The following is a 69447-nucleotide window of genomic DNA, read 5'->3' as shown; positions in this document are numbered from 1 at the left end:
TCTCCGGTTTTAACTAATATATTTTTTCATATTGCATTTGTATCGCAGATGTAATTATAGGAAATCTAAAACCAATAATTTACACTCCAAATTAAATAGATACTCAATATGTATATAGAAGATACTAATAGAAATATCAACAATAACAAAAAGGAGTGCGTTAATTTTTCTTGTAGTTTGTGTTAAATAATGATTTTGGTGCTTAATTTTCTACCTTCTCCTTTTAAATTGTAGCTCTAATCCCTTTTGTCTTTATCTTTGATTAGTATTGATCTAGGAGTTTCCAGAGAAATTAGAAAGAAGAGACATGTTCTAGTGTGATCTATATATATTCAAAGTTTTATCAATCACTACAATAAAGTTAAATAGTTATTCCACTTTAAGAAATAAAGAAATATTTTTATATTGCTAAATATACTTAAAAGGTGAAGTTTTTGGATAGCTTATGCAAGGTTTTAAGCATCTATCCATGCATGCTGTATTTAAAGTAAACAAATCTAGTTATTAGTAGCATAAAGTGAAACTTCTTTCAAGCATCAAATTACACATGGTCTTAATATATATAGTTTAATTTTTGTTAGGATAATTAAGACATTAAATTTGGGTGAAGTAATAATAAGCTGCCATATAAGATGGGAGCAGAAGCAGAATTGAAAGGAGGCATAGCAATACCAATCAATTCATATATGCATGTGAAATTCTTTGAACATGGCTAAGATAAAGTTGGGCAAATGTTAAGTTTATTTCCTTGAATGGAAAGGGAGAGAAAAGGCTGGGACATTAGCTTCCTTGAATAGGAGAAATTTTGAAATGATGGTGGCAATGACTGACACATAAATTTAGTTGGATATCATCACAATATATCACACACAGTTTGCTGCAAAGTGATAAGGTTGCACATGCTATGCATGAGCACTTTGCCTGCCCCTGCCACCACATTTATATATAAATTCACCATCCTGCAAAATCCATTTTTTTTATTTAATTTCTATATTTTTCATAGGCATACTTTTTGAATAGTAGTTTAAGTAAATATATACATAAAAATGTTTTCATGTTTTAGATATACATGTTTATAATATACTTGTCTAAGTTGTGTATGCAGTATGCATGAGAGTTATTTGGAAAAGAATTGTTAGAGTAAGACAAAATAATTAATACAAACGTTGGGGTCCCCTAGCCCTAAGGTCATTGATTGTGAATTGTGTTGGTGCACTTATTGTTTGGGCCGGCATGTTCCATTTTTCTATATCCATTTCATAATCATGGATTTAATTTCAAAGAGCATATTGAAATGGAAGGCCTTCTAACTTTGTTTGAAATTCGATTGGATTGAAGAGCACAAAAACATGTGAGGGTGAGATCGAGAGTTGTGAAAAGCATGTGCAGCTCTTTGGAGTATTACAGTTGAAGGTAATGTGTGCGTATAAATAAATGTGCATCAGTTTTTGTGACGGTTACCTATGCAACTTGGTATAGGGGTGTCAAAAATTTCCAGGAGGCGGGGATTCCCGCGGAGATCGCCTCGAATGGAGCTTTGATGGTGGAAAATTTTTTCTGTGGGGATGAAGATGGGGAGCAAAATTCCCCCGAGACAGGCGCGGGGATCGAGTGGGATCCTTGCCCCATCCCCGATAATTCTCCAAATGTTTGAAATTTTTTAAATAACCTTACTTTATTTCTAATATAGGGATTTTTTAGTAATTTCACCAATTAAAAAACCCTAACCCTATTATTCAGTCTTCCCTACTCACTGTGTTATTTGCTGCGCCATCTACTCTCTATTTCCAGTCCCAACTCTCTTCCATCTCCACTTTGTTCAAACTCCAAAACTCCCACAGCACCATACCATGTTCTCTCCCACAGCCCCAACTCTCTCCAGTTTCCACTTGATGTTAAAGACTATATCTTATTGTTTTTTTTAGAATGAAAATTGTATTTTAAGATTTTATTTTATGGACTATAATTTACTATGTTGTATTTGTGGACTTATAATCTTAGATAAGATATGTTTGTGTGTTTGTAATAGTATTTTCTAGTTTGTTTTTTATTTTTTTGATATTTTTTATTATAATTTTCATATGAATGTTAAACATAAGGAGATGAAAAATATGATTCGCGGAAAATATGGAGAACGCAGGGAATGGAGATGAGGACAATTATCCCTCCACGTCGAAAATTGAAGCGGGGATGGAGATTAATTCTGGAGGCGAAGACAGAGAGCAGGGAGGCATCCCCCGCCCCGCCCCACCCCATTGACATCCCTAACTTGGGACTGTCATATCTAATCTAATTTTATATAGCTCGCTACAACATGATGATGTTTGTGTAATTAAGCAACATACAAGTAATAATTTTGAACACAGGTTTCAGTGATTGAGTATTAAATGTCAATTGATTGATGAAGGAAAATAGATCTAGCTAGGCTGAATCGGGGAAAACAGATCAGGCCCAGTATAACACCTTGTGTCACAAGCAATAATAATAAATATCATAATTGTATTAAAATGAACCAAAAATCAATTAGTTGTGTACTTATGTAGGTACGAAAATTTCTCTTTCATTATATCATATATACACAAAAGAAAAATCGAAATAAAAAAAAGGTACCAACTACTTGTATGTTTGACGACTCAAAGGGAGAAAAATGAAACCAATTATATTTGTGTTTGGCGGATACTATACCGATAATAATGTTAGGTGATGAGTCAAGTATTAGGCTAAATGCACGTTGCAACCTTCAAATATCCACACACACATATATATTAATAATTAGGGGAATACTAAGATACAATGATTTTATTGAACAATATGAACAACTACCAATCAAATAAAAACACACTATACTTTTAAATTAATCTTCTAAATTTTAATATTAAAATAATCATCCGTACACTAGTAAAATGAACATCCAATATATCTATTGTTTACATTGTTTAATATTTTTATTGTTCACCTATACTTTTTCTAATAATTATGCTACGTGTATACTAAAATCGACTGTCATTATAAAATATATATTAAAATATAAATACACATTAAAAATAAATTAAATTATATATATTTATATAAAATATATTAATAATTAATTTTAGTAACTAATTTTAATATACAAATAATATTTTTAATATATTAATCAAGGAAAATCTCTTGCTTTTATAAAATGATGCAACTTAGAATTTCGTTTTCGATGCAAACACTCCATTTTGTATTTTTGTTAGTAAGAGAATTCATTATTTCATATAAGTAATTTATTTATTTATTTTTTTATCAAAAATAAAGAAATTCAAATTCACAATCTTTTAGATAAATATAAAAAAATTATGCCATTTGAACTATATTTCATTGACATATAAATAATTTATTTACTAAAATAGTAATAATATAGTTTTATTTTGACTTTGGTAGGATAATTAGTATTTAACCCACTTAAAGATAATCTTGTAATTATTGAAGTAATACTTCAGGGTGAGTTTTAATGAATTCAATTAGGGACTCATAATTTAGAAATGAGAAATTCTCCATGTACAAGCATTTTTTTTATACAAGTCTTTACAAGTTATTATATTAACGCGCTTGAACGTTACTGCACGTTCTTCTTCCTCTTCCTCTTCTTCTTTTTTTCTTTCGTTTCTTACTTTCTCTTTCTCCTTCTTCAATCGTTACTGCACAATTTCACTGCACCGTCTTCTTCTTCTTGCTGCACATTCTTCTTCCTCTTCCTCCTCTTCTTCTTCTTTTCTTTCGTTTTTTGCCTTCTCTTTCTCCTTCTTCATTTACGTGCTTTTCTCTTTGTTTTCTTTTTTCGTTATTCTTGATTTCCATTATTTTTTGATATCAAGCTCTGAAATCATTTTTGAAGAAGAAGAAGCAGCAGAATATGAGGAGGAGAAAGAGAAAGAGTTCTGAATTATGCATAAAGTGTCCTTTGGGTGTATTTTCTATAATCGTTTGGGTGTATTTTCTGTAATCGTTTGGGTGTATTTCTGAAGTTTCATTATTTTCAAAACGATTTCAAAGCTTGATTTCAAAAACCATGAAAATCGAAAAAAAAGAAGTAAGAATACCAGTAATAAACGAGTAAAACAACTAATGAAAAGGTAAAGAGAATAACGAAGAAATATCGTTTGGGTGTATTTTCTATAATCGTTTGGGTGTATTTCTGAAGTTCTATTATTTTCAAAACGATTTCAAAGTTTGATTTCAGAAACCATGAAAATCGAAAAAAAAGAAGCAAGAATACAGTAATAAATGCAAGTAAAACAACTAATGAAAAGGCAAAGAGAATAACGAAGAAATATCGTTTGGGTGTATTTTCTATAATCGTTTGGGTGTATTTCTGAAGTTTCATTATCTTCAAAACGATTTCAAAGCTTGATTTCAGAAACCATGAAAATCGAAAAAAAACGAAGCAAGAATACCAGTAATAAACGCAAATAAAACAACTAATGAAAAGGCAAAGAGAATAACGAAGAAATACATGGAGGAGGAGGAAGAAGAATAAGAAGGAGAAGAAGAGGAAGAGGAAGAGGAAGATGAGTTGTTCATAATCCACGGTGAGTGAAGAAGAAGAAGAAGAGGAAGAGGAAGAGGAAAAGGAAGATGAAGATGAGTTGTTCATAATTCACGGTGAGTGAAGAGGAAGAGGAAGAGGAAGAGGAAGAGGAGTGGTTTATAATTCACGGTGAGTGTAGCGCTTTGGAAATTAAATAACGCATTAAAAGACTCTAATGTGTAACAAGCCTCTTTAGAAATAGGGAAATTTGATCAAGGACAAAACCCAAATTTTGTTTTGTTGAACAACGCGTGAAACATATCCGAATTCCAAATACGTCCTTATTAACTCAACTCATTTCTCTGCCAAACAGCTTCGTATCGAAGCTCCTTCGTCTTCGTCTTCGTCTTCCTGCACACACTCTGTTCCCTTTCTACGAACTCGCCTGATTTTCAAAACCCATCTCCGTTTTCGCCTTCGGATCAAACCCTTTTGATCTTTCGGCGAGTTTCCGCACAATGCCGTTGCTTTGAACGGGATTTCAACGAGTGTCGGTGCCGAAAGAACCAAACGCATCGCGACGAAACAAACCTCTTATTATTTCTATTTTCTGTAATGGGGTCGGCGCCGTCAACGCCTCGCAGGGGCGAAGCTTTCTCGCCGGAGACGGCGGAGTATCTGATCGGAACCTTCATCGGTGACAAGTCCTTCCCACTTTCATCAGAGTTCTGGCAGAAGCTTCTAGAGCTTCCCATCCATGTTCAATGGCCCAGTGACCGTGTTCAAGAAGCTTGTGAGCTATTGGGTTAGTCTTATTCCGATTGCTACTACTTCCCTGATCACAGTTTTTCTTAGGCTTAGAGTGATAATGGCTTGCATGGTGAGCTTCAATTGTTCTATTAGTGAGTAATAGAGTTTGCTAGGAACTTAATTTTGTTGAGATTTATGGTCTAGAATGTTGAATGATGACACTATGACGGAGTTCAGATATTTAGTTACGCTATGTCACAAAAATTGGGTTTCTAATAGAACTAGGTCATAGTACGCTAATTATGCTGTTAAGTTGATTGAGTTTGTTTCTAATGGGAAAATCTTATTTTGCTAATTGTCTTTGCAGCAAAAAACAATGGTCAAACTAGGCATCTTGCAAAGATTTTGTTCCATATGGCGTGCAGCTTGCAGGAGTCCATGTCTATTTCCGGGGTGCCGCCCTTTGTTTATGAAAAGGCTGTAAATGCAGCGTACATCAGTTCGGTGTTTCTGAAGCACTTGATTGAGAGTTTCCGAGGCGAATATGTCGAGCTACATCTATCTCTCGATGATAATGAGACTATACCAATGGATGTTTTGGGAGGTACGAGTGGCAATTGTCGTTTCATATTTAGATTTATGATCTGTTGAGATATTAATTTCATTTAACTTTGTTCATATATGCTATGGATTTGGGTGTTGTTTTAGTATAAGATTCAAATAGAGGCTGGCGCGGCTTTTTTCATCAGTTTCATATGCGTGTAGTTTTTTCCTTTTAAAGGAAAATTATTTATCCCTTTCAATTTTTTTTCTTTGTTTTTTGTGGCTGTATATGTGCATATTACATTATTACCAGTATTATTCAGATTTCATAATTTTTGCTTTGGATATTTTATACAGATCAAACAATTGAAAATTTTGTCATGCGGAATGTCCTGAACTTTATTGCTTCAGTAGATGTGAGGTATGTATATAAGGGTAACTGGAGCTGCTAGTTGTTTCTGCATAGTATTTTGAACATTTGGTCCTTAGAAGGTTTTTCTCCTTTAAATTACAGTGCCAACACATATGTCCTGCATCTAGAGCTGCTTAATTTTATGATTATTGCAATGTCAACTCAGCTTCTCTGTGGGCCGTCTCCTGGACCACATGATGTGAACCCATTTCTTGATGCTGCAATGGCTCAGGTTCGAAGTCCAGACATGAACTGAACCTTCATTGCCGTGTTACTCTGTATTTGCAGATAGTGAATTTGAGGTTATGGTATTGTTAATTTTGCAGGACAGCTCTCTGGTTTGTTCAGTTGTTCGCAGACTACTCTTAAATTTCATTACTCGCAGTGGCGCTCCATTTAATAGGGCATCTTATTCTGTCTTTTATGAAGGAAGCCAGAGTAGTGTGTTGCAGAGAGTTGGTTCTGCAGCTGGTATGGTCACTTGATATACTTTTCTGTTTATGCATTCCGTGTAGTCAATTATGCATTTTCTGATATCATAATTTTCTTGTTGCTGTAAGATTCTTGTCTTGAGGTTGGCAACTTACTGATGGGCTACTTTTGGTGTGTACTTGATTTGCAGCAAATATTGTTTTACTGCCAATCAGTTATTTGGTTAGTTCAAGGGGTGATGGATCAAGAAATCCTCTAGCAGATAGTAGTCTTCACGTGCTTCTTGTTCTCATTCATCATCATAAATGTGTTGTGAGCGAGGATTACTCTGCCACTGAGAATAACAAAGAAAATCAATATTTTTCCGACAACCCTTATTGCAAGGCCTTAGAGCATGCAGTTGATTGTGAATGTAATATATCTTTCATATCTCTACTTCATTCAGTTGATTGAGTAAGTGAGCAATTTTCATTAGTCGTTTGAATGCAGTGGATCGAGTAGATGTTGAGGGCAATGCACACTGTGGTCAACTTGTAAAATTGCCATTTGCTTCATTGTTTGATACACTTGGCATGTGAGTAGCTTGCTCCCTTATACTACATCTATATCATGCATACTTGTGGATTCATTTGATTCATTCTCCAGGAAATACAATTGGCATGTCAGTAGTTGTATGTAATCATGATCACTCAAAAATTTATATTTTCCTAGTGTGAGATGATTGGACCATGAAATAGTTGTATACAAGTTTTATTATAAATAAAGAAAAGAGAGCTTGTTTCTCATAACTTTCTGTTCACCCAATTAATGTTAATTGGAAAGAGGGAAATGGAAAAAAAAAAAGAAAAGAAAAGAAAAGCAAAAGAAGATATTTGTGTCCTTGGTGCATCAATTTCTTGGTTAGAGTCCCTAGTGTCTCCTGGTTATTGACTTCCAGTTTTGCATTAAGTGTCGTTAATTATATACTGGTGCTTCTAAACACATCAGTTTCTAAAACCTTATCACTTTTATTCCTCCACAGATGCTTGGCTGATGAGGCTGCTGTTCTTCTACTTTACTCACTGCTGCAAGGAAATTCTGCCTTTCTGGAGTATGTCTTGGTGCGGACTGACATGGATACCTTGGTATGTGGTAGCAAACTTAAAGTCTCCCCTATGGAGGAAGTGGGAATGAATTAATTAGTTATATATCTAGAAGTCAAAAGAAGACTTTGAAATAGAATCCTGTGGAGGCTTATTACTTTATGATTCATGTATTTACTTTATTATCGATATGATATATGTGACTGCCACTTTCTCAAGTCATTCTAAATCATATGAGTCCTGCTGCTGCTTCTACAATGACTGAGAATTGAGCCTTATTGTGATCTTTATCTATCTAATGAAATTAACAGTTAATGCCCATTCTGGAAGCTCTATACAATGCTCCAAGGAGAACAGCTAATCAAATTTACATGTTGCTGATTATACTTCTCATACTCAGTCAAGATTCTTCTTTTAATGCAAGCATTCATAAACTGGTAGGTGTTGTCTTTTGGCACTGAACTATGTAAAACTGCAAGTATGTCCTAAATGCTGATGTGCTATTTTCCTGGATAGATTTTGACTGGTGTTCCATGGTACAAGGAACGTCTTCTGCATCAGACTTCTCTTGGTTCCCTCTTGGTCATAATTCTTATCAGAACTGTACAGTATAATTTGTCTAAACTTCGGGTATGATCCTTAAACTTAGCTGGTCTATTAGCTCAGTCTCTGTCTCACCTATATGAAACTTCTCTGCTGACTGATAATTTATTTTGGAAATTGCATATATATTTTATAAAATAAAATCCTATATACAGGTAAATTGATATGATTCTCTGTTCTTATGACTTTGTTATTGATGATACTGACGTGACATCTTTCCCTTTTATTGGATTACTTTGTCCCTAGTTCTTATGGCTCATATTTGTACTGATGTCTTTATTTAGTGTGAACTAAGGATATTCTATACTGAAAGTAGCTTCTGTAAAGGGACACCCTATTTCTTAATTGTAGTAATATAGTTTGCGCTTGTACAAACCTGAGAGTAAGATATAAGAAGGCACTCAAATCTGTTTATCATATTTAATTATGTATATTGGAGACAGTGACTTCGTAAGTAATTACCCATGGATACCAGTAGAAGGGATGTGTATTTCAATCTTAGAACCACTATTTACATAATTGGTTAATTTTTATATAACTACTCAAAGTGCTCTTTATTTTATTCACATATCCTTTCCTTTGGTCATTTAATTTGTTTTCAATATGATAGGATGTTTATCTGCATACAACATGTTTGGCAACTCTGGCAAACATGGCTCCTCATGTCCACCGATTGAGTGCATATGCGTCTCAGAGACTAGTTAGCCTTTTTGATATGCTCTCACGCAAGTATGTCTACCTTTTCTCTTGGCCTCTGTAATAATATACTATCTCTATTTCATATTTATATCTTAACTGACTGCAGTTTCTGAGTTAACAATTTGACCATATTGTTGCTTCACATTAGGTATAATAAACTAGCAGATCGCAGAGATAATAAGCTCCATAATGAAAAAGGCAACTTGATTGAGGGAAACAGCCTAATAGAGGATATGGTATGTATTGTCTAAGCACTTCTATTATTCGTTTGATTATAAACTTTAGGCTATTTCTTTTTCTAATTTATATTTTTTGTACAGTCAACTGAATTGCACATTTATACTGACTTCTTGAGGCTGGTACTGGAAATAATAAATGCAATCCTGACTTACGCACTGCCTCGGAATCCCGAGGTATGATATGATCTTCAACTTTTATTGGTTGCAGATTTACATATAGTTCTATCTGGTTCACTGTATTAAACAATTTACATTATAACCTTTTACACCTATCCTGGTGCTTTCTTGTGTGATTCGAGCAGGTAGTATATGCAATAATGCATAGGCAGGAAGTCTTTCAGCCATTCAAGAATCATCCACGATTTAGTGAACTGCTTGAGAACATTTATACTGTACGTGCAGTGCATTTTATTTAAGTCACAGCTTATCCTCGAAATCTTGATTCATTTCAGAGAGCAAATTCTGTTGTATCTTCAGTTAGATTTGTGAAATATTGTCTCTGTGATGCATCATCTCATGAGTCCTTAGTGTCAGAATATATAATTTATTTATTAATATTGCAGGTCTTGGATTTTTTCAATAGTCGTATGGATGCTCAAAGAGTGAGTGGCGATTGGTCCGTAAAAGAAGTGCTTCAGGTGATAATTGTCAATTGTCGTTCTTGGCGGGGTGATGGAATGAAGGTAAGATAGAGTAAGATTAAGTTATTCTGGTTTATTTCCAATAGGGAGTATAATTAGGTTCTATCTTGTTTGGCAGATGTTCACTCAACTGCGCTTCACATATGAACAAGAGAGTCATCCGGAGGAGTTCTTTATTCCATATGTCTGGCAGCTAGTACTATCGCGTTGGTATGGTTCCTGGCCTCCTTGTAACACATCGCATAGTCGATTTTAATCTGTGATGATATTTTGTTCTGTCTGTGTCTATAATGTAAAATTGCTTCTCTTTCAGGGGACTCACGTTCAACCCAGCAGCCATAAATTTGTTTCCAATTGATCTACCTACAGATGTATGTCTCTCTTTCCACCACCACCCCCCTTCTCCCTTGCTTTCTAAATTTCCTTTTTTTTTTTATTCCCTTGATTTTGCTACTGTATTTTTTATGGTGGATAATTAGCCATTATGATTAGTTGATCCATAATTTAAGCCATGCTGGTTTCGATGAAGACTTGCCAGTTTGTTACAAGTGACCACCCCATGATCTTCAACTTGTAAAACAAGTAATTAAAGGATAGAAAATGTGTTTCAATCTTCCAACTTATGCCTAACCCACATAATGTTAGGTCAATTTTGTCCATAGAGTAATGTGATTTTAGTTTCTTTGGCATTGGATACAAGGCACTGATTTCTTAACTTGGTTTTGTTGTTGACTTTGTAATAATGAATTGCAGTGTGTTGAAAATGGGGTGGTGGGAAGCACACTCCGGAATGGTGATTTTGACAAGCCTGAGTATCAGCTTGATCCATAGTTAGGAGCATATGCACTTGGCTGCCTAGCACGTTACTTGGTCGGTGAATATTTGTACATATACATGATATGAAATGAAATGTAGCTATTAGGGCCCAAAAATTACTTCTAAGATGTGTATTGTTCTAAATCTCAATTCTTTTCCTGTTCATAAATTTTGGGTGTAGAGGTCCTTTACCGTAGATTGAAAATGAGACATCTAAATAAGTGGTGATGCTAATATTCATGTCAATAGGTTTGGTAGATGTTCGTTCCTTATAATCTATCTATTTTCTTGCTGAGCTGAGCTCGTTGTTAACACAAGGCACAACTTTGTAAATTCTACTCGTATGTTGTTAAGGAAAATTTTTATCATTTGTCAAGAATATTGAGAATCTAAATTTACTGATGATAGATTTAATTCTAAGCAGTTATGCCTTATTACTTTATCATTAAATAATGTTGAGTTTTAATTTAGACACACCAAATTATATGAAATGCACGATAATGTATTTTCAATTTAACTAACTAAAATATGGTGAATTTTGTTATAGAAGTGACCAAACTTTATTTTTATGTACTTCAAATGGCAAGGTTAAAAGATTAAAATCCATTCATGAGAAAGGTAATATTTCTTGCCTTTTTATGGATAATAATAATGATGATGATGATAATGATAATAATTTCTTGTTTTCACAAAATGCCAACTTCAACAAGCATATTAGTTGAGAAAGACGGAGAAATGAACGGATGAGAATGCATATTGGAAGAATTCAAATGGATGAATGAGACAGCTTGCACAATTTTCTAATGAATTTAAACTGTCACATATTTGTACAATTTTTCCTTTATCTTGATTCTTGGGTCTATTTGGATCACTATTATTGTCTGCTTCCAACTTCTTAAACCAAGATATTTGTAATTGTGTCCTTTATTCCAAAGTGCAACAAGGATAATCGATTACTCATCGTATTGAAATTTTCCTTTAAGGGAAATTATGATCATGAATTTATCTCAGAAAAATCCTTTATAAAATTCTATACATACATAACATAAGATAAAAGGTAATATAAGAATACAGGAGGCTTAAAAATGATTACACAAGGGTACCACCCTTAACATACTCGGTGAAAGCAAGAGCAATCAAGCCCAACATGGCAAATCTACCATTCCAAAGCTCAGCATCTGAGGACATGAATCCACCAGATTTTGACTCAACACTAACACCTTGAAACAGTGGGATCAATGAAGCAAGGGACAGCACCACACTAGTCCCCAAGAACCATGGGATCCCACCATTGGATATCTGTGACAACAAATCTTGACCGTTGGATAGTTCCACTGCTAATGCTGCTACAAATCCAATCATTGCAAGCCTTCCATTGATCCTCTCAGGTGCTGGCCCACTGAATGCCAATACATCACTGAACTTTGTGCTCATCTGCCATTTGCACATAAACACATCATTCATGTCAATAAAGGATTCTAACAACCAATTTTATGATACACTTTATATTTGTTAAATTGTTAAGGGTATGGTACTCACCTTTGGTGAACGAGGCTGAGGCTTTGGTGGTGGTGGTGGTGTAACTGGGCTTGTAGGTTCAGTTGATTGTTCTTTCTGCTCTTCCTGCAATTCCCAAAAAGAAAACCAATGATTCATATGCCATTATATCATATTAAAGCTAGCTAGCATGAAACCACAACACATAAATGCAACCACTACTTACCTCAGCCATGGATCGAACACTAAGGCTAGCATTCCTTCTCATGTTAGGCATGTACAGAGCAGGAACACCAAATTGGTTCACCCTTGACCTGCTAGGAGTGCGGGTCATAGGGCTGGCTAGGATAGATTGCATAGCATAAGATGAAACAGCCATTGCTAGATTGGTATGTTACTAATAACCTTGTAAGTGAAACCGCAGAAAGCTTCTTAGTGTGTATCAAATTGCACTCTTGAGATGATGGAAGAGTGTTGAATGAAGGTTGGTTATATAGAGTTAAGGGGGTAAGTGTAGTGGTGGATATTTAGGTTCCACGTCATGGCATAGAAGGGGTCATAAAGTTCATTGGTTCACGTGGGTTCCATTGTCCACACATGCTAAAAGCAATAGACGTGGCTTCCATCAGAACCAGAGAGTGATGCTCACTGATTCTGATTCTGAGGTTGCAATGATTTTGGAGACTTGGAGCATTGCACTACCTCAATTAGTTGCTACTGTTTCTTGGTAAATACCAGAAGGTTCCATAGGCTTCTAGGTACTACCAAGTACATTTGCTGTGGTTTGGTAGTTGGCACGTTGCTTATTATAATTAATCAGCCACTACAAGAAATTAAAACTCTTGTCCTTTTTTATTTTTTTTGGTTCTCATCTTTGAAACAACAATTTGTTGCCATTTATTGTTTCAATTTCACCAGAGGTGCTGCTTGTCTAAGTACAAACCACACGTTTTATTTGTTATAAATCTACAAAAAATCATAATCCTTTTTGGCACATTTTTATCAACTTATAATTAGAGATTTATCTTTTATCCTCCATTAGACTAACACATGGCAATTGGAAACTAATAAAATTTGAAACAACTGCAATAGTAATAAAAAAAACTTATTTTGAGTATATTGACAGCATGGGTAAAATCTTTATATTCTTATTTGCTTACTTGCTGTCACATTACTTATTATAAACCATTCTTGGGGGTATCCCACAGGCTAGTTTGTTGAGATAAACATAGTGGTCGAATTGAATACAAATACAGCACAAATCAATGCATAACACAACATTTGCAACATTTTTATCAGAAGAATTACTTTGGTGGTAAGGGTGTAGTTGCAAATTTCCAAGAGTATTTTTCTAAAGTACTATACTCTTGTTCCCCAGCAATTTCATTGGCAGGAACAGTATCAGAAATTTCCCTCAAATCTTGTTCTGTAAGCTTTACACTCAAAGATCCAATGTTGTTCTCAAAGTTCCTCAGTTTAGTAGTTCCTATGACATCACATCAAATATATGACAAAGCAATTAGCCCTTTTGTGTAAATAAAAATTTAGTTGACAGAATTTGTTAACAACTGAAGTGTCTACCTGGGATTGGGATTATGTCATTTCCCTGATGAATAAGCCATGACAGAGCTAGTTGAGATGGAGTGCATGAATGTTTAGAAGCCAACTCATCAACTCTTTTATAAAAAGGCTTGTTCTTTTCCAAATTCTCTTCACTGAACCTTGGATGCGTAGCCTGTTACAGAATCCATCATACTAGAGAAGATTATGGTATTATGCACTTGTTTATCACTAGTTAGTAGTTACATACCAGCAAGCTCTGATTAGGAAGGGACTCAACCACTGCTTTACCAGCGAAAAAGCCACGACCAAGAGGGCTATACGCCACTATTCCGATTCCTAGTTCTCTGCAAGTGCACAATGCTTCTTAGTTAGAGTATAGCAATATATACTATAAATACAACATTTGAAAGAGAAAGAAAACATAGCATCATATCAACATATCAACTTGGAGTAGTATACTATAATCATGATTAGTGAGAATATTAATCAACAGAAGAATGATGATGTTATTCTTGCTAACTACCTGCATAGTGGAATTATAGTTTCTTCAATGTCACGGCTCCATAAAGAATACTCCATTTGCAAAGCAGTAATAGGATGAACCGCATGTGCTCTTCTTATTGTGTCAACATTAGCCTCTGATAGCCCAATATATTTTATCTTCCCTTCATTTACCAGCCTTTTCAGCTCCCCAGTCTTTTTCACAATCACAAAGCTCATATTTTAAAGCATATAACTAACCATAGATAGTCATAAAGTTCTTCCTTGAAAGGCATGTAACTTGCATAACAAACAAGAGATAATAGAAGCGAAACCATTAAGTACTTACAGTGTCTTCTATTGGCACTGAAGTGTCAACTCTATGTTGATAGTACAAATCGATATACTGGACATCAAGTCGCTTAAGGCTAGCTTCGCAGCATTTCCGCACATATTCAGGGCTACCCTTTACTTCAAAATTCATCCCACCATTGTTAATGACACCAAATTTTGTAGCCAACTGAACTTTTTCGCGAGGCAACTCTTTTAAGGCCTAAGGGCAGAAGTAAAGGAATCTTCAATAATCAATATATATGAATCAAATTTTAATCTTCCAGCTTTTGTTTTCCTACACCAAATTCTATTTGCAAGTTCTAAAGAGTGATCTATTTTGTGAATCAGATGTTAACCAAACTGCTAGACTTTGTTTGGAACCAGAACAAACAAGCTAAGATTAATTAATTGTATGGTATGGTTACCTTGCCAACCATGATTTCATTATCATGATTATCCCCATAAAGATCTGACGTGTCAAAGAAGGTGACACCTTTATTGAATACTTGCTTAATAATTGAACATCCTTCTTCATGGGAAAGGGGGGCATTGTAAATTCCAGATAGCCCTCCACATCCAAACCCCAACCTAGAAACCTGCAATCCATAACCGAATATTAGAATGAGTTCTTATTCTCTCACAAATACTAAACCAATGATTTGCATTGGGAAAGAGGAACACAAATGTTTTTGGTAAAAGCTACTAGATATCAACTTCTGCCAAAACCATGATACGCTTACTACTTAGTGCAAAGTCCTATTATGAATGATATCTGAGATCAAAAGGATCAACTGAAAAGACACAATCTTCCTTCAATAAAGTTGATTAAACTCTTCTATAACAACGTTGGATGATGAACATGAACTTGTTTGGCTCTTATAGGCATTTGTAGATGGGATCATAGCAAAAAATTACCTCTAAGCCTTGGCTACCGAGTTTAACTCTGGGAACATGAATCTTGGTCTTCTCCATTTTTAACTGCTATTGAGCTTTGGTGCTGCTTAAGATGCAAGTTGAAGACATTAAAGAGATGTTCCTATTTAAGTATCTAATTAGAAAACAATGTGTTATTCGTAGGTTGATTTCATCAATTGTTTAATTGTCCAGTTTGGTTGTCAATCACAATCACCAACCACAAAAAACTGTATTGCTTCGAGCATTATAGGTGGAAATTGCTTTTTTTTTTTTTTTAAAATGCTGAGACTTGAGAGACATAGATTTTAAGCTTTAATCTCTAATTCATTATGAAAATTAAGATTTTAAATAGTTAGTAATTTTACATTGACGTACACGAAATTGAGAAAATTATTTTAAGATTATTATTACTACAAATGAATTTGATTTCAGGATTTGGATTTTCTAAAGTTTAAATTTTACTTTAGAGAATAAAGTGTGACTCTCACCATTGATTTTATAGGTGAGATCAAGAATAAATATAAAAGAGAAACTATTCAAGGGTAAAAGATTATACTTTACTCTCTAAGGTGAAATTTAAATTTTAGAGGATCTAAATCCTTGATTTCATATTAGACAACAGCATAAATTAATGCTATATTGTTAATTAGGATTTGATTTAATTTAGAATGAATCATTTTAATATAACTATATTATGGTATCATAAATATGATGTTTCAAAAAATATTATTAAAATTAAAGTAATATTTTATATTGTTAAACTATATTTTTTTAAATATTATTTAAAAGATAACTAAAATATAAAAAATATAACTTTAAATTTAATAACATTTTTTATTATGTATTCAATCGCTCACTAATATATCTATCAATTTAATTTATTTTTTATAATAATATATAAATAAAAATATTTATCACATGATGATAGTTTAAATTGATAAAACTAAAATTCTATTATCTAATTAAAATATTTTTAAATTTGAATCTTATTTAGGGTTTGTTTAAAAAATTTTAAAAATAATTTTTTAAATTTTTTATTTATAAAAAATAATAATATTAATATCTAATACAATTTTTAAATTTAAATGGTAGTTTTTTAAAATAGTAGTATTTATCTCACATTCTCACTATTTTGTTTTTTTTTTTTTTTTGCTGACTCACTTACAGTGTCCCCACATAGTATTATTCCAGGTTTCTGATTGGCTGCTGCACGCTGTAGGCTCTATGCGTTTCACACGTAAGCTCTCATAAACGACACCTCAATCAAATCCGTGAAGCCACCCACGGCGGTGCCGTTTTGTTGCGTTGGACTAGCAGAGACCTGAAACGAAGAAAGTACTCAACACTTTGTCAAAGTTTTTGACTTTAAGATCTGGGTACCACCTCTCACTTGCCCACTGCATCGAATTTATCGCAATTTGATTTCAGAAGAGAAAATTCCCAAAAATAAATAAGAGGGGGGAAGATATGGAGCAAACGCAGTGGAAGAGAAGCTCGAAGATGTGGATGGTTTTGGCGAGTTTGATGATGAGCTTCTTTAGCGGCATTGAGTCGCTATCGGTGACGGTAAACGACGTCGAGTGCGTCTACGAGTATGTGCTTTATGAGGGTGACACTATTTCGGGGAACTTTGTTGTCGTCGACCACGATATTTTCTGGGGCTCCGATCACCCTGGTATCGATTTCACGGTGAGTGTTACCTCAATTCCCTCTCATGGGTTCATGAAATATATATATTTTTTAAATATATGTATTTGTTGCAGTTTTGGGGTTTAGGGCCTCATTCTGATCCAGTTACTTGCTGTGAACTTGTTGCTAGTTGGTTGAATTGTGAAGTTATTAGGATTTTGTATCCTCTGGGGCGAGGGGAAAATTGAAAAATTGTTTGGCTTCTATTGCGTTTATTAGGGCTCTCTGAATATAGTCACAAAATTAGGACTCATAGTTTGATATAGTTGTAAATTGCAACAGTTCAATGGCTTTTCAGATGTTTAGCATTTGATAGGGTTTTGTAAATAGATTTTGCTATAATTATAATGAAGGTCAACTAGAATACACATACCATGATACTGATACAGGTTTGAAGTCTAGGTGGTGCCCTTGGAGGTGCTTTTTAGAACTGATTAACAATTTAAGGGAATGGATTTGTTTTTGTTTATTAGGGCTCTCTGAATACAGTCACAAAATTAGGACTCATAGTTTGATATAGTTGTAAATTGCAACAGTTCAATGGCTTTTCAGATGTTTAGCATTTGATAGCGTTTTGTAGATAGATTTTGCTGTAATTATAATGAAGGTCAATTAGAATAAACATACCATGATACTGATTACTGATACACGTTTGAAGTCTAGGTGCCCATGGAGGTGCTTTTTAGAACTGATACACGTTTGAAGTCTAGGTGCCCATGGAGGTGCTTTTTAGAACTGATTAACAATTTTAAGGGAATGGATTTGTTTTTGTTTAGCCTGCTGAAAGCAATTTATACTAACTCGTGTTATTTGGCTTGCTTTGCATCTTCTGTTAAGTTGCATTTTTTATATCGGGAAAAATATGTTGAAATTTGGAAGCCTCTAATGAAATTTCTATGTGTCAAGGTTCAAAATTTGAACACCCCCTTTGATGTTAAATAATCACCAGTGTGTCTTAGGCAGTTCCCACTGGCTTTTCAAACATGCACTAAATTTATTCTTCCCACCCTTTCAAAAGGATATAGAGAATTTATTGCAAGGTCAGGCTTTAGGATTAATAACATAGAGTAAAAGGTTAATCATGGAATAGTACGGCGTAATACCTTGAAGCTTGATTTTTTCCTTTAGAAGCTGGTGGTCTGTTGGAGGCCCTTACTCTGCATGCAGTCTAAACGATGTGTGCTAATATAGTGGCATTTTAATTGGCAGACATCTTTGTTTATTTATTTGTATGAATCCATTGTGGTTTAGCAGCCATTAGCAGTCAGAATGGCTGCCCAAATTTGCTTATTGTTTTGTAACTTTTGACTTTCAGATATGCTAATTTTTCAGTTATCTGCAGGTGACATCTCCTGCTGGTAATACAGTCCAAAATATCAAGGGGACCTCTGGTGACAAGTTCCAATTTAAAGCCCCGACACATGGAATGTATAAATTCTGTTTTCACAACCCTCACTCAACACCTGAGACTGTTTCTTTCTACATCCATGTTGGTCATATTCCATCTGAGCATGATCTTGCCAAAGATGGTATGTTCTCTGCATAAGGAGGTTTTTGTGGTATATCCATATGTTTAGGCATAAGCGGTAACGTCATTACGATTTTCATGGAATTCTTGTTGATGATTTGCAGAGCATTTGGACCCAATTAATGTAAAAATCGCTGAGCTCAGAGAGGCACTAGAATCTGTTACAGCTGAGCAAAAGTACTTGAAAGCTCGTGATGCAAGGCATCGCCACAGTAAGTAGTTTAGATTTCTGAATTCTAGCACCTTTGTTATTGGGGGAAATCTATCTATTAGGTATCTAGTTTCTCATACTTGTGAGTACTTTGCTTTTGCCCCATTTTTTGCCAGTTAGAATCAAGAAAGTGATAATTAGTTAATTACATAGTTAGAAGCTGAACTTGAGCTACATGATTATATTGATTCAAATTCCTTTTGCGTTTTGTAGCGAATGAGAGCACACGAAAGCGTGTTATATTCTACACCGTAGGAGAGTACCTTCTGTTGGCTGGTGTTAGTGCACTTCAGGTCATATACATCAGGCGCCTTTTCAGCAAGTCCGTGGCCTACAACCGCGTCTAAGCCTCCCCTCCTCCTCCTCCTCCTCCTCCTCCTCCTTAACATTATGGCTTCCTTCTTTATTTATTTAGCAACAGTGTTGTGTTCTTTGTGACCACTGTTTTCACTTTCCAAGGAAGTCTGTGACTTGTGTATTACGATAATCCACAACAATGTTAGATTCTTTAGTTTTCATTTCAATGGATTTACAGAATTTATACCATATGCGGCTATGCTTCTGCTTTTTATTATTATCTATTTATCGTTTTAATATGGAATCTGTAGGTTATGGTTTGTTGAATGATTGGAGTGACATTCGGCAATTCTAATAATACGAATGATTCCTTCAAATTATGCTAATTTACTAAGAATTTAACAACTAATAGCATTAGTAGGAACACTTTTGGCTTTGATTTAAGTTTAGAAAAGATTCAAGACATTATTTCAATTTTTTTCTATTTCTATTCGAAATAATGATAGGTAATTACTTATTAAGTAGATGAAAGTTTATTACACAGCTCCGTTTGGAAAGTTTCAAAATAGTTTTTTTTTTTGAGTTTTTGAGCTTTTGATTTGTGAAAAGTAGTAATATTAATGTCTGGTGCAATTTTTTCAAAACTAAATTGTAACTTTTTAAGAAGCTATTTAGGAACTTATAGAGAAGTTAAAAAAAATGACTTTTCTTATAATATTACTATTTTTTGTCACATTTTTATAAAATAAACACTTGTAAAACTAAAATCTCAAATACAAAATAATTTATTTATAAGCTATTTTTAATATAGTTATTTATTATTTAAGTTATTTTTTAAAAAGTAGTTTAATTAAGCTATTTTCCCAAACTGATAAACGGGATTTTAACAAATTTCGTACTAAATTTTAAAATTTTGATTATCAAACAAGTTTTTTAAATAAAAAACATGCTATGATTATAAGGCCATTCGATGAAAAAAATTCTAATCAAGAAAGTAAAAGGTAGACTACTGATTACGTCCAAACAAATTAAGCACCTCTCTTCATAATAAAAAAAAAAGATATTTTCAAGAAAAAAAGTGAGAATACTCTTGAGAAATTTAAATATATTAATTTATCATAAAATTAAATAAGTTATTTTTAAAAAAATAAAAGAATTTAGTTACAAATTTTTTTAAAAAATTATACTGAAAAATAATATAACCGTATATTTTATACAATACCGAATAATACCTTGTCATAATTTAACACAGTACATTTAGAATGACTGAAATAACCTTACATATGAAGACTATTTACTTGAAAGGGAAGGAGTTGGAGTCGCGAGGTTTCAGCTGCAACGCTGGTACTTACTTGATGGCGGTTGGAGCATGAGTATTGAGTATGCGTGAAGAAACCACTGTTAATGGAGTGAACTCGCTGAGTTGACTCAGTTAAGCTGAGCGAGTTCGTCATGGAGCAACACTGTTGTTACTGCTTCGACTGCCTCCAGCTTCGAATCAACTCCGATTTCTCCGACCAACTCTTGTTCAATTATGGCATTTCCTCTTCCCCTTTCCCTTTCGGTTCTTCCGCCGTCGTCCAAGTCTCTCTCTCTCTCTCTCTCTCTCTCTCTCTCTCTCTGAGAATTTTCAGATCATTCTTTTGTTCATTTTTCTTAATCTCTATTTTTTGTTTTCGGATAATCAGATTTCTGGTACAGCTGGCAGTGAAGCTTCATCCGGTCAATTTATATTGCAGTACACGCGGTCTCATCACAGCAATTGTTTCTCCAATTATGTGTACGATTCTTCTCTATTTCTGAATTTTAATTTTATTGTTTAAATGATGGCGGTTTTATTTGTGATTTGTGATTTGCTATTATTGTTCTGTCTGCAGAAATGAGTATATTTTGGATAGTGATGAAGGAACTAGGAGTAGTGATCCTGATACTGGCACGAGCCAATGTGGTCCTAATGTGCAAAATGGTGGAATGGCTTCATCATCAGATGCTGAAACCAAAAGAGCATCTTCCATGAGCACAAGTTGTAGTCATTCTGGAAAGTTTTCTTGCTTCAGGATAATCACTTCACTGGCCCCCATTTCCCGCGTGGAAGTTTCTTCATTTTCTACCATCCAAGAGGTTGCCACTGATTTCTTGTCTGGGTTAATGGAAGATCATGTGTTGGATTCGCTTGATATCTGGATTGAAGGGAAAGCTTCAGGAAGGGACAGCACAAATTTCCTTAGCTTAATTGGCTTGCCATCGTTTCAGGAGGACACATTTCCCGGCTCCTTGAGGCATCCAAACATTGCCCCTGTCCTTGCATTTTTTAAATCATCTGATCATGTTAACATGGTGCTTCCAAAGACTCCATACAATCTCGAGAATATTCTGCATTTTAACCCCAGTGCCTTTAAGTCTGACTGGCATAGAGGATTTCTTATATATCAGCTGCTCTCAGCTTTGGTATACCTTCACGGTCTAGGGGTTTGTCATGGCAACTTATGCCCATCCAATATCATGTTGACTGACTCATTATGGTCTTGGCTGAGATTATGGAATGAACCTACATTGGAATTTAATTCAACTTTACAAAAGAGTGAAGACGTTAATTCAAGCCCTGCAAAAATTAGTTGTTACAATAGTGGTTGCCATTCTAATGGTCTTTATGCTGATTTAAAGCTTTCACCGTCAATAGATTGGCATTCTAGCTTCCATCATTGGTGGAAAGGAGAGTTGAGTAATTTTGAGTATTTACTTATCTTAAACAGATTAGCAGGCAGAAGGTGGGGAGACCATACATTTCATCCAGTAATGCCTTGGGTAATTGATTTTAGCACCAAACCTGATGATAATTGTGATGCAGGATGGCGAGACTTGAGCAAGAGCAAATGGCGCTTAGCAAAAGGTGATGAACAGTTGGATTTCACCTATTCAACATCTGAAATACCTCATCATGTGTCAGATGAATGCCTCTCTGAACTGGCTGTGTGCAGTTATAAAGCAAGAAGGCTGCCTTTGAGTGTACTCCGAATGGCTGTTCGTTCAGTTTATGAACCTAACGAATATCCTTCCACAATGCAGAGGCTCTATCAATGGACCCCAGATGAGTGCATTCCAGAGTTCTACTGTGATGCCCAAATATTTAGGTCGATTCATGATGGAATGGCTGATTTGGCTGTACCTTCTTGGGCTGAGACTCCAGAGAATTTCATTAAATTGCATCGTTGGGCATTAGAAAGTAATAGGGTTTCTTTTCAACTCCATCTATGGATAGATATAACCTTTGGGTACAAAATGTCTGGGCAAGCAGCTATTGCTGCAAAGAATGTTATGCTTCCTATATCAGAACCTACGATGCCAAGGTCAACGGGACGTCGTCAGCTCTTTACACGACCTCACCCCATTCGTCTTGCCACTTCAACTGCATGTCGTTATGCCACCAATAAATATGCTAAAGTTTGGAGCCAGGAAAATGAAATACTGCGAGAGACGACTCTCCTGTCTGATGCTGCCTATCTACAAGAACTAGAACAAGCATCTGCATTTTCTGAGCATGCTAGGCATTTGAATTCTTGTTATCAGTGTCCATTAAATCAAACACAGGGTGATCCAACAAAGCAGTCAATTAACAAAAGCATATGCAAATTATCTTTGCCTGACAGAAATTACTTGCTGCCATATAAAATGAATCTGATTTCTTTGATTCAGCATATGAAGGAAGAAGATGACGGTTCGCCAGGATATCCAGACTATTTGCTTTGGAGGCAAAAATTGTCTTCCTCAAAAGTTAGCTCTGAAGATATTGCTAGGGACATTTTTTCTGTTGGTTGTCTCTTAGCAGAACTTCATCTTTCTAGTCCCCTCTTTGATTCAACCTCATATGCGATGTACTTGGAAGATGGGACCTTACCAGGATCTCTTTGTGAACTACCTCCTTATGTTAGGTTACTTGTTGAAGCATGCATACAAAAGGATTGGACGAGGTATCTGTGTCTGCACACATGTACTGATATGCAATTGGATGCATGTGTTTGAGCTTGATTAGATGTTAACTTTTGTGAGTCATTGTCTCTGTCTTGCTGTTGATTTATTAATATTGTGCTATGCAGGAGGCCTTCAGCCAAATTTCTTCTGGAATCACCTTATTTTCCAAAGACAATAAAGTCCTCCTACACGTTTCTTGCCCCACTTCAGCTTGTTGCTAAGGATGAGACCCGCCTTCGTTATGCCACAAATCTTGCAAAGAAGGGAGCTCTCAGAGAAATGGGCTCATTAGCAGCTGAAATGTGCACTACTTATTGCTTACCACTTGTAGTCAATACTGTGAATGATGCTGAAGCTGAATGGGCATATATACTACTGAAAGAATTTATGAAATGCTTAAAAGAAAAAGCAGTGAAGAAATTAATCTTGCCAACCATACAGAAGATTTTGCAGGCTAGTTCTGAAACTCATCTTCCGAATTTTATTAGTCTGGAGAATTATATTTTTCTGTTCCTTTGTAATCTCTGTGGACTTCTTATTTAGATGTCTTTTTTGCAGACAACAGGTCATCTACATTTAAAGGTTTCCCTTTTACAAGATTCATTTGTACGTGAAATATGGAACCGAGTTGGTAAACAAGTATACCTGGAAACTATTCACCCATTGGTTTTATCAAACTTGTATAATTCTCTGGATAAAAGTTCAGCTGCATCTGCCTCTGTCCTTCTAGTTGGTTCTAGTGAGGAGCTTGGAGTACCTATTACCATCCACCAGGTTAATTTGTTTTGCATCAATAGTCAAGACTATGCACTCCTTTATTAGTCTGTACGCACCCACCTCAGTTCAGTAATTATTGGTTCACTGACCTTTTTTTATGAATCAGACAATCTTGCCTCTTGTTTACTGTTTTGGTAAAGGACTTTGTGCTGATGGCATTGATGTGCTGGTCAGACTTGGTATTCGTAGTTAATTTGCCTTCATAGTTTATATCTTTTCATACTGAGGTCTTCAGTTTGTAAGCCTCTCTCATTTTTGGACTTCTCAGGTGGCATTTTTGGAGAATCCTTTATTGTAAAACAGATGCTACCATTACTAAAAAATGTTGTTCGCTCGTTCATTGATATGTCAAGCATGAAGAAGCCTGATCCTGTCCAGAGTTGGAGTGCTTTAGCACTTATTGATTGCATGATGACATTAGATGGCCTTTTACCTTTCTTGACAGAAGAGATTATTGTAAAGGAGCTGTTTGAAGTATGATTTTCGTTTCTGCAAAATGCTTTTAACTGCCAGAAAGTATTGTATAAACATTAATTATTGAATTTGATGTAAATAAGCAGGACCAAAATTGTGTACTCATCAGGGTTCTTATGCAGAAACATATGGACATTGCCGTGCTTCAGGTTCTTCAAATTATCCATTGGTTTGTTTAATTCCATTACTCATTCCTTGGTTTAAATGGCTCTACACTTGTTATATCTTCCTTTCCAATTGGGACTTTTCACTATTTATACTGGATCATAATTCACAAGTCACCAAGGAATATTACGGTTTTTACATTAGCATAATAGATTTTGTTATTGCGTTGTTTATGGGAACGGTACAAATAGAGTTATGGTGTGAGGGATTGGAGTTTGTACCTTGGCTCATGGATGTTGTTATGGAGCATTGCATATAAAACAGACTTCTTTGCTCTAGGGAGACACTTCTTCCAAATTGTTTGTTTGCAATTCCCCTTAGTTGCATTTCAAATTCTTTCCTGATAATGTGTTGATTTCTGCTCCATTTCATTTCCAACATGCATCTCATCCATTTGCTAATCACTTAGTTTTTAAATACTTGTACTTGCCTCCTGTTTCTCAGGTTGCTGCTACTACTCTCTTTGCAATATGTCAGCGAATTGGGGCAGATTTGACAGTATTGCATATTCTACCAAAGCTTAAAGAACTATTTGATGAGCTTGCTTTCCAGCAACTTTCTAAAGATTCAACTACTGTTACCAGAAATTTGAAGGTTGCCAAACTAAAAATTGGTGGGGACTTGCAAATTGAAAGCCGAATGGATCTAGTGTGAGTGACAAATCTGCTTTTTAGTCTAAGATTTATTTTATGCTGGGGAAATTAATCTGCTGGCTATCTAGAGAAAGGAACTAGAAATCTAGCCTCTAGTTGAGGAGAAAGTAGAATAATATTTAAGGTAAGTTGAGGAGAAGCAAATCATGCAAGAGAAAACAAAAATTTCTGAGTCACATTATGGTTTATGTCAAACAAAATCCATAGTCGAGATCCCAAATAAAAGCAAAATTCATTGTTTAAAATGCTTAACTAAAACAAGTTGATAATACCAGTCGGTAGATTTCTTGAATTTGGTCCTAGAGCGTCCCTGTGTATATTTACACTCACTACAACCATCAAGTGAACCATACTACCTCGATTTCTTTTACTCAATTGCAGTTCCATCTTGATGTGCCCCCCCTGTCAGTCTGTCACAAGAGCAAGTAATTAACTCAAAATTCAAGAAGCATGTGCAATGAGCTTTTCTTATTGATAGAACATATTATTCGAAATACCAATAATGTTCTTCAGTCATAACTCAACCTCAGTCTAGGAGACAGCAGGTCTTCAAATTTGGCCTAGGCAGATCTTTCATTCCAGAGTCTCAAATACTATACTCAAGCACCTGAAACCATGAGAACTAATATTTTTTCGTTTTGGGTTTATGTGGCGTGTGCGCACACATACACACACACACAAAAATTAATTTTGTAAAGTGAAAGGATGGTTACAAATGGATAAAAAAGTTAAGGTGTCATCAAAAGTGCAATTAATTCCCACTGTAAATTTTATTCTTGTTTGCTTTTTACTTTGTTAAATTTTTATCAATGTACAATCTTTTGGTTCATTTGCAGGTTGGTTCTCTATCCTTCGTTTGCCTCTCTTCTTGGGATAGAGAAACTTCGTCAATGTTGTGCTACATGGTTACAACTTGAACAATTTCTTCTACGCCAGCATAATTGGAAGGTAAGTTTTCTACCTTGTCTTTCTCCCCATATAAGTTGATATATGTGTTTTTGTCGATGTGATGCTGTAACCTCATATTCTTTCTTGTTTGCTTATTCTAAACTGGTCATTCTTCAGTGGGAATGTGCAGGGGAATCATCAAAAGGCAGTTCAGAAAATTTTATTGGTAGAAGATCCACATTTGGCCAGGGTTCCACCTCTGAATACACTCCGGCAAAGCTGTTGCTTAATGGCGTTGGATGGTCAATTCCACAATCCCAAGGAAGTAAAAGTGCTAAGAACTTGATTCCTCAGAGACAATATTTTAAACGCAGTCAGAGTCAAGTAGCAACGCAAGAAGACACACCATACCAATTTAACCAAGAACCCTGGTTTTGGTTCCCCAGCCCCGCCACCGTATGGGATGGACCTGAATTTCTCGGGCGGGTGGGGATTCAAAAAGATGACCTTCCATGGAAGATCAGAGCATCTGTGATATACTCTATACGTGCGAATCATGGAGCAGTGAGGTCTCTAGCTGTTGATCAAGATGAAAGTACTGTTTTCACTGCAGGAATTGGTCAAGGGTATAAAGGAACTATTCAGAAGTGGGAACTAAGCCGAACTAACTGTCTTTCTGGCTATTATGGACATGAGGAGGTTTGGTTCTCCATATTTTTCTGAAGATGATACTGAGTATTAGTAACTAGTGTAATGAAATACGTCTAATTAATATATTGTTCTTCATATTTATTGTTTATCTCAAATTTTAGGTTGTGAACAATATTTGCATCTTATCATCTAGTGGAAGAGTGGCGTCTTGTGATGGAACAGTTCATATTTGGAATAGTCAAACAGGGAAGCAAATATCAGTATTTGAAGAGTCCCAAACAGATCCTGCCCATACTACAAATGATCTATCCGCTGCATCAAAAATTAACATTGACCAGGCAAACATGCTCAATTTGAATACACTGTCAAATGGAATATTGTCTAGTACATTTGATTCAAGCCTTTATACTTGCATGCATCTATTAGATGCGGCTGAAACACTTGCCGTTGGCACTGGAAATGGTTCACTCAGGTGAAATTAACTGTTACATACCATTTCAATTGCATATACATTAGAAAATATGTTGATGCACCCCAACTTCTGATTTATTTCCTCTACTTTACAGGTTTATTGATGTTGCTCGAGGCCAAAAGCTTCATATGTGGAGAGGAGAATCTAATGAATCTAGTTTCCCTTCCCTTATTTCTTCCATTTGTTCCTCTGGATCTGACAAGATGCGTGCAGGTGGAATTTCCACTTTGCCATCTTTTATTGCAGCTGGACTAAGTTCTGGTCATTGTAAATTATTTGATGCAAAGAGTGGAAATGTCATTTCCTCTTGGCGAGCTCATGATGGATATGTAACAAAAGTATGTTCATTGTGATTATGTTCAAAATATTAGAGAACTCCCTATTTGATTTTGCACAATACTTCATCAATAACTTTATTTGAAGTTGGCAGCACCCGAGGATCACATGCTCGTATCCAGCTCTCTTGACAGAACTTTAAGAGTCTGGGATTTAAGAATGTGAGTTATCACCTTCAATTCATTGCAGTCTTGTCATAAAGTTATCCCTTTCTTTCATTTATCTTGTCCGTCCACATATGGTGTTGCTCATCAATTTTATTAACTTTGCAGGAATTTGCCATCGCAGCCCATTATTTTCAGAGGTCCTTCAGATGGCATATCCAGTTTCGCCATATGGGGCCAAGATGTTATTTCGATTTCCCGGAATAGGATTGGCCTTCTCTCCTTGCCTAAATCTGCCAATGAAATAGTATGAATGCATATCTTTATTTTGCTTGTCTAGCAGCTTCTTTAGATGTCAAAACAATCCTGCTGTTTCTTGCTTTTGTTATATCATTCTTGCATTAGTTATATTATACTCTGCATTTATATGAAAGGTCTCTCCTTGCGAATTTTTATAATGATGATGCGTATGGTTTTCATGAATGACACAGGATGGACAGCATCATATCATTCCCCAGAAGCTCTATGTTTCAGATAACAATGGAATGAGGAGCTTGTCAGCATTATCAAGTATTAGTATACTTCCATTCTCTCGATTGTTTCTCATTGGGACAGAAGATGGTTATTTGAGAATCTGTTGTTAAATATGCTATTGATTTCCTTATTATTCATTGTACATCACTATGCTTTATGATTCATCCATGGCAAGCAAATCCCGTTTACAGGTTTATCGAGAAACTAAACAGTAAAAAACTTTGTCGGTTGGTAGTTATAATTTAAAACTTTTCTTTTCAGATGTCGGAAAAGTCGGAGCCGCCCACTGCCTAAAAAGAATAATATTTTATGATAGATGACACAGATTTAACAGCCCAGTGTAAACTTAGATTAATATTTTGAATAAAGTCAAAGATAACTAGATAGGTTCATTAGGTCCCGTTTAGAAAATGCTGATCTTTCATCCATCCAAGTACAAAGCAGCTAAGCAAAGACACGTCTTTGTTTTGCAAATGGTGGAACCAAATCTATTTATTCGTAATATATAAAAGAGTAAAATCCCTCCCCGGTCCCTAACCATTTACAAAATTGACCTGGCGCCCCCTAACCATTGGAAAATAACAACGCGGCCCTTATCGATTTTCTCCGTGTGACCAATAGGTCCCTCTCCGTGAAATGTAATTGAGAAATCCTACGTGTAACGGTAACTATCTGACGTGGATTCAAACGATTTGATGGGACAATTGGGTCCTTGCACAATCATCAAAAACGTTGCCGTTTTGAATCACGATGGAATCAGATTCTAACATACATTCCTCATTCTCTCCCTGAAGTATCACACGCTCTCACTCTTTGCCCTCATACACACAAAGAATTACCATAAACCCTAAAGACTGTCAAGCTTCCCATCAGATAACGACGAAGAAGGAGAGCCGGCGAGGACGACGTAACTGTGCAGTAACGTGGCGTTTGCTGACGGAGGTGGTGACGTGCTACTGACAGAGCTGCACTTCCGTTTTAAGAGGTGAGTTTGTACAACTGTTTGTAAACGACATCAATGTGGTCCTTCATTTGTTTATCTGAATGAAGTATTGTTACCATGGACCACCATAAAGTATGATATGCATACTTTGTTTACATTTGTGAAGAACAGTCACTTTCACTAGGGTTGGGTCATCACTTGGAGTAAAGTTTTTTTATCTGTTTTGAGTATATTAATGTCTGTTAACAATAATTTAATTATGGGTTACTAAGTAAAGTTTATATATTGCAGATGGCTGTTGAGATTATACCAGTATTTCACCATGGGGGTGGTTTAATAGAGACGATAATCTAATGCTCAGTTACTGTGGTGGTAAGGTAGAGAGATTCCCCAAGTTGGACATTGACTTTGTTAATTTTAAGGATTTTGAGGAGATGTTCAAAGGGTTAGGATATACAGAGTACAAGGCTATGTATTGACTAGACCCCGGTGCCCCTTATCTAGAGGCTGGACTACACATTTTAAAAGGTGACAAAGAAATTAACCAAATGTGTGATAACAAGATGGCAAATTTAGAAACTGATGAGTTGCATGTGTATTTTGAGCATCATGTGAGGCAGGCAGATGTGGATGAAGCAGGGGCTGCTCCTGTAGACTTGAATTATTCCTCCACTGATGAGGGCTATGAGAGTGCTGAAGATGAGGCTTATAAGCCTCCCCCACCTGGTTATGAGACACTAAGCAGCAGTAGTAGTGAGGAGTTAAGGCCAAGGAATAAGAGTAAGAAGAACACACCGAAAAAGAAGAAAATGACACCTAAGAAGAAGAGAGCAACACCTAAGAAGAAAACTGTGACACCTGTGAAGGAAAAAGTTAATGATGATGATGGCCTATCCCCTAAAACGAAGAAGAAAAAGAATAAGAGATATGTGGGGAGGACAAGAAGGCATATACTGGATAGGGATGAGGGTCTTAATGGGCCAAGGCAAGGACAACAGGCTGGAGATGATGAAAGCCCAAATGTAGTGCCTGGAGTAGGGGACAATGATGAGCCCATTGTGGAAGAGCTAGATTCTGACATTGACAAGCCATATCAGTATGAATCAGAAGCATTCAACTCTCCAATTTCTTCTGATGATGAGGGTAGATAGCCTAAATTTCATGAATTTGATGATGACACTGGTTATGGTGAGGTGGATTTCGAAATTGGAGAAATGTTTGACACCATGGCACAATTCAAGCAAGCATTGAAGGACATGTTTGTTTTTGAAGGAAAAGAGTTAGAGTATGTAAAAAATGAAAAGCATAGAGTGAGAGCAAAGTGTGCGGAAGAGGGTTGTCCTTGGCTAATCCTAACTTCCTAGAACAGCCAAGAACTGTGTTTTCAAGTCAAAACATATGTTAAGGAGCACACTTGTGGTAGAAATCTGACAAGCAACATGGCAAGTAGATCATGGGTTACAAGTAAGCTAGTGAAGAGGTTGCTCACACAGCCGCAGCTATCACCTAAGGAGGCTTTAGAGCACATGAAAGAGGACTATAATGTCCATATCCACTATAAAATGATACAGAGAGCTTTGAAGGCAGCCAGAGAGGAGGTAATAGGAAATGAAAAGGAGCAATTTGGGAAGGTTAGAGATTACTTGTCTGAGCTTCATAGGAGTAATCCAGGGTCAACAGCTATAGTAGATGTGATCCCCCAGCCTGAATCACTACCTGTGTTTGACAAGCTATACATATCATTGGATGCATGCAAGCGTGGGTTCAAATCAGGATGTCGTCCTTTAATCGGGCTAGATGGTTGTCACCTAAAGGGTTATTTTGGTGGGCATCTCCTTTCAGCCGTTGCTCAAGACGCTAACAACCACTTCTTCGTCATTGCTTACGCTGTGGTTGATAGTGAATGTACTGACACATGGAGGTGGTTCCTAACTCTCCTCCAGGAGGACATAGGCTCTTGCACTGAATATGGATGGAATTTTATTTCAGATCAGCAGAAGGTATGTTAGTTATTAATGTGTTAATTGATGGTGTGTTGATAATTATATTTGTGCTGGTACTTGATTTTTTGTTGATTATTGAATTGATGCCCATCTGAATTAGTAATCAAATTATTGTGTGCCTATTGTGTGAAAGGGACTGGAGGTTGCTCTTCAAGAAGTTATGCCACGGGCGCACCACAGGAATTGCGTCCTCCACATTTGGAAAAACTTTGTTAAGCAATGGAAAGACAAACAATCCAAGGGTTTGGTATGGCAATGTGCAAGGAGTACAACAACTCCAGAATTTCGTGCAAAAATGGACAAGTTGAAATTAGTGAACCCGCCTGCTTGGGAGTATCTCTCCAAATTTCGTGAATCTGCATGGACTAAGAGTCAATTCTCTCACTATCCAAAGGTTGATAATATCACCAACAATATGTGTGAGGTTTGGAATGCAAAGATTGTGGAGTATAGGAGCAAGCCGATATTGACAATGTGTGAGGATTTGAGGTGCTATATAATGAGAAAGATGGCTGGACATAAGAAGAGGTTAAGTAACTATCATGGAAAACTGGCTCCTGTGCAGCAGCAACGGTTGGATGAATTCATTAAGCCTGAAAGCTGTAAGTGGACAGCGGAGTGGACTGGAGACGATGAACGAGTTATATTTGAGGTTCAAAGACGCCAAAGTAGGCTTGGGGTTAATCTAAGGGAAAAGACATGCACTTGTAATCAATGGCAACTTACTGGTAATTATCTAGTATACTCCACTTTGTTATTTCCATTAAGTACACATCTAACAATGTAATTTGTTGCAGGCATGCCATGTAAACATGCAGTTGCTGCAATCTCAAGGCTACGAACCCTTAACTTGAAGCCTGAAAATTTTGTGCATGAGTGGCTTACTATGGATGCCATGCGTGCCACTTATGGTATTACAATTCAACCTGTGAACAGTGAGGAATTTTGGGAGCCATCCGATGCTCTTAGGCCAGTGGCACCTGCCATCAAGAGACCTCCTGGTCGTCCTAGGAAGAGAAGAACTACTGATCCTGTGTCTGAGAGCCAACTAAAAGGGAACAAGGTAAGAAAGGCCTTTGAGGTGACATGTAGCAAGTGCGGGAAAAAAGGTCACTATTACAAGACCTGTAAAGGAGCTCCAAGGGATCCCAATTGGCAGCCAAAGAAGAAGAAGGCAAGAAATACAAAGGTACAATACTTAGGCTAGTATTAGTAGTTATAGGGATTTAAATGTCTATTAATCTTAGTATCGAAGGGGTTTAAGTGACCGTAAAATGGTTTAATGAGGGGCTTATGAGTCTTATAAATGGTTAAATGAGGGGTTTATGTGTCCTAAATATCTTACAATTGACCACAGGGTGATAACCAAGCTATTGTTACACCTAAATCTGGTGCTGCTCCCTATGCGGTCATAGATCCTATTGTAAGTTGATGACTAATTTGTGTTATCCTGTTCATGGTGTGGCATAAATATGATAATCCTTAACTTGTGTACGAATTGTAGGCTAAAGCAAGAAAGCATAAGAAGAAGTTACCAAGAGATGTTACTCCAGTGACTCTTCCACAGGAAGGAGTAGAAATTTCAGTGTCACAATCTGCTCCTACGAATGAGGTAATAGTAGTGATCAATATAACATTGGGGCTGAAATTTTAGTGTACCAAACAGATTCTAATTTCCATTATTATTGGTCAAAAAAGCAGGATCATGACATCAATGGAGAAACTGGTAAAAATGGTGATGGATCACTTGCACCAAACCCAGCTGTACCTAGTCCAACTGCCCCAGGCCCAACCACAACTGCAACCAACCATGTCTTGCTAAATATGATGAATGGTCCACAGATTCCTGCACCCTTCCGGAAGAAACAGCCAATTCGTAAGCCATTGAAATCTCAGGTTCATGGGCCGTTACTTCCACCCACTGTGCCCACAAACCAAGTCCCACTAACCCAACCAAGGATGGCTACAAGATCAACTACATCCATTGGCATTTCTCTCGAGACACAAGCAGCAACTAGTGCTGGTACGGCAGCTAGGTTGTTCCAATTCATCCCAACACCAGGACTCAAACAAGGAATCAAGGCACCAAGCTTTGGAGCACCACTAAGCTTTAAAGAATTTGGCTCCACTGCACCCCCTTTTAAAGCTCCACGGAAAAAATGAAGACTAGATAGTTATGGCTACTATTTTGGATAGTATTTTGTAACTTATATCTGCCTAACATTGGTCTAGTATTTTGGAACTTCTGGTACTTAAACACTTTAGATTATCTGTTTGTATACTTGCCAAGGCATAACATGTAATGCCATGTAGGTGTAATGTCATGTAGGTGTTCTGCAACTGTTTATTATTTATGGTATTTTTTGTTTCAGTCTAAAGATTTTGATTGCATACTAGATTTGGTTTATTCTTCATTCAATGAGATTGTATGAAAACATACTTCAAATGTTTAAACGCTCAGAAATTGTCACAACATTACTTACAATATAAATCACAACAATATTTCTATCATTGAAATTTAACAATTTAACATCACAGTCATCATCCATAATTTGCATCTATTTCATAACATCAACATCCAAAATAAGTTACAAATTTTTCACATCCTATTAGGCTGAAGTGCAGTAATAAAAATTCCACCAACAACAACAATGACAAATGCCATGATAATACATCTATTCTGTCTAGTGTATCTTCTTCCATGAATTCCATCATATAGCTTAATCTCCATCTCTTTAATTTTGTCCTCCAACTCCTTCAATCTCCCATGAACTTCCATCTTTTGGACTTCTACCACCGTCTAGCCAGACTCATTTATCAGGTCATCCAGCCACTTAAAATATTTGCAATGCGTTAAAGGAGTCTACAATTATGAACAATTATTTTTTAATCAATCTAATTACAGAAAAGATTGTAAGATGGAATAAACCCTAATGTACCTTGAAATAACTGCAACCAAAGAACAACTTATTTGGATTACTTGATGTGGTTGACTCAAAGAGAATCGCATGAGCTCCACAATAACATATTGGATGTGTGAACTTCTTCCTTGTCATGCCAACATTGCCAGAGTTATTGCTTGAAGCTCCCATCGACTTCTCTTTCCATGAATGACGGATTGAATCTGATGAATGTTCTTCCGTCTTCATCACTGAAGGCAAGGTCAAATTTGATAACTAGGGTTCACATTAACATTTGGGATTACTCTTATTAAGAACTGGAATCAAAACTGCAGCGTTTTTGATGATTGTGTACATGGCTTCTATCCTATTCACAACACTCAGTCCACGTATAATAGCTACCGGTACAGGTAGGATCTTCCGGTTAATTTTTACCTGTAAACCGACGAGAGGGACCTATTGGTCACACGGAGAAAATCGATGAGGGCCGCGTTGTTATTTTCCAATGGTTAGGGGGCGCCAGCTCAATTTTGTAAATGGTTAGGGACCGGGGAGGGGTTTTACTCTATATAAAAATAAATGTTAAGTTTACTAACATTACTTTTAAGATATATTTTTTCTTCTATTAATGCGATGATAGTAACATCGTTTACTTGGCAAAATTTTAGTCAACTATTATTTTCAAATCAGCAAAAAAAAATAAAATATAAAAAAATAAAAAATATCGGTAATTAAAAATTAATAGTGTTTAATTAAATTTGTAACCTACAAAAATATTAAATCTATATTCTTATATTTATTATATCTTACCGTTATAAATAATACAATAAATTTATAACTTCTAATAATTAATTTCTATAAATAACTCATTAAACTTAATAAACATCTATATTATAAATGTCATAATAATATTATTAATGATGAAAAATTTTACGTTATAAATATTCAAATTTTATAATATTTGATCTACTCATATAAGTCTCTTATCACTATTCTTTTAAATAACATCAAATTTAGCACAAAAAAATTTATTTTCGAACTACACAATATCTCAAACTTATTTAATGGAACATCATTCTTTAGACAATATTATCCAATAAAGACAATTTGTTTATCAAAATTTGCATGGTTCATCTATGGAAAACATTAACATCCACAAATAGAAATAATTATATTAGATGAAAATGAGACAACTACATTTGTGGCGCATGTAACCAAATACCACAATATCCAACAATAAGGTAACTCTATATACTTTTCATAATCCCATCTATCAAATTATTAGTTACTAACCCAATACTTATTTCAGATCAAAGTATTACATCAATTTTTGTACTATTTGATGGCGAAGAAAAAAAATTGTTGGGCACAACTGCTTCAAATCTAATGACTCTTCAGAAAAGTAATGACATTGAAGCACCACCCCAATTGAAAAATTTGTGCAACCTTACACTTGTATTTGAAGTCAAAGTAAATGATTTTAATCTCAAAAAAGGTTGTCAATAATACACTGTTACTAAGACATTTGTTCCAACAAAAAATACTGAACCTCAACATCCATTAAAACAAATAAAATAGGTAGTACTAAAAAAATCACTTATTCAAGTCATGATTTTTATTTATAATTTAAATTATTTATTGATTATAGGAACCAATTTCGCCAATACTAATATCATTAGACGAAGATCACATACCCATTAAGAGATTAAGGAGAAAGAAAATCATACAAATTCACGACCTATCTTCGGAAAAGGAACATACATGCAAAGATGGAACAAACAACATAATAAAAAGTGCATACAACTCAACAATTCATAAAGAATGTGTCTTCACAAGAACCTACGACAAAAAGAAAAAAGCAACAACTCTAACAACAACCAATTAAAAAAAAGAGGACGACGAGCGTCACATAAAAAGACTAAATCTATCAATTAAAACAAATGCAAAAATTAAACTACCAAATAAAAATATCACTTTGTACAACTCCAACATCTAAATCTTTTGTACTACAAATTATTTAAATAAAACACATTTCAAATTTAATTTTAATTTACACATATTTAATTTAATTTTATAAAATATAACAATTTTTAATATTTATTATATACTATCGTTAAGTTGCCGTCTGCGCATGAATCTCAATATAGTACCTTTATAAAAATAATAGTTGAGATGTGAATACATATTATGTGAAAAAATTTAATTAAATATATCAAATTATTATAATTTTACAAGAAAATATTTTTATTTTAATTGCTACCTTCATATAAATATGCCAGTCTAATGAGTGAAATATACTTTAAAATAATAAAAAAATTAATGATTAAGATTGAAGATAAAAGTTTGAGAATAAACAAGTCAGTTATGATCAAATTTTTTATTAAATTGGATGTTAATTAGGAGTAAGTTTTAGTAGTAACACTAACATGAGAGTTTGAAACACTAATGAGCAAATAAATAAAGAGGATTAAATGATCTCGTTTGCTATTATACTATTTGATTTTTTTATGATTATACTATTTGATTGATAATGAGAGTAATCTTTCATATTTAAATAATTTTATATTTTTTGTAAAATAACTAAAAAAATAAATAAGAAAATGTAACAAATATAAAATAAAGAAATATAAAGAAAGAAAAGAATGTGAAGTCGTATAAGAGAGAGAGAAAATTTTATTGCTGTTCATTATATATTGCAGCTTCCTTGGAAAACCTTTATTATGTGGGGATTGGCTAGGATCAATATGTCGTCCTCATATTTGTATATTTGTTTAATACACGTATGTTTTTAGTTCGGGGTCAATAACGTAACAAGTTTATAAATGACACACTATAGTGATAAGACAGAACGAACATAGGCTTGTAAAAATTATGTCACATCACAGAATTTGTCTAATTCTCCTGAAATTTGTTGAGCGCGGATTGTCATTGCGAAAAGCTCTGAAGGAGGCAATTGAGTGATCTGCTACCTCCTTGAGACGTGAAGTGTGGTCGAAGAAAACCACTATAGCCGTCATATCTTCGTGGTACTGCCGCCTTTCTTCGCCTTCGACAATAATAAAAGGAGTAGGACGATTTAAATATATATATTTCTGAAAATTCTGAATTTAGTATTTAGATATATCACCCGTCCATTTTGGCATCTTGATACTATAATTGACGCTCTCTGCATCGTTATATTCTGCCAAAAGCTCGCTGATCCAATGATTAGGAAGCTGTCTTCGTTGGTCAGTACCCTGTGTCTTGCCTCCGCATTGGTTCTGACCAAAGGCTTGTTTGGAATTGGTGGGTTGACTTGAAAGTCGTTGTCAGGCGACACAAAGCCTATCTCCTTTAGATGGAGGTCCCCTATCGACCTAGTAATCTGGAGTATTTAATAAAATTTATCATTCCATGCAAAATTTATACAATTTTATTAATGTAATGTAAATTATATCTACCTGAACCAAACCTCTTATACTGTAACTGATAGTGCCGTCATTGTCTTCCGTCGATAGCTCGTTTTTCCCGTTTTCTTGTACGAATGTCATCCTCTCTCTTGTGTTGTCAGTTTTGTGAATTTCGCTTAACAACTCCACATTTGACTGTCCTCTGATTATTGACCGGAATACCAACCGGCTATCTCCAACATTTCCCCAATGGAATGTGCCTCGGACCAATAGGCCGACAAGGCAGCTGGTCCCGGAAGCTATAATTTCCGGGTTTTCCCTTGTATGATCTATTACGTAGGTAGTGAATTCCCTATGAACCTCATCCATACAGTGTTTTAGAGTGTACTCGGTAAAAAAAACCTTCTTGTCTAACATCTCCTAAAAAAACAGGTAAGGAGCAAGGAACTTATTTTAATGTAAAGATTATTGAAACTAATTATTCAAGAAGTTAAAAGAATCATGTTTATAGCTAAGAATCTTTTTATGGATGATGCCACTTGTTCCTGTCTTGTAATATGAGTCGAGGTATAACTCATTTTTCTGTGTGTATGGAGTTTTCTGTCCCAAGAGCACAGATGTCGAGCTATACTTCAGCCGTCAAAGAACACCGTCAAGGAACACCGGAGGAGGTTGGGACCTGCAAAGAGACTCCAATGCTCAAGTTAGTAAGAGTATAAGATGGATATCAAATGACTCAGAATGAATCGTGTTCTGTACCTAAGATTGGAGGTGGACGTATTTATAGAATTATTGTGGTACGATTACTCTGATATTGTGGAGCTGTTATTTAGTGGGTCTGATAACTACTCTAGTGAGTTTGTTTAGAGAGATTTGCGGAGAGATTCTTATGCTGGGTTGGCACGTAGTTATTTGATTGTATAGGATAAGTTCGTTAGGAGAGCAAAACACGTACTCTCCACGTACTCCTGCATGTGCGTATTTAGTTTTAACCAGATTGATTTCGATTTATAGTTTTAATTTTACCTGAGCCGAATTATAGTCAACGGAATCGGTTCTGACCAAAGGCTTGTTTGAAATTGGTGGGTTGACTTGAAAGTCGTTTTCAGGCGACACAAAGCCTATCTCCTTTAGATGGAGGTCCCCTATCGACCTAGTAATCTGGAGTATTTAATAAAATTTATCATTCCATGCAAAATTTATACAATTTTATTAATGTAATGTAAATTATATATACCTGAACCAAACCTCTTATACTGTAACTGATAGTGCCGTCATTGTCTTCCGTCGATAGCTCGTTTTCCCCGTTTTCTTGTACGAATGCCATCCTCTCTCTTGTGTTGTCAGTTTTGTGAATTTCGCTTAACAACTCCACATTTGACTGTCCTCTGATTATTGACCGTAATACCAACGGGCTATCTCCAACATTTCCCCAATGGAATGTGCCTCGGACCAATAGGCCGACAAGGCAGCTGGTCCCGGAAGCTATAATTTCCGGGTTTTCCCTTCTATGATCTATTACGTAGGTAGTGAATTCCCTATGAACCTCATCCATACAGTGTTTTAGAGTGTACTCGGTAAAAAAAACTTTCTTGTCTAACATCTCCTAAAAAAAACGGGTAAGGAGCAAGGAACTTATTTTAATGTAAAGATTATTGAAACTAATTATTCAAGAAGTTAAAAGAATCATGTTTATAGCTAAGAATCTTTTTATGAATGATGCCACTTGTTCCTGTCTTGTAATATGAGTCGAGGTATAACTCATTTTCCTGTGTGTATGGAGTTTTCTGTCCCAAGAGCACAGATGTCGAGTTATATACTTCAGCCGTCAAGGAACACCGTCAAGAAACTCCGGAGGAGGTTGGGAGAGACTCCAACGCTCAAGTTAGTATGAGTATAAGATGGATATCAAATGACTCAGAATGAATCGTGTTCTGTACCTAAGATTGGAGGTGGACGTATTTATAGAATTATTGTGGTACGATTACTCTGATATTGTGGAGCTGTTATTTAGTGGGTCTGATAACTGCTCTAGTGAGTTTGTTTAGAGAGATTTGCGAAGAGATTCTTATGCTGGGTTGGCACATAGTTATTTGATTGTATAGGATAAGTTCGTTAGGAGAGCAAAACACGTACTCTCCACGTACTCCTGCATGTGTGTATTTAGTTTTAACCAGATTGATTTCGATTTATAATTTTAATTTTACCTGAACCAAATTATAGTCAACGGAACGGATCACCACTTTTTTTTCAAAGAAAATAACGTTCAGAAAAACTCACTTGTTATTCTTGCAAAGAGGTTCTCCGCTACGAAATTTGCAGCTGCATTACTTGAGCCATGTCCGTCGTATAAACCGATGAAAAATGATTTTTTTCCGACTTCCACTTGGCTAAATTGTTGGACCACCTAGCTGCCTTGGACGGCCGCGTACGAAAATTTCCCGGCAGAGTAGTTCTCTAGTTCAATGCTGAACATATTCGGGTCCATCGTGTTGGCCTTTCTTTTCTTGACTTTCTTTTCTTGAATAGAAACTGAGAGAGAGAAAGAGAGAGCGATAGAGAACTTTGCGGAGTGAGAGAGAGAAAGAACTAACCCAAGAACCTTATATAAGGACCCGGGTGACGAACATTTAAATTTTTGAGAAGGATTGGTTAACTACAAAACGTAGCTGCCAAATGGGCCAGTCGGATCTATTTAAGCCCGTGAGTTTAATGGGACTCATTTAACCTGTTTTATTGGCAGGCCATAAAATTTTAGTCCGAATCGTTCATAGTCAACCCAATGAATTAAACGGGTTGGCCTGTTTATCCTTTTTTTTAAATATTTTAACTAAAAATATTATTTTTAGGTTAAAAATTTTAAATAAATAGTATTTTTTTAGTTGATGGATCAGATCAAGAAAAATATTGGTAAAAAATGTTTTTTTATTTGTAAAAAATTGTTAAAAAATAAACGGACTTAATTTCAAAGGTAAAACTCCACCCATTTAAACGGGCCGGCCCAATGGAGTTAGTCCATTTTGACGGCCTTACAAAAATATACCCAAATTATGTTATTGACAAAAATGCGTTCAAATAATTTAAAAATGTCCAACAGTAAATATATATTTTCAAAAAATGACTTAGAGGTTGAATTTTGATGTGATTTTTTGTACTACAAATTATTTAAATAAAACACATTTCAAATTTAATTTTAATTTACACATATTTAATTTAATTTTATAAAATATAACAATTTTTAATATTTATTATATACTATCGTTAAGTTACCGTCTGCGCATGAATCTCAATATAGTACCTTTATAAAAATAATAGTTGAGATGTGAATACATATTATGTGAAAAAATTTAATTAAATATATCAAATTATTATAATTTTACAAGAAAATATTTTTATTTTAATCGCTACCTTCATATAAATATGACAGTCTAATGAGTGAAATATACTTTAAAATAATAAAAAAAATTAATGATTAAGATTGAAGATAAAAGTTTGAGAATAAACAAGTCAGTTATGATCAAATTTTTTTATTAAATTGGATGTTAATTAGGAGTAAGTTTTAGTAGTAACACTAACATGAGAGTTTGAAACACTAATGAGCAAATAAATAAAGAGGATTAAATGATCTCGTTTGCTACTATACTATTTGATTTTTTTATGACTATACTATTTGATTGATAATGAGAGTAATCCTTCACATTTAAATAATTTTATATTTTTTGTAAAATAACTAAAAAAATTAATAAGAAAATGTAACAAATATAAAATAAAGAAATATAAAGAAAGAGAAGAATGTGAAGTCGTATAAGAGAGAGAGAAAATTTTATTGCTGTATGAAATACCTCAGTTGCTTCACTATTTATAAGTAAGGAAGTTTTATATTTTTCAACTTCGTTAATTTGGTTTGCCTTGAGAAGTTAAACTATTTAGTATTGAAATCAAATCCCCATATTAATGATGATCATCCACCTCATCTTTCATCCTTATCACAACACTCCCCATTGGATGACCATTTAGGATTATTGCCTCGATAAAACCTTACTAAAGAAAAACCCAGTAGAAAAAAACCTTAGTGAAGGAAAAAGAGTACAATATCCTTTAGTGATGGAGACTGCCTCATTAAAAATCTTGTCAAGAAAAATCCAATGGGAAAAAACCCTGACCAAGAAAAAAATAGTACAGTCTCCCCTCTTGCCGACATTATTTTATATCTCGAAATCGGCGCATCCCAATCTGATGTACCAATCTTTCAAAAGAAGATTTTGGGAGTGACTTTGTGAATAAATCTGCCAGATTATCACTTGAGCGGATCTGTTGGACATCAATTGTCCCTTGATTTTAAAGATCATGAGTGAAGAAGAATTTGGGAGAAATATACTTTGTTCTATCACCTTTGATATATCCGCCTTTAAGTTGAGCAATACATGCTGTATTATTTTCAAACAGGATAGTTGGAGCTATCTTCTGATCAACCAGTCCACATGATGACAGAAAATATTGGATCACACTCCTCAACCAAAAACACTCGCGACTAGCTTCATGTATCGCTAGTATTTCAGCATGATTAGAGGATGTTGCTGCAATCGCCTATTTTGTGGACCTCCATGATATAGCTGTATCACCATATGTGAACATGTATCATGTTTGAGGTCTCCCTTTGTGTGGATCAGACAAGTATCCAGCATCTGCATAGCCAACTAATTGTTACTTGGATCCATAGGGATAAAACAATCTCATATCAACCGTTCCATGAAGATATCGAAAGATTTGCTTGATTCCACTCCAATGTCTTCTGGTTGGAGAGGAACTATACCTTACTAGTAAATTCACCACGAATGATATGTCAGGTGGCGTATTATTAGCAAGATACATTAGCGCTCCAATGGCACTAAGATATAGTACTTCATGACCAATAATATCTTCATTCTCTTCTTTATGATAGAATTGATCATTCTCTACATCCAAAGATCTTACAATCATTGGGGTACTTAATGGATGTGACTTATCCATATAAAATCTTTTCAAAATATTCTCTGTGTATGTTGTTTGATGAATAAAGATCCCAATTTTTATATGCTCGATCTGCAGGTCGAGACAAAATTTAGTTCTTCCAAGATCTTTCATCTCAAACTCTTATTTTAGAGTTTTTATAATTGTTGGAATCTCTTCAGGAGTCCCAATGATATTTAAATCATCAATGTACACAGCAATTATAATGAATCCAGATGTAGATTTTTTTATGAAAACACATGGACAGATATCATCATTCTTGAATCCATTTTTGGCCAGATACTCAGTAAGACGATTATACCACATTCGTTCAGATTGCTTTAGACAATATAAAGATCTTTGTAATTTAACTGAGTATAACCCTGGCGAATATTCATTGGATGGTTTAGATATTTTTAGTCCTTCAGGGACTTTCATATAGATATCCCGATCTAATGAATCGTATAAATAGACTGTTACCACATCCATTAAATGTATATGCAGTTTATGATATGCAGATAAACTGACCAAATAACGCAATGTTATCGCATCCACTACAGGGGAATACATTTCTTCATAATCTATACTGTGCTTTTGTGAAAAACCTTGTGCCACAAGTCGGGCTTTATAGCGCACAACTTTATTTTTCTCATTTCTTTTTCTCACAAATACCCACCGGTATCCAACAGGTTTTACATCTTCTGGTGTATGGACTACAGGTCCAAAGACTTCACGTTTTGCAAGTGAGTCTAACTCAGCCTTCATGACTTCTTTCCATTTTGACCAATCATTCCTTTGTTGACATTCTTCAACTGATATTGGCTCAAGATCCTTACTTTCATGTATGATATTCAATACTACATTATATGCAAATATTTCATTAACAATTGTCTTATTTCGGTCTCATTTCTTTCATGTAAAGACATAATTTATCGAGATCTCGTCATTTTCACAATTTTCAGGTACCTGAATGTCTTCTGGCGTTAAAACTATATCAGAATTTTGGACAACTGCAGGTGTCTTTACTATGTCTTTTTCAACAGGAATCATATTTACCTCTTTTCTTTTTCGAGAATTTTTGTCTTTGGACCGACAGGCCTGCCATGCTTTTGGTGTGAATTTGCTTCGGTGGCAATTTGTCCAACTGGAACGTCAATTCGAATTGGGACATTTCCGCTGGTATATACGACTTGGTTATCCTCTTTGTATCAGAAAATGTACCAGGCAATTCATTTGCTATTCTTTGCAAATGTATAATCTTTTGAACTTCAAGTTCACATTGCCCTAATCGAGGATCTAAATGCATCAACGATGATGCATTCCAATTAAGTTCCTTTTCTGGAAGTTTATTCTCTCCTCCTAATGTTGGAAATTTTGATTCATCAAAATGACAATCCGCAAATCGGACTTTAAATACATCCCCAGTTTGTATCTCAAGATACCTCACTATAGAGGGAGAATCATATCCAACATATATCCCCAATTTTCTTTGGGGTCCCATTTTGGTGCGATTAGGTGGTGCAATTAGAACATATATCGCACACCCAAATATTTTTAAATGGGAAATATTTGGCTGCTGGCCAAAAGCTAATTGCATAGGAGAGAACTGATGATAATCCGTTGGCCTCAAACGAATAAGTGCTGCGGCATGTAAAATAGCATGCCCCCAAACCGAAGTTGGGAGATTTGTTCTCATAAGTAAGGGTCTAGCAATCAATTGGAGGTGTTTAATAAGTCATTCTGCTAACCCATTTTGTGTATGAAGATAAACTACTGGATGTTCAACACTTATTCCATTAGCCATACAATAAGCTTCAAAAGTTTGGGAAGTAAATTCACCAGCATTATCAAGACGAATTGTTTTGATTGAATTTTCTGGAAATTGTGCTTTTAATCGAATAATTTGAGCCAATAATCTCACAAACGCCAGGTTGCAAGAAGATAATAAGCACACATATGACCATCTCGAATATGCGTTTATTAGGACCATAAAATATCTAAAAGATCCACACGGTGGATGAATAGGTTCACATATATCACCTTGAATTCTTTCTAGGAATTCAGGGGACTCAAATCCAATCTTTACTGGTGATGGCCTTAAAATTAACTTCTCTTGAGAACATGCAGCACAACAAAATTCACTAGATTTAAGAATCTTCTGGTTCTTTAGTGAATATCCATAAAAGTTTTCAATAATTCTCCTCATCACGGTTGTTTCCGGATGACCCAATCGATTGTGCCAAGTTATGAATTCATTTGGGCTAGTAAACTTCTGGTTTACAATGGCATGTGATTCAATTGCACTAATTCTAGTACAATACAACCCAGATGAAAGTGAGGATAACTTTTCTAATATAACCTTTTTATTTAAATCATGAGTTGTGATACATAAGTACTCATAATTTTCCTCATTCATAGTCTCAATATGATATCCATTTCGACGAATATCTTTAAAGCTCAACAAGTTTCTTAGAGACTTGGTAGATAATAGTGCATTATTTATTATGAATTTTGTTCCCCCGAAAAATAAAATTATAGCTCTTCCAGAACCTTCAATCACATTGCCTGAGCCAATAATAGTATTAACATATTCTTCTTTTGGCACAAGATGGGTAAAATATATAGTACTTTTAAGAATAGTGTGCAAACTTTCACTATCCGCAAGGCAAATATCTTCAAATATGTCCTTACCATTTTTCTTCAAAGACAAATGATAATAATAATAAAATGAGTAGAAGTACATGCACAGTAAAATTATTCACATGAATACTTAACAAACACATACACATATCAAACTATTCCATCATTGATCAAATAGCCAATATTTCCTTCAAGGTCCTCAAAGAAATTAGATACATCATAATGAGTGGTGGAATTTTCATAATTTGAAACAAAACTTGTTTCCTTTTCTTTGTCATTATTTTTCAAGGATGCTTGACAAAGATCAACTAGGTGCCTTGGGGTATGACAGGTACGTGACCAATGGCCCTTTTCACCACAACGGAAGTATTTATCCTCAATTGATATACTTTGCCCATTGTTTCTTTCTTTATCCCACTTCTGGTGAGATCCTTTCTTATGAACATAATTTTTTTCCTTCCACAACTTTTCTTGTTATCAAAATCTTGTCATTTACCTCTTCTGGGGTTATAATTTGCCGCATTTGCTTCAGGAAATGGGGCGGCGCCAGCTAAGCGCGCTTCATGATTTCTTAAGAGTAACTCATTGTTGCATTCAGCAACAAGAAAATAAGAAATTAGCTTAGAATATTTTTAAATCATTTTTCTCGATTGCTACTGCATGAGCACATTCGAGACATGGAAGGTCGAGAAAGTTTTCTCTAACATATCGGGCTTGAGGAGGTGTCACCGTCTTTTGATGATTGTACCTTTCTTCAAGGTTTTTCCACATATCTGCAAGATCTTTTAATGTGGGATATTCATTTTTCAATCATACGTCAAGATGACGACGAAGGAAAATCATAACTTTAGCTTTATCCTTCTGTGATGTATTATTTTCAGCCTTAATGGTATCTCCAAGATCCATTGAATCAAGATGAATTTCAACATCTAGTATCCATGATAAATAATTATTTCTAGATATATTAAGAGCATTAAATTCAAGATGAAAAAGCTTCGACATAATAAAAATTTGTTACCTGAAGTCTTCCTAAAGTTTCGTTAGAGCTTCGTGCTGATAACGTGTTGTAAAATAACTAAATAAATAAATAAGAAAAGGTAACAAATATAAAATAAAGAAATATAAAGAGAGAGAAGAATGTGAAGTCGTATAAGAGAGAGAGAAAGAGAGAGAGAAAATTTTATTGCTGTATGGAGTACCTCAGTTGCTTCTCTATTTATAAACAAGGAAGTTTTATATTTTTCAACTTCATTAATTTGGTTTGTCTTGAGAAATTAAACTATTCAGTATTGAAATCAAACCCCGTATTAATGATGGTTATCTACCTCATCTTTCATCCTTATCACAACAATATTTAAATTTTTCTAAGTGATTTGTTTTTTTTTTTCCTCCTTGCACTTCTTTTTTTTTTCTTTTAAATTCACGCTGTTTCTTCTCTTTTTTTTTTTCGATTTCGTTACGATCATCACCAACAACACCTCTTCCTCTTTCTCCTCTTTTTCTAATTGGAATTTCGTCTCCTCTTTCTTTTTCATCCTTCTCTTCTTCCATCATCATCATAATCATCATCGTTATCATTATTGTCTTCTTATAATACGTATCGTCATTAATGTTATCATCGAATTCAAATTTATATAATGGACAATTTTCAGTTCATTTAGTATTATACAATGATTTCGTTTTGAGCTAATTTTCGGTATATTCGAGACGCGATTGTTTCTGAATTCGAATTTATATAATGGACAATTTTAGGTTCATTTAGTATTATACAATAGTTTCGTTTTGATAATATTTTGATTAATTCAAGATGCAAGTGTTTTTGAATTCGAATTTATATAATAGACCATTTTCGGTTCATTTGGTATTATACAATAGTTTTGTTTTGATAATATTTTCAGTTCATTTGATCACCACAGAGAATTAGAATCAATAAAGATATTAGCAAAATGTTGATGTTGTTGATGATGACGATAATGATGATGGAAGAGAAAAAAAGAAAGAAAGGAGGAGATAAAAAATATTCAAATAAAAAAGAAACAAGAAGAGAAGAAGGATAAGGAGGAGATGGATGCCGTGGTGACAATGACGACAATGAAAAAAAATGAAGAAAAAGAAAAAGGAGAAGAATAGGAAGAAATTGAAGGAGGAGAAAGAAGAAAAAGAAGACAAAGACCTACTATAAACATAGATGTAAAATTGTTTAAATGTGTAGCGAAATTTATGTAAAAGTAGATTCTCCCATATTTATAATATTTTTAAAATAATTAATAGTTGAGCTAAATATTTTGACTTATAAAATCTTTCTCTTATATATAAAAATAATTGGGAGGAGTTTGGAATGACTTTTTCTCCAAAAATATATTTTTTTTTACATTTTGAATATTTAAATTTAAAATATTTTAAATAAAATATAAAGCATTTATTATTTTGATTAATGACACATTTTTTATTATTATCTGATAAAATTTTTATTAATCTCCATTTACGACATTTATGATATATAATTAGATATTTCTATAAATATTTTACAATAGATATTAGCACTCTTATTTTGATAATGCAACTTTTTTTTTATATAGATTCATATAAACATGTAATGCAGAAAAATATGGAATAATATTATAAAAAATAGGAATAACATTATTATTTTTCTAAATTCTTTTAATGTGTATATAAATAAAATTTTTATTTTGACCGTAACTGATTTATTCACTCAAACTGAATTTCCAAAGAAATAGTAATAAAATAACCCTATGAAACGTGGAGAAAGGACAAGAATGGTCGTTAGAACTAGAAGGGACAGTAGGATGAGCCATACAAAAGAGAACAGCACATCATAACATTTTGATAATTATCCAAAATGGATAGGGGCATTTTTGGCAATGTAGAATACATCCCACTGGAGAAGCTTATATAAAACCTCACAAATGAGAAAACCATTTTTTGCATCTCTAAACGAAATAGCATAATCTTTCAGCAGATTCTTCTCTTTCCACACAGTAAACTACCCGTCTTTCTTGGTTTCTGTTCTTCACTTTCCACTCAACGATCCAAGAACAGGGAAAAGAAAATGCTGGCGGTTTTTGAGAAGTCGGTGGCGAAGAGCCCAGAGGCTCTGCAGAGTCCTCAGTCAAACTCTGTTTCATCACTCAAAGATGGGTTTTTGGCGCAGCACTTCTCATCTGTTCATCCTGGCTCCGTTACCGTCAATCTTGGCTCTTCAGGTCTCTTGGCCTATTCTCTTGAGAGACAGAACCCCCTTCTCCCAAGGTACAATTCCCATTTTCTATTTTTCGTGATATTTTTCCTTAATGTTTGTCGATAATTTTGGGATGGATGATCTAGAAAAGAAAAAAAGGCATTATTATGGTTTTTCCCCCCTGTTGCGATCTGGGTATGCCCGATGGAAATTTGAATCGAAGAGGGATTAAAGTTTGAACCTTTTTGGATGAGCCTTTGATTTCCTTGTGGGTTTCTTGATGATCAAAGTACTTCTTTTTTAGTACGATGTTGATAAAGCTTGGATGTACATCAATGTTCGGTTTTTAATTGTTGTTAAGTTTAATCAGTGGATCATGCTACTAGTTTAATCTTCATGGTTATTAGGATAGGGGGTGTGTGGTTTATTGTTATCCCATCGCAGAAGACCCTTCATGGTGGAAGGAAATCTTGTGGTTTATAGTTGTTTTAAAAGTTTGTCTTGTTTGTTTTCATTTTTTTTTCTATAACAATTATTTTAATTCTGATTAGGGCTTGTTTGGCCGTACCTCAGAGATGTTTTTTCTATAATTTATTGTGGATATTATTTACTGCCATATTATATTTTCTTCAGTCACTCCGTAAAGATTTATGAGGTTTGAGCTAGCTAGTTTGCGTACTTGTATTCATATTTCATATCATATAATTTTTTGGGTTCTGGCCTTCTTGTCTTGTTTCTATCGATAGGTTTCAACATAAGACAGAAGAGAGATTTAATTTAACCCATATACCATATTTAATATCCTTAAGATTCTTCTTGAAGTTTGTTTAGATGTGTTGTAAAATAACAAATACTTCTGTTTTTGTTCCTTCAAGCTTCGTAAAATACAATTTGTCCTTTGTCAGTATATATAACTCATGTATTACAGCATTGTTTTGCAGTGTCACTTGTAATCTTTGTACCATGGCCTTCACCGATTTCTATTGCATTGTAGTTTATTGCAATTTACTAATTGAGCAAGATAAATAAGACAAGCACATAATGTGGCTACATTTTTGCTTAAACCTCTACTTCTCTAATTTTTCCTCTATAATGTTTCAGCTGAATTTCTTCCATTTTTCCTGGGCAATCTATGATGGTGTAAAATACCTTGTTGCCCAAAATCTTTGTGACTGAAAACACCTAATAGAACTAGACCCTGAAGAACTAATTTTACAGAAGACAATTAGATATTACAAAGTTGTAGAAGAGTATTATCTTTCCTTAAACCCGTTACATTGTACCTTTTCTTATGTTGGCAGGCTATTTGCGGTTGTGGATGACATCTTCTGCTTGTTTCAAGGCCACCTTGAGAATGTTGCTCATCTGAAGCAGCAATATGGATTGAATAAAACGGCAAATGAGGTGATCATTGTCATAGAGGCATACAGGACTCTCAGAGATCGTGGTCCCTATCCTGCTGCTCAGGTCGTGAGAGATTTCCAAGGCAAATTTGCGTTTATTCTGTTTGACAGTGGTTCTAAAACCGCATTTATTGCTGCAGTGAGTAATCCTTGGTCTATGTATTTTGCTCTCATATTTATTTGCCTGTAATTTGCTTCTATATGACTATACCCTGAGGTACAATGCGTCTTCCTGCCCTTTCTCAGGATGCTGATGGGTGTGTTCCCTTCTACTGGGGAGCTGATGGCGATGGAAATCTTGTTCTTGCAGACGAGAAAGAGGTTGTAACTAAGAGCTGTGGGACATCTTCTGCACCATTCCCTAAAGGTAATATTAAAATGATTTTATGTGGAAAATCAGCTGACTGTTTTGTGCCTGGTGTGCTGAGCATTTTATGTGAGAACTCACGTTTCAAAGATATGCTCGGAAAAGTGAATTAAGGGGAAGAAGAGAAATGATTTATCCTCCTAATGGTTCCTTTTAAGCATCTTAAGTTAACTAAATGATAGAAGAACCTATTGCTTTTCAGAACATTGAAATTATATACTTTTTATTTCATTTAGCATTTAGAAGGATGTTTAGGAATACTTTTAGAATGCTGTATCAATATCGTTACTTGGGGAAGAAAGGAATTAAGAGTTGGTAACCCAGGAAATGGGAAATGTAGGCACATGGATATTTTCTTGTTTCTCACCCACCTTTGTTTTTCATGGTTTACTTTGCAATATCATTCCCATTTCAAGTTCCTATTATTATGGCAAAACTAACTTGTATTGCTGCTTGTTTAGGATTCTTCTTTACAACATCCGGAGGTTTGAGCAGTTTTGAGCATCCACTTAATGAGGTGAAGCCTGTCCCAAGAGTTGACAGTTCCGGTCAGGTATGTGGTGCAACTTTCAAGGTGGATGAGGCTAAGAAGGAATCAACTGGCATGTCAAGGGTTGGGAGTGCTGCTAACTGGTCGGATAATATCTAAATATGAACTCTGTTTGAACTAAGGCTTTTATTATATGCTAGACTCGGTTGAATTTTCATGTTCTAGTACTCATATGTACCCATTAAATGAAAACTTTTGAGGTCCTAAGGAGGCTTAGCTTATCATATTAGTTAGCTTCCCGGGCAGAAATGTGATTTCGTGATGCTATGCAAGTTGGTCGCAAACAAATATTGAGCCGATACTCTCCTGTCCCATATGTAATAATGTCAACTGAGGTTCATCCTAGTGGAGATTGTTTGCTGCCTTTGTGTGGCCTTTTAATTTTCTGGATTATTTACTTAAACTGCCGATTTGATTGATGAGAAATTTGTGTAATCATTTTGGTTTGTACATTAATTTGACACACCTCTTTTGACATTGAATATAGGGGTTTGTGCTGGCTCAAAATCAGAGTAACAAATGTTAACACATTTAGCTTAGAGTAAAAAACTAGAGTTTAGAAATTTCTTTTCTTTACCGTTTTGAATGATGTTGTGAACATAAAATTGCATGATGCTTCTCGGACACCAGTAAAATATAGCATAACATCTTAATACTTTCAAGAAGGAAATGTATATAACTAAAGAGGATTCACATTTTCACACTAAGGTGAAAGAACCGCAGCCGATATGGATACAATGGTCATGCAGCAGTACTTTAATATCAAACTATATGCAAATATGTAAAAATTAATTTTAATAGAATATTCAGTCATCGTAATCTCTGATGTGGGAAGGCTCTAGGACTCCGGGAGTGACTCTAATCCTTTGCGTCTGCAATGCCTCCTGGTGTTATCTGGAAGACGTAAGTCTGTCAAGGAAAAACGTGACAGCAGAGGAATATTTTCCTATTCTCAAATGCACTTTAGTTGGTTTCAGACTTTCAGTGGCCATAATGGTCATTTTTGTCAAACTATAAAACTTCATAACGTGGCGGATTATTTAGAACCCTTATGTAAATAAAAGCTAGTTTCAAGTTGTTTTAAGTTTAACAACCTTAATTTCTGTAACTCTGGGAGTGATTTGGCGCATATTATAAACCATAATGTAAATTATAAAAAATCATTCTGAAAAAGGAGGCAAACTCAGGTAAAGGATATGGCTTCTGCCTCTGGAAGGTTTGGGGCGTCAAACACTTTGCAAACGCGTTGTTCCCCTTTCCCTTTCCTGAACATCAGCCTTATTGTGGCTGCATGGGCCAGCACATGCCCACCGGCTGGTTTCTTCGGATCAGTTACAAACACTCCACCTCCCGGATCGGCTATAACTGCAACAAAAATTCCAATATTGAGAAGATGGGCATCAAGAGGCTTCTGGCTTCTCATCATAAAGCTACAACTAGAACTCGAATTGTAATGCCTTATATTGAAATAATTAGTTGGCATTATAAGTTAACATATATTCTCATCCACAAATGCAAAATTTACCTTGATTTGTCATATAAACTGCAACATTGAATTCCTCAGCTATCTTTACTAATCGAGAAAGCATCTGTGCCAGTCTTTGCTGCAAATGACATTTCACGTTAGAAAAAGTTGATTTGCATACAGGAAGAGGGAAAATGAGTGTTATTTGTAAGTGCATGTAAAAGGAGAGACCTGGCGCTCTGCCAGCTCTCCTCTTCCTGAAAAGTCCACTCGAAACAGAGCAATGACTGAATCCACTATCTGCCAAAAAAAAAAAAAAAACAAATCCGTAAATTCTCCTAAGTCCCATGTTATTGCAACAGAGGATAACTGTTGCTCTGTTAGTCTATCTTACCAGAAGTCTGAATGGTTCTTCGGACATTTTAGCAGCCAAACCAAGGAGAAGGTTATACTGATGCTCGTAAGTGTAGGCACGAGCATATATAATCTTCCGCAGTCACAACCAAAATATAGTTAGGTTTCAGCACCAAACAATTTCTCTCCAAAAACGATTTGTAAAATCTAAAGCGAAAAAATTCCTACATTGTCCAGAACAGCGGCAGGATCCATGCCAAATCTCTCAGCTATCGGGACAATTCGGTCAGGTCGGCTACAAGTATTTATGGTTGAACAGAGAACATTCAAAACGTTGAGTGGATGTTAGCATTCATGAAACCAAGTTAATGATGCAAAAGGAATGTTAACATTTATGCTGAAAGAGAAAAATCATACAAAGTTCCTTCTGTGTCAATGTAAGCAACTTTTCCATTGCCTCCCCGCATACTTGTTGGAAGCTGGAGGGATCAACAGTGTCAGTGGTATACATCAAATATTTCCATGTGTGTATATGTTTGAGGAGCACTCCAATTAATGCATACCAGAAGGGATAACTAAATGTTCAATTGCGAGTACCCGTTAACGGCATTTAATAGCTAAGCTAACATGACGTGACCAAGAACGGAAGTAAACCTGAGTTGAAACGCAGAGAGTATGTGCAAGCTGCGTTTTCCCAGAACTGAAAAAAAAAATACTAATAATAAATAAAGGAAGAAGAAGTCGCATCTTGAATAAATTTCTTCTGAAATTAAACATGAATGGAATCTATCTAAAGATTTCTGCAATGTTCTCACCGGAATTCTCCAAATGCTTCCGTAATTGACGATGTCTCGATTCCGCCTTTTTCAAAAATTCAAAAAGGAAATCATAAGAAATTTGGTAAAAGCGCAGAATTCCAAAAACTACAAGAAAAAAAAATGTAATTTACCTCCTAGCAATTCATCAAGCGCTTGGCTTCCTGTTGTAATTCGGATCACAGATTTTCTCTGTAATGACAGAGTATAAGAAAATACTTAATCCAACTGTACGACTACTACAGATTACAAATAATTAATTAATCCAAGTACAACTAACTAAGTTCTAGTTAGCTTTAAGGCAAGCCATGAACCTTCTAAACAGTTTAAAAGACGTGCAGATTTAAATCAAATCCATAAGTCAAACTAAAACTCCAAAGAACGTGCATACTTACTTTGAGCAGCACATCACTTCCAGTAATATAACCAAAATTCTGCATCAAAAGTGAAAAAACAAAAACAGGAGGTGTTTAAATAGCGATCTGTAGTTAAACCAAATTTTGCATATATTATTATGAGCACTGACCACAAGCTTCTCAGCGGCTTCACAGATCTTATCGACCTTAGCCTCAGATAAGCCTTTGATTCCAGTCAAGTTCTGCGAAAATATAACAAAATTAAATCAGAATTTGAAGTATAGAGTAATTCCGCCACATGCTAGATATTCAAATCGAAGATGTGTTTAGCGCTAAACCTTCTTTGTGTGCATCATCAACCCATTGCAAGTATAGATCCCTGCGTCCTGAAGCTTCTTCACATCTCCAGCGTTGATTCCTTGAGAGATCACTGCGTGGATGCATATATTTTTGTGAATCCAAGACAAAATGTTATCAGAATAATCGACAAGGACCGAGTTGTGCTTTTCAAACTAGATATGTGCTCGGCGAACCGGTGCATCTAGCTTAAAGTTGAAATGATTTTATCTGGTGAAAACTTGAATTAAAGAGAACTTTCAGTGAAGATCTTAGCATCGTAACTTGTAAATGCATGAACAAAACAGATATCACTTATTTCAGCATTGATATAGGGAAACACGATGAAATAGGAAAAGGAAGAGAGAATACGTTTATCGATGGCTTCGAAGAGGTCATCATCGTCTTCAACGTCTTCGCGTTCCACGAGCTGCAACTGGCCGCTCGATTCTTCAGCTCTGAGAAAAAAAAATAAGTACGGTAACGGAAAAGTCACCGGCGATATCAAAATGCGAGGCAGATTTGAAACAGTATATAAGAAGGAGAAGAAACGAACTAGATTCACGGATTCGGTGACTTACTTGAGCGCAGCAAGCATTTTGGTTTGGTGAAGGAAAGAGATCTTCGGAGGGGAAATTTGAATGTTCCTGAGAGAGAGAACTGTGTGAGAGATTTTGAATCTTTTATCGAACAAGTGAAGGTCCCAATATATATACAGGGCGGGAAATGGGAGTGAGAAGTTCGTTATAGCTGCGAGCATGACTGTGAAGCGTGAATTGCATGCGCTGTGCAGGCATGCAGCAAAACTGTTCGCGCTTCCTCCTTTTTCATTTCTTTTAAAAAACATTTTTAAAAAGACTTTCTATATTAAATAATTTAATGAACACAATCGGTATCAAAGTTCCAAAAAATAAAAATAAAAAATGTAATACTAATAAGACGAATTTAAGGCAATTTCTTTTGTGTGTAATAATAATGTAATAATGTTGTGGTTGTTCCTTTATCTTTTGGGCAAAAAATCTCATCTTTTCTTTTACGTCAATCCATTTAACAAATGAAGTTGGGTATTGATTGAAACTTCTATATGAGATTGGGCATGTTTGTTATGGTATCTTTTATGATTACTAAATTTTACGCATAGAATTTTAAAATTAAAAAAATGGTCCTACTATTTTTTATTATCATTTTTTATTTTTACTTTTAGACAACTTAAGCAAAAAATTATAGACACAAAAATTTTCCTTCTATCATACTATGTTCAATTTGCTAGCTGACAAAATAATTTAAAGAAAAAAACTACTAATATTGGATTAATATTTAATATTCACGAATGAGTTAAATCATCAAATGTATTCCGGGATAATTTGGTTGGTACATCAGCCTCATTTCTTTTTTTCTTTTAAATAAACATCAACATTTCCAAACCTAGATTAGTATCTCAATATATAATTTATAAGCATATATCTTCCCATTTTTATATATACTTCTTGTTTAATTTGTAGCTTCATATTGGTGACTGAAACTGATAGTCAACTTCAAACTACAGTGATCATGCATTTGTCAGGACTTAGGAATCATTTCAGTCTTTCCCCCTCAGTTTCAACCTTGCCGCAATGCAGATTAAACAGAGCATTTCACATCTTCACATGGACAATAGTAGGTTATTGTGATTCAAATTCAATTCAGAAAATACAGTAACAATGATGAAGTTAAACAATTGAACTGCACAGACAGACGATTCAAGCATGATCTAGTACACAAAGAACACAGCAACTACGTTGGATGAGGCTAAACACTTGTCCCTGGGCTCGCTGGTCTAGTTCTCCTCGTTGGTGTCAGCAGCTAAGTCATCAAAGTTAGCTTCGGATTTCCACTGAGGTGGAGTTAGACAATCAGAAATTCCTGGCAGTCTTTGAGGGGAATCAAAATGATCAACTCTCAGTTTTTGAAGTGCAGCAAATGACTCTCTTGTGGCACACATGGCTTCAAAGAACCGAGTGCAACATGCCAAAGCTACAGGTATCGGTCGAAGCATTTCCTGGGGAGAAAATTGGTAATTTAGTTCGAAATGGCGTGTACATTATTGCACCTTGTTGGCTTTAACCTTCAAAATGTGCAACAGACACAGATAATCTATCATCTTAAAAGTGAAACTCCAATATAGAGTTCATAATGCAAATTGGCTTAAGAGTAATTAAATACTTAATTAAGACAAGTTGAAGACAGAAATTCATAAATATATACTTCAAGATTCAAATATTAAAACATTAATTTAACATAGATTCATACTCCCCAGACTGAAGGAGGGTCCTTGAAATTCCGACTCCATTGTAAATCTGTCACTGATGCTGTCAAGTCACCATAATCACTAGCTGCCTTCATCAGCAGCTCAGAAAACTCTTTCTTTTCAAGAAATAAACAAGAAACAAATTAAACTTGTAATTGTGATACCATATTACCACAGGATTGTAATGGTTTCAAATTATAAAGAGTTCAGATATAGATAGCTAGGTTTAAATATAATAACAAAATTATGTTGACCAACCTGATATTCAGCTTCTACATGAATGCAATGAAGGGAATATGGCTGCTGCAGACGAGCTACAATGCGATCCTGAAAATTATGATTTGATTATTACCCTTGCCAGTAACCGATTACCAGAAAACTAAACGGAAAATTGGACCACGACATGTATATTATCATTCATCACCTTCTTCTGTATAACATCTTTGAGTATAGCAGTAATCCTTGCTAAAGTCTCAATCTTCTTCTCCATTTCGATTACATGAGTCAAATGTGCAACATTCTTATCGTCCTACAGTTTAATGCCTAAGAACAGCAAATGAGAAAAACAATGAGGAGATCCGTGAAAAAAGGGGGGGGGGGGGATCGGAAAACCTTTCGGGCTTGAAGCTCGACTTGCAAATCAGCGATTTTGCGTTGGGCGGAGGAGAGTTCTCTCAAAACTCGGATGAGGTCCTGGCCCTTTTCGGGTGTAGTAGGGGACGAAATCTGAAGGGATTGGGTGGGTGTGAGAGGCGAGACGGAGAAACCAAGATCGGCGGCAATGGAGAGAGCGTCGGACATGCCACCGGTGCGTCTAGGGGACTTCCTTCCTACCTCCGTCGACATTTGATGCAGCACTTGTTCTGCCAATTATCAGATGAACGATACCAAGCTGCTAACAATGGTTTCAAAATTTGTTATGGGCACGATTGCATGATGATATTGATGGACGATACACGCTAACCACGGTTTCAAAACTTTAATATTTAATATTCATATTTTTTTCGAATTTTAAAACTAAAAATCCAAGAAATTGATTTGAGTATGATGACTGATGTAGTTAGTTCTCTAATTTTTTTTATACGGTGAAATTCAGGTTTAGTTGACAAAATTGATAATTGAAAATCGTTAAATGATTTTATTAATTTAACTAAATTTTTATCTAATATTTTTCAATTATCAACTTAAAGTGAAATTGAGTTTTCATCTTTTTATATAATTAATATAATGAATATTCCATATAGTATTATCACACAGTGTTATTGCTTAGGTTACTGTTTATTTTTTTTTTATCTTTTGTTATTTTCTTTTATTATCACACGGTGTTACTGTTTATTTCAGATGTTGATTGGGTAATTACATTGGTTTAAGACAGTAAATAAAGAAATGGATTAAGAAATTATTTTTTTTTTAAATAAAATTTCGATCAAATCGAGCATATTAGTCAAATTGCTAATAATAAGATTTGTACCAAGTTATTCCTTAAATATGATGTATGTAAATGGGTTGGTAACAGAGTTCGAGTTAGTAGTGAATATATTTGAGGTGCTTTCACATCGTATTCAAAAAGACAGTTATACAGTGTTCATTTTGAGGTATTATGATAAAGATTTAAAAATTAGAATTTAATATTATGTTTGTTGTCTAAAAATTGATACTAAAATTTTAGTTTTTATTTTCAAAATTTTAATATTTTAATATTTTAAAAAAGTAAGAACATCATATACTGAAATTAAGATAAAAATTAAAACTTTAATAATATTTTGTATTTAAAATATTTTTATTTTAATTAATTAATTTTAATTTTATTTTTTATATAAATTAAATTAAACTTTTATTTTTAATTTATGTCTCTCATTTTATACTAAATATAATACTGAGACTTATTTCAGTCTTTGTTTCATAATCTCTCTTTTAAACACTATCTTAAAGTGCATGTAAAAACTTTCAATATCTAACAAAAGTTTATGGAGAGTAAGTGTATAATAAAAAATACCTAGTGTTTGATATATTTGTAGAGTAAGATGATGGACTAGACTTGAGACTGATAAACGGCCACAAATATAAAATGTGTTTATTGTTATACATATCCATATGTTTGACAATTAATAAATTAGTAGTCATTTATTTTTGGGTATTCATTATTTTGTTTGGCGTATATTTATTTTAGACTACTGAGTCAAATGAAACCATATATATTGAATGTTGAGTCAGGAAAAAGTTACAAATTAGACCTGCCATTCTTGTTTTTTCTAATTGATGCAAACACCTATTAGCATGTAGAATTGACAATTAACAATTTTATTCACAGCGACTTATAGAAAAGCATTAGCATGTGTGGAGTATTCTTGTTTTATGCTATGATTCAAAGTAATCGAACATATCTTAATTTATTAAAGTCAAAAGTGGCTTACTTCTAGAAGTGACATTTTTGCTTGCTATTCAAATGTGTTTGATTTTCTTGTTTTGTTAATAAGAACATATATTATACTGAAAGGGGATGCCTATGTCTGATCCTCTCGTCCTATAATTTCAGTCCTGATATTAGCTCAAACCACTAAATCTCTAAATTTAGCTATTCAGGGATCTTGTTTACAATATATGAAAAGTTATGAGCCTTTTTAATGACACAATGAATCTTTATATTTCAAAGCATTCACCCTCGTTCATAAAGTCCTCAAACTTTTTAGTATTCTGATATGGTTCAATTCTTTCAAGATATCTTGCTTGTTGGAATGGATAAAGGTTCAGAGTTTATAACTGTCTTTTTTCTTTAACAGATTAGAACTTACACCTATCTCAATGTATTATCTTGCACTCATTTAAAGAGTGGTTAAACCTTTTTATAGTTTTTTTATATAACATGCAATTTCTAGACATAAAATCCTAACTTTGACATTATTTCATGCAAATTAATCTCTAATGTCATGCTTTAAGAGATTTTTTTAATAAGTCTTAAAACCTATGATGACTTTGAACGACCAATCAGGTGCTAAATTTCAAAACACTAACCCTCACCATTCTTAATTGACAATTTATTTATTTCGAAATTGTTTATATTTCTTGTTTTTTTTAACTTTAATACTTCCTTCATCTAGAATTGACAATTAACAATTTTATTTACAGTGTGTGGAGTATTTTTTTTATGCTATGATTCAAAGTAATCCAATATATCTTAATTTATCAAAGTCAAAAGTTGCTTACTTCTCAGAAGTGACATTTTTACTTGCTATTCAGATGTGTTTGGTTTTCTTGCTTTTTTAAAAAGAGCATATATTATATTGAAAGGAGATGCTTATGTTTGACCCTATTTTCCTATAGTTTCAATCTTGATGTTGGCTCAATTCACTAAATCTCTACACCCAGCTTTTCAAGGATCTTGTTTACAATATATGGACAGTTATGAGCCTTTTTAATGACACAATGAATTCTTATATTTCAAATTATTCTCCCTCGTTCATAAAGTCCTCAAACTTTTTATTCTGATATAGTTCAAATTATTTCAAGATATCTTGCTTGTTGGAATGGATAAAAGTTCAGAGTTTATAACTGTCTTTTTTCTTTAATAGATTAGAGCTTGCACCTATATCAATGTATTATCTCGCGCTCATTTAAAAAGTGATAAAACCTTTTTAAAAAATTTTTATATTAACATGCATTCCCTTGGACATAAAATCCTAACTTTGACGTTATTTTATGCAAATTAATCTCTAATGCCATGTGTAACAGCCCAGACCACCCGCTAGCACGATATTGTCCGCTTTGGCACACAAGGTCTCACGGTTTTGCCTTTGACGATATGGATGCTAGCCGAAGCCCCCCACACTCACTCGTCAAAACACGTCATGTTAGGGAGAGGTATCCACACCCTTATAAGGCATGTTTCGTTCCCCTCCCCAACTGATGTGGGCTTACAATCCACCCCCAAAGGGAGCCCAACGCCCTCGCTGGCACATCGATCTGGGTTCTGACTCTAATACCATCTGTAACAGCTCAGACCACCCGCTAGCACGATATTGTCCGCTTTGGCACACAAGGCCTCACGGTTTTGCCTTTGACGATAGGGATGCTAGCCGAAACCCCCCACACTCACTCGTCAAAACGTGTCATGCTATGGAGAGATATCCACACCCTTATAAGGCATGCTTCGTTCCCCCTCCCCGACCGATGTGGGTCTTACACCATACTTTAAAAGATTCTTTTTAATAATTCTTAAAATCTATGATGATTTTGAATAACCAATCAGGTTCCTAAATTTCAAAACACTAACCCCCTATATTCTTACTTGACAATTTATTTATTTTGAAATTGTTTATTTTCCTTAATTTTTTAAACTTAATACTTTCTGCATCTTTCACTTCTACCAAGCCCCACTTATCTATTAATCTTGTTTGATATTGAAAATATGCTCTTATTTAGTCCAATTATTCTATGATTATTTGTTAATCGAATATACTGTGTGTGGTTATAGATATCTTACTAACTTTGTTTTATTTATTTAAGTTTTGATAAAACTAACCTTCTTTTATTTATATAAGCTTTGATACAGTCCTGATACTAATACATTTTGTTATGAGTCAATATATTTTAAGATATCTTGTTGAAAACTATAAAATCTCAGAGTTTAGAATTTTTTAATCAGTTATAGACATTAGTGCCAATATCTATCAGCATGTATTATTCTACACACAAAATTTAAGAAGTGGCTAATCACCTAAAAATGTTTATATTTTTTCGTTGACTAAATCATCTAAGAGAATTGACTATATTTCCTTTGAATAAGCTTTGATTAAGTCTTCATAAGTAACACCCAATTTTTTTATTTGTAGGTAACTCAATTGATTCACCATACTAATCCAACAGTCAAGTATGTTCCATCCAGTACACCTTAAGGTAATTTCACAATATACTTTATAGTTGATTCTATACTCCTACAATATATTACAGATGAAAAATACATATAAAAATTTAGATAGGAAAATAAATGTCAAGCAACGATATACTGATCATATGAAAATAACATAAAATTTATCCTTAAATTCATTAGCCAACTCATTCCACACCCAAAACATTCACCGTAATACAAAATAAATGTCAAATCCATATGATTTGAGGGCTAAACTAATACATTGCTCCCAATGCAAATAACAAAATACTACCCATTTCAATATATAGAGACTCCTAACTTTAACATCTTGAAACCATAACTAATTTTTGCTCCTAATGTGAAAATAAATGAACATCCTGATATCCAACCATGTTATGAATCATGTATTATGATCAATTGTCACTCCCATTAATTTGTATCTTCTGTCTTTTTTTACCTTTTCAACTGAAATTTGTTGGTTGAAAATTCCACTTCGTCTTCATTGTCAATATTTATAGTCAAAGTATGTTTTACCCCATGGGAACTCTTTTAGCTGGGTTTCTTCGTTGAGGCTAGTGACACATTCTTCCAAACCATCCTGAGAAAATAAATTTAGTTTGAAATTTTAATATGGAAAACCGAAATTAAAAAAAAAATGTTTCTTAAAATTAATTCTTTAAAATTATCAAAGTAAGAATAGAATCAGTGTCGTTATGCATATTAGCCACAACTGCTGACATATCAATTGAGTCACTGCACACATTCTCCTACAAATAGGCACCCGAAAATGCTACTTAAAAGTTATGGTATAGTTCATATTTGAATGAATATTTTGATAGTCAAATAGAAATTACTAAAATACATACATTTACAACAGCAAAGTCGGAGTTTTAAATTTCTTTTGGGTGATTCATCTTTTACAATTTCTTCATCATCATAAATTTTCATGACTATATAAATATGAGTATATTGTCTAATGTTTGAAAATTTAACATTAACCTTGAAAAGTAACTTTTTATCCATCATTATTTCCAAAGTTGGGGGTATCCATCTCCACCCAAAACCTGATGAGTTAATTGATATAAGTCCCTATATTTTTTGTGATATCAATAAAAGATAATGGAGATTAAAATAATTTTGCAAAAACTAACATACAACCTTATCCTTGATCTGGTCAGCCTGCCTCCCACAGAGCTGGACCGTCTCCCTATCCCACATTAACTGAAGCATAAGGGTGGCAAACGGGTCTAAATCCGTCGGGCCACGTAACCCGCCAAAAAAGGCGGGCTTGACTGAAAAATTGGGACCGCCAAATAGTAAAAGTCCGCATAACTCGCACTGCTTAAACCGCGGGCTTTGACGGGCTTTGGTGGGGCGGGGCGGGCTTTCCTGCTGGGTTTAGAATTTTTTTAACAAGGGGTATTTTTACAATTTTTTTTACCAAAATCCAACTTTCCCCAACTCAACTTACAAGAGAATGAAGATGAAAATTGAGTATTTTGGATATATTTATTTTGTTTTAGAGACAATATTTATAATTATATTTTGGATTATGTTTATTTTGCTTTGGGAACAATATTTATAATTATGTTTTGGACGAAAACTTGGTTTATAATTATATTTATTAGATATTTATAATTACAAAGACTTTAATATTTGTGAATATAAAAATTATAATTTGTTTGTACTTTTAGAAATTATAATAGTTAAAAGTACAAAATAGGAGAGATTTTTTTATGCCTTTATATATATTATTTAATAGTTAAAAGTAAAAAAAAAAAGAAAAAAAAGGTTATTTGACGGGCTTAGCCCGCCGGCCCGCCAGGCCGTCGTTAGGCGGGGCGGGGCGGGCTTCCCCGCTTGCCACCCCTACTAATGCAGCTCCATGAGTATGTCCACATTTTTCACATTCATATCTGTTTTCAATAGGAGTTTCTACTTTTTTCGGATATTTTCGACACGACTTGTAAAATCAATCATCCTTGTCATAGTTTATTGAAACTATTGTACCAGCAATCCATACAGGCCCTTCCTGTTCACAATGACATTCAAAAATTAATATCTGATGATAAAAATCTCAAAAATAACTTCTTGTACAAGTTGTACTTGCCAGAACGCGAACCATGGGATGACACTTGACTAATCCTAGCCGAGTTCGCAGGTTTCCCAAAAAGCCTCCTAAAAAATTATTCAATAAATAATTTACAGGCCAGTAAAAAAAAATATTCACTTCTAATAACATAATGACTCAATGTGGGTGTTAGTCTATGTTGGGAATAAGACACCATTCCCCATTGAGAAAACACCTTTGACAGAGAAATAAAATAGACACAATCACAACACAAGAATTTAACGTGAAAACTCCAATTACCGGAGAAAAAACCACAGCCGTTGTTAAATGACAACCAGAGAATATCACTATGTGAAAATTGTTACAACACATAGACTTCTTTCTCTCTAACACCGGCACCCCAGTACACGCACACTCTCTCAAAGCAAATATCTAACTACACCTCACAACACTCTCTAATCAAAGAGTACAGAGAAAAAGAAAAATTAGATACAAGCTTAAAGTGTTTCCGATTGGTGCAAAAACAAATGGAGAACTTAGCCTCATATTTATAGCCTAGGCCACCCACTCCATTTGCTATCCTAAGCAATGTGGGACTAATTCAACCAAATCCTAACAATCTCCACCTTGATTGAAATAGTCACACATTTTCAGCTTCCATTGTCAACACCGACAATTCTTTGCTGCCATTGTCTATACCGACAATCATAGTTCAGAGAACTATCATACTCCACCATGAAAGTATACTCACTTGGAATTAGACCACTCCAAGCATTTCGCCTTGGTACAGATCGAAACCTTACTGAAAATTCATGGTGCAACTTCCAAATTGGCTTTTCCTAGAAGTTCTTCAGCCATCGACCTAACTCTGCCACACACCTTGCATCTCAACGCCAACCAATGCCCGTGTGCAATTGTGGACCCGATTGCCACAACTTATCCTTATCCATGGCAGTGCGGTAATACCATGCTGATACTTCTTGTCTTCTAGAGAACATCATCTTCTCTCATAGAGAGAGCAACCAGAGATCTTCTCCTTCAACGCCTTGTGCAAACCTGATTGTATCAACACATCCTTGACTTGTATTTACCACAAGCCAAAATTGATTCTTCCATCAAATTTCTCTATTTCAAGTTTCACAGCACTTGAATATCCTGACATTGTTGCAACCGTATACTGGAATAGTATAACTCAACTGTAGACCGTGCAATAGGAAGGATCCCCAGGAAAGAGAGGTGGGTCACAATGGACACACTTAAATACCAGGTCTTTCCTTAGCCAGAACCTTTCCAAACTGCACTCTCACAGTGTCACACTGCCTTCCAGCAACAACAACAGCAACCAAAGATCAATCTCAAGCTACAGGACAAAATTCTTTTCTGATGTGGAAGGTCAGACTAGGCTGCAACCACAGAGCATACTAAGAATAAATCCCACCGAACCAGACTCTGATACCACTTGTTGAGAATAAAACACCATTCCCCCTTGAGAAAACACCTTTGACAGAGAAATAAAATAGACACAATCACAACACAAGAATTTAACGTGGAAACTCCAATTACCGGAGAAAAAACTACGGCCGTTGTCAAATGACAACTAGAGAATATCACTATGTGAAAATTGTTACAACACATAGACTTCTTTCTCTCTAACACCGGCACCCCAGTACAACCACACTCTCTCAAAGCAAATATCTAACTACACCTCACAACACTCTCTAATCAAAGAGTACAGAGGAAAAGAAAAATCAGATACAAGCTTAAAGTATTTTCGACTGGTGCAAAAACAAATGGAGAACTTAGCCTGATATTTATAGCCTAGGCCACCCACTCCATTTGCTATCCTAAGCAATGTGTGACTAATTCAACCAAATTCTAACAGTCTAACCTGTCACGAAAAACTTTAACCTCTTCCAGATCAGCATTAATACGTAACTTTGAATAATCAAAACGACTTTGTACTTATGTTTTTTATATAAGAGAAGAGACATTATTGTGAGTCACATATTTTTTATGGATTTATATCTCTAACATTAACCGAGTGTAAGGATTAAACACATACCATTCCACCTGCTTGGTTTAAAGCACTGCGCTATAATTACCAAAGGCTTAACCCTTTCTTCTTTAAAATAGGATAGAATTTGGTCTACCATGTCTCCAAACAACACACAACCAATACTGTTATTTCTGCAAAATAAACACAGAAGAATATTCATTTAGTTAAATACGAATGGCATATCTAATTAAAATAGATAAAAATATTGTCAGGACTCTTACTCAAGATCCTCTATCAAAACAGCCAAACATTTTGTTTCCTTGTTTTTGCTAGTAATCAATTTTCTTGGATTCTCTTTTCCAACAATTTCACCTATCACATCTAAACCACAAAGACAGGTCCAAACAAAATTAAATTACTCACAGGAATGTAGGTTATTCCTATGTTTATATAGAAATTTTTGAGTTTATGCATTACCTATAATTAATGAATCGTCGAGCTTTTCAGCTGCCAGCAGCTCAGGAATTGGCTTAAAGAAAAATGCTTTTAGAGAAAAACTTGGATGAGATACCGGAATAACAGTGGTTCTATGTGAAAAGTTTATACTCTATCTATTCGTGGTTGTCCTGATTTTTTCTTTCTTATCCACCACAATGAAGTTAGACATAACGTACATGTTAAACTCTAATATGTTGCCTCTCCACTTCTTCATCAGTGACTTTGGGATTGAAACTTGAATTCTACCACCCTAGAAATTAAAAAAATTACATGTCAGTTACGAACACAAAAAAAAAAGCAAGAAGAGAATCACTCAAGTAGATCTAAAAAAGGTTTCACGAACTTGCCTTCATATCTTGAAGAAGCATCTCCATACTATTGATTTCGTTTTTGTTGAACTTGTTCGGAACTTCCCATAAGTGCATAACATAAATTTTGAAGGTCCATTGGAGTTTTCTTGGGTTAACATCCATTAACATATCATATATTTCTGTCATGTTTTTACAGATATTGACCAGAAGTCACTCACTTTTTTTTGGGATATAATACTATCAAAAAGTTTTAGTGAAAAAATTGTTCATAGACATGAACTGAACCCCCCTTTTTATAGGTCTCTTTAAAATTTGAAGATCAAGGGGATATTTTTTTACGCGCAAGTTCATCCTAATTTTTTTCCATACAGCTTTACTTTTCAGCTTACACGTGGCATGCAATGGAAAATAACACTTGTTGAATACTGACCGCTCCACTTGTCAAGCAAAGAACCACCTACTACATTCTTATTATATATTAATAAATTTTTTGTAACTTGTAAGATTTTTTTTTTAATTTCACACGGTATCTCTCAGTCTAACAAGTTAATGACTAATTTATTGTAGATCGAGTTCTATTTAAAAATTTATCGTTAGCTAATAAAAATGAAATTTAAATCTCTGATACTTATTTAAACAGACTAATAAACTAACTAAAAATTAACTTGTAAATTTTTCTAATCACATTCTCAAAATTATTCAAAGAGCGTCTAAAAACCTTTGACTATTCCATTTTAGGCCCAACTTCCTTCTATGAGTAACCCTTTGAAATAAATATATAATTCAAAATTCTTTTATTCTAGACCATGCTTAAAAATTAAATCCTAACTTTAAGAGTATTTATATAATATTTGTTACCTAATGAACCAACCAAATTCAAGCCCAATAATAGGATTAGGAATTTTAAGGTTATGTTTGAAACAGAGACTGAGATTAATAGATAAAAATTAAAAAACTGAAATTAAATTAAATCTTTATATTATGTTTAGTATAAAATATAAAAGATTAAATTATATCTTAGTATCTTGTTTATTTTAAGATAAATATGAAAATAAAATAAAAATGCTTACTAAAATATTTTTGATTATTAAAATGCCTTGTGTTTTTATTTTTTGAAGATGATAAAAGAACTGAAATTTTGTGTCCAAGACAAAAAATTTTAGTTCCAATCTTCAGTCATTAAACATGTTATTCAGTTAAGAATCTCAATTTTTATCTCTAAAACAAATACTACTTAAGAGTAGGATTGTTAAATGGGACCGTTCGACCTGTTTAGACTTGACTCGTCTAAAATCGATTTGTTTATGGATCATAATTTTTTAGCATGATCCGTTTTATAATTTAAAAAATATTTTGGCAAAAAATATAATTTTTAAATAAAAATTTTAAATAAACAATGTTTCATTAGTCAATGAGTCGAATTTTTAGGTCGAATAAAAAAAATATTACTAAAAATATATTTTTTTAATACAAAAAGTGTAATGGACTTAATTGGTTTAATCTATTATTTTTTAAGTTAATCAAATTTAATCTGTTTATTTCAGAATTTAAAGGAATTTAATTTTAAAGGTAAAATTTATTTATTTAAACAGATAAATGGATTGGCCCGATGCCCAAGACTTGGCCCATTTTGATGGTCCAACCTAAGAGAGCACGTGAAGCCCGTAGTTCCGTTTCACTAACCGTCTGGGCAGTTGGCACGGCAGCAATACTCCGTTTCTTTTCTCTTTGTAGCTCCGCAGCCACTTTTGACTCTGACCAGTGACCACCACCGAAAACACACCCCAGTAATTAACGTCAAAACCTAGGGGTAACATCGTATTTTTGCACAGCGTTTGTGAACCAACGTCTCCCTTCGCGACTAGTAGTAGCGCCCCCAAATATTCAATGTACCCGCTGCCATCAACAAACAATCTGCTCTGCAAGCAAGTGCATCCTCTAGATTCTAGGGTTTCCTCCTCAAATCCCTATCCACAATTTCCCAAATTCTTCCCCAAAAATTTCTCTCCTTCCACACAATGCAGCTCCTCAACTCCGATGAACCCGCCTCCGAAACCCGCAGCCATCCCGAGAAACCCCAAGAAGAATCCAGTTCCCCCGCGACCGATTCATCGGACTCTACAACCGACGAAGGCGTGGCCCTCGACGTTTCCGGGAAGAGCCTGGAGTTTTCGGCGGCGGAGGAGGAGACCGCGGAGGACTCCGCTGCGGAGAGCTTGTACCTCTACAGGAACGTTTACAGCTTGGTTCCGAAGTGGGTGGGTGGTCTGGCACGGTTGAAGACGCTGAAGTTCTTTGGGAACGAGGTGAACTTGTTCGCTCCGGAGTTCAGGGGCATGACGGCACTGGAGTGCTTGCAAATGAAGATTTCTTCGCCTGGGATCGGTGGGTTGCCGCTTCACAAGCTGAATGGGTTGAAGGAGCTCGAGCTCTCCAGAGGGCCACCAAGGCCTTCGGCTTTTCCATTGTTGGCCGAGATTGCTGCCCTTAAGCGATTGACTAAGCTTTCTATTTGTCATTTTTCTATCAGGTTAGTTTTTTGTTTTTCTGCTGATGGAAAAATGTGCTTGCTTTAAGCCACGTTTAGTTATGCAAATTCTAAGTTTGAATAGAGAAAACCAGCTCAGGGAGTTTTACTATTGTGGTGGGTCGATTCAGCTTGAGGCAGAGTATTTTAATCAAGTGAATCAATGAATACTTTGCTTTCTTTTACTTGGTCGTGGTTTTAGAATGGAGTGATAGTTAACTTTGGGTATTGATAGTGTAAAGGTTCATTGTTCTTAAGTGTTAAGTTTGGTGCAAATAATTTCCTTTTGTTAATTTCTCCTTCTCTGTTTTGATATGCCCTTTTCTTTTTTCTTTAAAAAACAAACTAGATATCTACCTCCGGAAATTGGATGCTTAAAGAATCTGGAGTATCTTGACCTTTCATTCAATAAATTGAAGACATTGCCGTCAGAGATCAGTTGCTTGAATAGCTTAATAACCATGAAAGTTGCGAATAATAAGCTAGTGGAGCTACCGTCCACAATGACCTCTCTTACAAGGTTGGAGAGTTTGGACCTTTCAAATAATAGGTTGACTTCGTTAGGCTCTATTGAACTTGGTTCCATGTGTAGGCTTCAGCTCTTAAATCTTCAGGTACCTAAGCCATGATTTGTTAAATCAGGGTAGTTTTGTAACAATGCTGTTCTTTTCAATTTCAATTTTATGTGTTATTGAAGATCAGATGGTGCTTTTGCTGTTTTTTATTTGGTTAGTCGTTTGATATGCTGAATCTATTTTTATCTTTGTGTCTGTTGTTAATTGTTCCTCTCCTTATAATGGAATTCTGTGTGGACCTGAAAATTCTGTGTATTTGTGATAACTGTTTTCAGTTTTATATTAAGGTCCATATATTTGACCTTGTTTGGATTTGTTACATCAGCTTTGTGGTTTATCCAAAGAAATCTGCCAATAG

General features: G+C 34.8%; 9 protein-coding genes across 10 annotated transcripts in view; 5 read left to right on the top strand and 4 right to left on the bottom strand.

Moving 5' to 3' along the window:
* Window positions 1-4823: 4823 nt before the first annotated feature.
* LOC130951303 (uncharacterized) lies at window positions 4824-11091 on the top strand. The gene is made up of 18 exons (XM_057879954.1): window positions 4824-5300; window positions 5613-5849; window positions 6146-6209; window positions 6303-6432; window positions 6527-6671; window positions 6823-7044; window positions 7122-7206; window positions 7654-7756; window positions 8026-8151; window positions 8231-8344; window positions 8928-9046; window positions 9165-9252; window positions 9337-9429; window positions 9558-9647; window positions 9819-9938; window positions 10015-10106; window positions 10210-10267; window positions 10650-11091. The coding sequence occupies exons 1-18, from the start codon at window positions 5111-5113 to the stop codon at window positions 10725-10727; spliced, it is 2154 nt and encodes a 717-aa protein (XP_057735937.1). The 5' UTR covers window positions 4824-5110; the 3' UTR covers window positions 10728-11091.
* Window positions 11092-11677: 586 nt separating this feature from the next.
* Window positions 11678-12689, bottom strand: LOC130947974 (early light-induced protein, chloroplastic). The gene is made up of 3 exons (XM_057876689.1): window positions 12436-12689; window positions 12252-12335; window positions 11678-12146 (listed from the first exon to the last, which is right to left on the bottom strand). Exons 1-3 carry the CDS (start codon window positions 12586-12588, stop codon window positions 11802-11804), a joined length of 582 nt encoding a protein of 193 aa, XP_057732672.1. The 5' UTR covers window positions 12589-12689; the 3' UTR covers window positions 11678-11801.
* Window positions 12690-13317: 628 nt separating this feature from the next.
* LOC130950619 (perakine reductase-like) lies at window positions 13318-15677 on the bottom strand. Its single transcript, XM_057879172.1, has 7 exons — window positions 15501-15677; window positions 15011-15181; window positions 14602-14805; window positions 14296-14468; window positions 14020-14116; window positions 13791-13944; window positions 13318-13695 (listed from the first exon to the last, which is right to left on the bottom strand). The coding sequence occupies exons 1-7, from the start codon at window positions 15555-15557 to the stop codon at window positions 13514-13516; spliced, it is 1038 nt and encodes a 345-aa protein (XP_057735155.1). The 5' UTR covers window positions 15558-15677; the 3' UTR covers window positions 13318-13513.
* Window positions 15678-16769: 1092 nt separating this feature from the next.
* Window positions 16770-19474, top strand: LOC130947666 (transmembrane emp24 domain-containing protein p24beta3). The gene is made up of 4 exons (XM_057876369.1): window positions 16770-17189; window positions 18532-18718; window positions 18822-18929; window positions 19142-19474. Exons 1-4 carry the CDS (start codon window positions 16968-16970, stop codon window positions 19273-19275), a joined length of 651 nt encoding a protein of 216 aa, XP_057732352.1. The 5' UTR covers window positions 16770-16967; the 3' UTR covers window positions 19276-19474.
* A 1038-nt stretch (window positions 19475-20512) lies between these two features.
* Window positions 20513-28510, top strand: LOC130948707 (protein GFS12). 2 transcript variants are annotated; one of them, XR_009073172.1, is made up of 16 exons: window positions 20513-20809; window positions 20914-21005; window positions 21103-23193; window positions 23320-23647; window positions 23753-23968; window positions 24078-24150; window positions 24240-24445; window positions 24532-24594; window positions 25055-25260; window positions 26100-26211; window positions 26329-26850; window positions 26964-27274; window positions 27369-27612; window positions 27705-27771; window positions 27883-28021; window positions 28206-28304. XR_009073172.1 is itself a non-coding variant. In XM_057877551.1 (16 exons), exons 1-16 carry the CDS (start codon window positions 20678-20680, stop codon window positions 28356-28358), a joined length of 4962 nt encoding a protein of 1653 aa, XP_057733534.1. In that variant the 5' UTR covers window positions 20514-20677; the 3' UTR covers window positions 28359-28510. The 2 variants fall into 2 exon arrangements, 1 of the variants encoding a protein (XP_057733534.1); XM_057877551.1 differs by having other exon boundaries at window positions 20514-20809; window positions 27698-27771; window positions 28206-28510.
* A 19556-nt stretch (window positions 28511-48066) lies between these two features.
* Window positions 48067-51034, top strand: LOC130951735 (stem-specific protein TSJT1). The gene is made up of 4 exons (XM_057880443.1): window positions 48067-48382; window positions 49613-49853; window positions 49961-50081; window positions 50543-51034. Exons 1-4 carry the CDS (start codon window positions 48183-48185, stop codon window positions 50728-50730), a joined length of 750 nt encoding a protein of 249 aa, XP_057736426.1. The 5' UTR covers window positions 48067-48182; the 3' UTR covers window positions 50731-51034.
* A 780-nt stretch (window positions 51035-51814) lies between these two features.
* Window positions 51815-54573, bottom strand: LOC130951973 (meiotic recombination protein DMC1 homolog). Its single transcript, XM_057880734.1, has 14 exons — window positions 54539-54573; window positions 54330-54415; window positions 53960-54051; window positions 53792-53863; window positions 53661-53699; window positions 53400-53457; window positions 53266-53311; window positions 53105-53150; window positions 52868-52929; window positions 52679-52745; window positions 52491-52583; window positions 52328-52396; window positions 52157-52235; window positions 51815-51996 (listed from the first exon to the last, which is right to left on the bottom strand). Exons 1-14 carry the CDS (start codon window positions 54553-54555, stop codon window positions 51815-51817), a joined length of 1008 nt encoding a protein of 335 aa, XP_057736717.1. The 5' UTR covers window positions 54556-54573.
* Window positions 54574-55357: 784 nt separating this feature from the next.
* On the bottom strand, window positions 55358-57138 carry LOC130951576 (AUGMIN subunit 2-like). The gene is made up of 5 exons (XM_057880267.1): window positions 56857-57138; window positions 56669-56773; window positions 56503-56571; window positions 56247-56360; window positions 55358-55995 (listed from the first exon to the last, which is right to left on the bottom strand). Exons 1-5 carry the CDS (start codon window positions 57088-57090, stop codon window positions 55774-55776), a joined length of 744 nt encoding a protein of 247 aa, XP_057736250.1. The 5' UTR covers window positions 57091-57138; the 3' UTR covers window positions 55358-55773.
* A 10742-nt stretch (window positions 57139-67880) lies between these two features.
* The window catches only part of LOC130948797 (uncharacterized), a 6056-nt gene continuing 4489 nt past the window's right edge, over window positions 67881-69447 (top strand). The window contains exons 1-2 of the mRNA XM_057877666.1: window positions 67881-68517; window positions 68864-69128. Of these exons, the coding sequence (XP_057733649.1) occupies window positions 68006-68517; window positions 68864-69128 (777 nt within the window). The 5' untranslated portion in view covers window positions 67881-68005. The remainder of the gene's footprint in view (window positions 68518-68863; window positions 69129-69447) is intronic.

This window comes from Arachis stenosperma, chromosome 9 (genome assembly GCF_014773155.1).
Source record: "Arachis stenosperma cultivar V10309 chromosome 9, arast.V10309.gnm1.PFL2, whole genome shotgun sequence".
In the NCBI taxonomy this organism is placed as follows: domain Eukaryota; kingdom Viridiplantae; phylum Streptophyta; class Magnoliopsida; order Fabales; family Fabaceae; genus Arachis; species Arachis stenosperma.
The sequence above is the reverse complement of the archived record's forward strand: the minus strand, read 5'-3'. Positions and strand labels throughout refer to the sequence as shown.

Excerpts from the sequence above, each read along its gene's own strand:
- LOC130951576 (XM_057880267.1), bottom strand. The coding sequence starts at position 57,090 with ATGTCGACGGAGGTAGGAAGGAAGTCCCCTAGACGCACCGGTGGCATG. Across the intron at positions 56,774-56,856 it reads TCGAGCTTCAAGCCCGAAAG|GACGATAAGAATGTTGCACA; the intron begins GTTTTCCGATCC and ends ATTAAACTGTAG. Across the intron at positions 55,996-56,246 it reads ACCCTCCTTCAGTCTGGGGA|GAAATGCTTCGACCGATACC; the intron begins GTATGAATCTAT and ends TTTTCTCCCCAG.
- LOC130948707 (XM_057877551.1), top strand. The coding sequence starts at position 20,678 with ATGGAGCAACACTGTTGTTACTGCTTCGACTGCCTCCAGCTTCGAATC. Across the intron at positions 26,212-26,328 it reads TACGCCAGCATAATTGGAAG|TGGGAATGTGCAGGGGAATC; the intron begins GTAAGTTTTCTA and ends GTCATTCTTCAG. Across the intron at positions 27,613-27,697 it reads ATGATGGATATGTAACAAAA|TTGGCAGCACCCGAGGATCA; the intron begins GTATGTTCATTG and ends CTTTATTTGAAG.
- LOC130950619 (XM_057879172.1), bottom strand. The coding sequence starts at position 15,557 with ATGGAGAAGACCAAGATTCATGTTCCCAGAGTTAAACTCGGTAGCCAA. Across the intron at positions 15,182-15,500 it reads TCGGTAGCCAAGGCTTAGAG|GTTTCTAGGTTGGGGTTTGG; the intron begins GTAATTTTTTGC and ends TATGGATTGCAG. Across the intron at positions 14,469-14,601 it reads CAGTGCCAATAGAAGACACT|ACTGGGGAGCTGAAAAGGCT; the intron begins GTAAGTACTTAA and ends ATTGTGAAAAAG.
- LOC130951973 (XM_057880734.1), bottom strand. Across the intron at positions 54,052-54,329 it reads CTTCGAAGCCATCGATAAAC|TGATCTCTCAAGGAATCAAC; the intron begins GTATTCTCTCTT and ends GCATCCACGCAG. Across the intron at positions 53,151-53,265 it reads GAAGCATTTGGAGAATTCCG|TTCTGGGAAAACGCAGCTTG; the intron begins GTGAGAACATTG and ends TTTTTTTTTCAG.
- LOC130947666 (XM_057876369.1), top strand. The coding sequence starts at position 16,968 with ATGGAGCAAACGCAGTGGAAGAGAAGCTCGAAGATGTGGATGGTTTTG. Across the intron at positions 17,190-18,531 it reads ACCCTGGTATCGATTTCACG|GTGACATCTCCTGCTGGTAA; the intron begins GTGAGTGTTACC and ends AGTTATCTGCAG. Across the intron at positions 18,930-19,141 it reads TGATGCAAGGCATCGCCACA|CGAATGAGAGCACACGAAAG; the intron begins GTAAGTAGTTTA and ends TGCGTTTTGTAG.
- LOC130951303 (XM_057879954.1), top strand. The coding sequence starts at position 5,111 with ATGGGGTCGGCGCCGTCAACGCCTCGCAGGGGCGAAGCTTTCTCGCCG. Across the intron at positions 6,672-6,822 it reads GAGAGTTGGTTCTGCAGCTG|CAAATATTGTTTTACTGCCA; the intron begins GTATGGTCACTT and ends CTTGATTTGCAG. Across the intron at positions 8,152-8,230 it reads ATGCAAGCATTCATAAACTG|ATTTTGACTGGTGTTCCATG; the intron begins GTAGGTGTTGTC and ends TTTCCTGGATAG.
- LOC130951735 (XM_057880443.1), top strand. The coding sequence starts at position 48,183 with ATGCTGGCGGTTTTTGAGAAGTCGGTGGCGAAGAGCCCAGAGGCTCTG. Across the intron at positions 48,383-49,612 it reads CAGAACCCCCTTCTCCCAAG|GCTATTTGCGGTTGTGGATG; the intron begins GTACAATTCCCA and ends TTATGTTGGCAG. Across the intron at positions 50,082-50,542 it reads TTCTGCACCATTCCCTAAAG|GATTCTTCTTTACAACATCC; the intron begins GTAATATTAAAA and ends CTGCTTGTTTAG.
- LOC130947974 (XM_057876689.1), bottom strand. The coding sequence starts at position 12,588 with ATGGCTGTTTCATCTTATGCTATGCAATCTATCCTAGCCAGCCCTATG. Across the intron at positions 12,336-12,435 it reads GTGTTCGATCCATGGCTGAG|GAAGAGCAGAAAGAACAATC; the intron begins GTAAGTAGTGGT and ends TGGGAATTGCAG. Across the intron at positions 12,147-12,251 it reads CTCAGCCTCGTTCACCAAAG|ATGAGCACAAAGTTCAGTGA; the intron begins GTGAGTACCATA and ends TGCAAATGGCAG.